Genomic DNA, 72089 nt, shown 5'->3' on the forward strand with positions numbered 1-72089 from the left:
ATTAGGGCTACCAGTTATTCTCGGTGCGCGTTATGGCTTTAGGTTTACATCGACAATGTGTCAAATGTTATTCCCCATTAAGTCTTATGTCATATAGCAAACTATATTGACTGAGGGGGAAAACCACAGTGAAATAACAGGGACAGTTGCTGTGTGGTGAAGCGGTGACTCCATAGTTGGAATCATGAGATAAAGATCAAAGAACCTTCTTGTCTGAATTGCTTATATTTCACGTTTCATTTCCACGCAAGGCTATACTTCAGACAAATACCTTCATAAAAGACTTCCTAACACTTAAAATTACATTAGCAATTCTCATTTTCAGAAATGTTTACCTAGCTATTGTCAGTCTGCCTTTTATATTCTCTCTACTTCGATAATCAGCAGTTACTGTGCTGCCCAGATAGAAAATCTCGTCTACTACTTTCAGTGTCTCATTTCCTACTCTAATTCCGTTAGCATCATCTGATTTAAGTTGACTACATTCCATTACCCTCGTTTTACTTTTGTTGATATTCATCTTATGACGTTTTTTCAAGACGTAATTTATTCCGTGTAACTGCTCATGCAGCTCCATTACCGTCTCTGAATGAATTACAATGTCAACAGAAACGGCAAAATTTTCATTTACTCTCCATCAACTTTAAGGCTCTTTCCAAGTGTCTCCTTGATTTTCTTTACTATTTGCTCAGTATACAGATTCAATAATATCAGGGATAATCTAAAACTCTGTGTCACTCCCTCATCAACTGCTGCTTCCCTTTCATGTTTTTCGATTCTTATAACTGCAGTCGGGTTTCTGTTCAAGTTGTAAATGACTTTTCGCTCCGTGTATTTGATCCCTACCACCTTCAAAATTTCAGAGTTTTGTCCAATCAACATTGTCAAAAGCTTTCTCTAGGTTTACAAATGCCTTAGATGTAGGTTTGCCCATATTCAACCTATCTTCTAAGAGAAGGCATGGGGTCAGCACTGCCTCGCGTGCTACTCGTACTACATTCCTCCAGAACGCAAACTGGTCTTGCTAGACGTCACCTTCTACCAGTTGTTCCATTCTTCTGGAAATAATTTGTGTCAGTATTTTGCAACGGCTTAAGTGCAGCAAGTAGACTCAAATGTATGTAGGCTGCAGTAGTTATGCAGAGGTGAATGTAGACTAGCGTGGAGAGTAACATCAAACTCTCTTCTGACTGAAGATCACAACAACAACTTTATTTGTTTTCTCTTCTCTTTGGCAACGGAGAGTTTCATATTTTGCAGTAACCTCTTATTTTCCTTTCAATCAACTTATTGCTGAGCCTAGCTACTTTCTTTATTTTATTAGCAATTTTTTCCTATTTGATTTGGTGCTATTTTGTAATTTAAAAGCGGAAGCCAAGCGCCAGCTTTATACATTGGTGGGCGAAAGAGTGCAACTTGTATAAATACCAACCAGCTAGCCTAGTGTCTATTTTCCATATTGTTTCAGACCCCAGTTCTCTATGTTTCTATTCAGGAAGAGTTGAATCAGCTTCGGAAAGGGGGTTCTTAGAACATTCCTTTTCCACGTGGGCTGTTAGAAGAGTAATTACTAAAAATAGATTTCAATAGGGGGATAATTTTAGATGATTGAATTGTAGTCTAGAAGACTGCTCTAGTCTCTGAGACGGGCGCGTGTAGAGATGGGTCGTTCGCGAACTAACGGGTTTGCAAAGGAACGGTTAACCAAGATGAACGGAACGAGCGAGGAACGAATTCTAAGGAACGGTCTTTCATAGTTCACTTTGGTCGAGGCTTTCTACTTATAGTTCCCGGGAACGGGAAACGGAACGAGCGAGGAACGAATTCTAAGGAACGGTCTTTCATAGTTCACTTTGGTCGAGGCTTTCTACTTATAGTTCCCGGGAACGGGAAACGGTCGGTCTCGTTCCCGCAACGGCACCTCGGCTGGTCTCGTTCCAGCGTCGGTCTCGTTCCCGTTTGTCTCGGTCTCGGTCGCGGCTTTCTAACTATAGTTCCCGGGAACGGGAAGCGGTCGGTCTCGTTCCCGAACGGCACGTCGGCCGGTCTCGTTCCAGCCTTGGTCCCGTTCCCGTCTGTCTCGGTCTCGGTCTCACTCGGCTGGACTCGACCTTCTTTGCGTGGCCACTCGTCGCAGTTCCACTGCCGACTGCACATAGTTAGTTCAGTATTGTTGTTGTTTGTTTCGTTTGCTTCACACGCCCATTCTAGATCTGTCTCAAAAATTTTTTTAACTCTGAACTTCTGCTTCTTTTCGTATTCTATTCTGCGTCCACGACCGGCCATTAAAATGTATTTTATAATTACGTAAATTACATAAAAATTACGTGGTATGTAATACATATATCTTTTCAGATAACAAATCGGCGTATCAGCTTACTTCACTATTTCGATAAACAGCAGAAGAAATACTTGTAAAAAGGCAAGATTTTTTGTTATTACACATGCGAAGGACGTCGGCACGGCAGAGAAGAGTGGCCATTTTCCGTCTATTTCTGATCCAAGGTAAAAGAGCATGTTAATTTTTATTGAAGCTTGGCCGACTTACAACCGAATGAAGCCCTCGCTTCGTAATCGAGTGTTTGGTGTCACATTTTGTGAAGAGAATATGATAACTCCTACAACATTATTTCAGTGGTACAGGGTGGCGCACGAAAAATCGGCCCCGAGTACTGGACTGCTCTTTGTCGCTTACCAATCGTCATCTATTGCTCGAAGTTGTTTGCATTAGCTTATTTGTTATTTCTTCACTGCCTGATTATTTCATGTTAATCTATTCTGTTCGTAGCGGTCAACAAATCGTGCGTAATTGGCGAGCAGTCTGTACTCGGGGCCGGTTTTTCGTGCGCCACCTTATATTATTTCACTGCGATCAGCCACATAACGCTACAGTTGGCTAAGCGAGATGTTTTGCAGAATCACGAAAATTACAAGTGTATGAGAATTCTGTTATGAACAAAAACTCTGTACTCCAGGGGGGAAGCAAGTGCCCCCTCTTGGCGCCTTCCATCTTCAGTCACCTATGCTACTAATTTTCAATTTTTCATAAGAACCATATACCAAGCACAATGAACGGTGAACGAGTAAAAATGGACGGTTCCCAAAAAAGAGCGATCACCAGTGAACTAGTTACCAAGGATGAACGACTTTGCCCATCTCTAGGCGCGAGCCACAGCGTTGCAAAATGCACGGGTGCTCTTTGTCGGCAGCTTAAGGAGAATCGACACATTTTCCTCAAAATCCGTGCTTAGTGTAGCATATCGTTGAGGTTTTACTACACGTATTATCCAGAGTGATTCCCGTGTCATCGTGGAAACTTCTTCGGTTGTTAATCTATCAAATTTGGTCACGATTGTGGTGCTTTTATTAAGTGCAGACGCGGATGAACAGGTGAAAATACCTGATTGTGAAAAAAGCCAAATATTATGCAGCCTCAGTGTTGATTGTCTAAGTAACCCAAACGATTAAAAGTTTTCGGGAATTGTTCCGAATCAGGGAAATTCACTAGTCGGACGTAGACCCTAGAAGAGAGAAGGCAGGTCCATTGGGGTGAAGGCTCAAAGTCTTATCAGTTCCGAGTTTCATAGGTGAACTTCATCATTTTAGCTCAGGCATACATGATTTTACGACAGCAGCTTTGCTGTGGTAATTGGTGTTCGGCAGTTTTGACATTCAAAGCCGAGGATACAATGATTTGGTCCGAGCTGGTGTTAATCGGCGGCGGTTTTGTTTTAGATCAGGAAGCTAATAGTTAGTTGGAGTTTTTGGTCGAAGCAATGGATTCTGCAAGATCTAGTAAGGCGGACACAAACTGTACTCTTTTAGTGGAAACTGGTGTATTACTTTATTTTAACATGATATCGTGAGCATATTATTCAACTGTAGTCCAGATAAAATATTCGTTGTTGAAATTGCCGAGGAGGATGAAAAGAGTGAAATGGATGTTGAATAGCGATTGTTATTGGTCCACGTTTCCATTCTTCAAGTCGCTTCTTAGAATTTGGGAACAACCAAATTGGTACATGGCAGTAATAAGCCGCAGCTGAGCTGTGGCTTTTAAGCTTGTCTCTCGGGAAAAATAGATTATGGTGACAATTCACTCTCTGTTACGAATAGAACTGTTACAAATGGAACGATTGAAAAAGGCACGCCTTTCTGTACTGAAGAACGTAGGTAAACAGAACGTTTTGAATCCAGACTTTTTCGATTTGACTAAAGAATCGAACCAGTAACTGTAAATAATTGGACCCCTGAGTGCAACTCTTTCTCTTACACGAATAACCCATACTCTAATACACAATACTCCAGAAGCATACACTGATATTTATAATCCTATAAATCAATTCTTTTAGAAATTTTTTAACAAATATGCGAGCACACCGGACAAAAAATTACTCATTTCCAGGAGCCATCCCGCCAATTCCGTGTAAAACCGCCTCTAGCCACCATAATGGTCTCAATTAGGTGAGGAAGAGTATCCACAAGTTTCTTCAGGAACGCCGTATCCAGCTGAAGCCAGTCATTGACGATTATGATGATATGATGAGCTCCCGTAGAGCTACCAATTTGCGGGAACGTTATTCAAAACACTCCCAGCCACTTTTTGTGGATTAGAGATCAGCGGGTCAACTAAAGTGTGATTGACAGCCTGAATGTTCGTCAAACTAGGAATGTAATCGTTTAGCCCTGTGAACACGATTGCTTGTCATCTTGGAGGACGGGTATGCTCACAGCATTCTCTGACTAAAAACGTACAAGAAAGGGCAACACTTACTCACCGAGAATATTGAAATAAACACTCTGGTTCATGTTCATGGTAACCTGAATGAGACGGTTCGTGTTATGGTACCAAACCCAGCTTCAAAATGTCACAGAACCACTTCTGGTCTGCACTATACTCTCCGAAGAAAATTGATTGAACGCCTCATTGGTCGGTCAGTGAACTCGAAGCTTAGCATCATTTGAAAAGAGGCAATATTGGAACTCGTCAGAGTTGCCCAACTCCATTGCATGCTGTTCTCCTCTCGATGTTCACTTGGAAATAGGTTGAAGTGGATCCGCATTCAGTCACACAGGAATTCCTGTCGGGCTTGAAATCAGCAGACGTTGACAAGGCGTAACACTCATCTCTGGTCCCTGTCCATTAGGAACTATACTTAACCAGGGTTCTTACGCTGTGTTACATGGGTTTGAGTGGTGCACCATTCCTTGTCGACACGTTCGTCAGACCACGCTTATCCGCAATAAATTGGCCAATTTAATTCTTGGTGTGGTCATGGTCACGTCCAAGCACGACAGCTCCCTTCTGCCATTGTGTCACGTCTCCACGTCAACCCATGTCACTGCACTGTTTCCATACAACCGACTGGCACATAAAAGTCAGTTAACTGCTTTGAGTTTCGTCAGCTGTGGAAAGTCACATGAGCACTTGTACCGCTTACACCATCTACAGCGCCTCAAAGCGACCAGGAGTAACTAACTTTTTGCATGAAAATTCTCTGTTACTAACCATTGGCAACTCTGAAGGAATGGCACTAACCAACCCATTCTGCTAGCTCACTGAAACACATAAGACATTCCACAAAATTCGAGGCATATTTGATCATCTTAATAATTTATTGACAGTTAAAACCGACGCCACTCAGGCAGTATATTCATCAAAATTTTCTCAGTCCTTAACACAATATTACTATCACTATTCGCTCTATTTCATGCACTACAAATCTTAAATTCAGTTTTGGGTAATGAAATAGATTTGTTTCTTTTACCACACGTGCCGCCCTTCTCACAGTTACAAATCATTTCTTGCACAAATTCCAAATGTTTTATTTTGTAATATAAAAAATGTTAGTGATTTTATAGTTTCATGAAAAAGTTTTCATACATCTTACACTCATTTACTCTTTTACTATTATACAATAAAGTGTGCAGTTTGTACGAGATAACGCTGCAGCAGTTTGATGATGAGCTTGGCGTGGAACTATAAAAGGAGATATAAAATATTCATTCAAAAGAGTGCGGCAGGTTGCACTTTTATTCTTTATTAATGTTTAAGTCAGTGTGCGTCGCGAAAAGCATACAACTTACTCCAAAATATATCTCGTATTTGACCACGATGACAAAATTAGAGAAATTCAGGCTTGTTTAGAAAGGTGTAAACAGTCTTTCTTGCGGTACACCAGCTGTGAGTGTAATAGAAAGGGGATACAAATGACTCTGGTGCAAAATGTATGCTGCACGCCACAGTGTTCTGTGATTCGCAGAGTCCAGATGTAGATGTAAAACTGTTCGACCACAAAAAATCTGACACTGAGACAATAAGGCAGAAAGCTTCAATACCAGACAGCATACCATTTGAGGTAGGAAGGAATGTAAAGGAAATGAAATCCTGTCGCCAGTCTTCCGTATTGATGAAGCCATTTTATCCCCTATCTGGCAGACTAGTACCACTAACTGTATCTGGAAGGATAATGAACATGTTGGTGAGCCTCAAACTATTGGCAAGTTAGCTTCCTCTCCTATACAATGAGAGTCTTTGTGTTTCCTCCTCGACAGCTGTGTAATAAGCGCTAAGTTTCCCCGAACTGATACAGCTCTTTTAGGCACCCCAGGATAAAAGATAGAATCCACGCCATCTTTTGTTTGACAATAAAACGCAGGGAAAAGAATAAGTCTAGCTCCTGGCATCTCTAGATCTCACGAAACAGTTCGACATGATTCTGCATGACCTAATCTATAAAATACTACTTGATCACGATATTCTACAAATTTGTGAGAACTGTAATGGAATTTGCGTCTGAAATGTCAACAGGATTTTTCACTGTATAGTTGGAATTCAGTCTTCTGTTGAGGACAACTACGAATCTGTGCTCACACTGAAGATAGAAACAGCGCCACATATACCAAATGTCCTAGTCTTAAATGGTTGTCTACATCAATGGTTCTGAGGCTGCTTTTCTCATCGAACGAAGGCGCCAGTTCCCGGAATATTAGACACTGAGCTACAAAAATAATTCAGGAAATAATAAATATAAAAAACTGAGTTCATCGAATGTGATCCTCGGCTAAAGACAGCATCAACTTTGCGGAGCGACCCTCTTGGTAAAACGACAGAACTTAAATACTTCAGCAACCATCTTGAGGTTTCGAATGGAGAAACGCTTTCCGTTTGCTGAAGCACGTGGTAATTCCTGCTTGGATGCTGTGGTAACTAATGACAGCAGAGTTAATCCACAAGAAAGCATCTTAAAAATTGAGAGCAAAAATTTCTAAATTTATCATTCGTCCGCTGGCTCTTCGCGATTCAGAACATTAGACGGCTGTGACAAAGCGTGATAAGCCCCAAAATTACGCATTTAGATATGCACCAAAAGACTTGGCGATCGAGAAATGATCATGTCAGGCAATATAATGGAGTAGCAAAAAACACTAAAAAATTTGAAGACATGGACCTCGAGTAGTATGGGCGCATTACCAGAAGAGATAGCAACTTTATGGGAAAATCGCCATCTGTTACGTCCAGAAGCAGCTCAACACTGTAAACAGCCGAAGTAGCGATTGTTGCGCAAGATGAAGCTAAACATGAAACTGGCAGGCACAAGCTAAACGATTCCTTCAGGAGGAAGTAGTATTAAACAATAACCAAAGAAGCTGACCCGCAGTCTTTGTGTGACCCAAGATTTCATTAAAGTTGCACACACTCTATGCATAATAGTGAGTCAACACTCTTAATGATTTCTCCTATAATCGTGTAAGCAATGAAGGGTCTCTCCTAGTGGGATCACTGCTAAATTAAGACTTTTAACGTTTATCCACTAAGTACATGAAAGACGAATTTGCATGTGTGCAGTCGTCACCGGTGCTACGAAAGATACAAGCAGCCACCCGTCTTTTATTTATACTTGTCCAACAGCATAAAAAGTAAACAACGCCATTCTAGATCGTAAACAAGCCTTTCGTAGAATTATCCAGTCGTTATCACTGCCAAAGAGATGCACCCACTGGCTTCTCGCTTGTCGTTTCCTTATCTTTTTCGCTTTAATAATAAGCGCAGAAATCACTGCTAGCTCTTGAATGTCCTTTTTGCAACTTGTTAGCCTTCCCTACACTAGTTCCCTATTCTGTGTGCACGCAACAGCTGCTCGCCTCAACCAGAATCTCGTACGAAGGAGGACGCATAATTTCGTAAAGCAACATGCTAGCTCTAGAATAACAGTACGTTATAAGTTGGCGGTTATCTGAACATAAAACAAGTTGGCGGAAGAGAGTGTGCCCTGCTTTTCCAAGCTACTTTGTCACCGACAGCCAAAAAATGATTGTTACTTCCTTTTGCGTAAATTACATATACACTGCCAGCAAAAGAAGTGAAGCACCTAGAACTGAAGGAGGAAACGAAATGAAACTTCAAATGTTAAGAGGGTATGTGATATTTTATCAGTGATATTATTAAAAAGATATTGGCAATATGAGTCCACTTATAAGTATGGCGATGCGCGCCCCCTGGCGTGGAAGCATACACTGACTCGGTTACGAAGTGTCTCATAAGGCTGTTGTATCCACTCCTGAGGCAAGCTAACTCACAACTGTAGTAACTGGGCCTTGATATCCTGGACGTTAGCACTGAGACGGAGTTGAGGGCCGAACTGATCCCACTCATGTTCTATCGGGGACAGGTCTGCGGTTCTTGCTGGCCACCGGAGTGCCTGAACATCACGCAAATAATTCATAGAGACAGGTACCATGAGTCGAGGAGGATTCTCCTGTTGGAAAATGGCATCACGATACTGTCGCATCAGAGCTAACAAAAGAGGACGCAGGGTATCCACGAGATGTCGTCAGAGTTTCCTAAATCACTTTCAACCACGATCTGTAGTCACACCCGATGGCTCCCCAAACAATGCCTCCAGAAATAACACCACTGCGCCTCACCAAAACATTGGAAGATTGGAGCTCGCCATACACGTTGACAGTGGTCATCCACGATAATGCAGAACCGAGATTCATTGCTGCACAAAATGCAATGGCATTCAGCAGCAATCCATGCTGTCTGTTCACTGCTCCACACCATCGCAGACTCTTGTGTTGTGGTGTTAACGGCAGCCTACACGTGGGACAGCAACTCCTTAGTCCGATTGTTTGTAGTCTCCAGCCAATTGTTGCGGGATGACACACGATACTACATGGAGTCCATTTCTTGTTTTCAAATAGCAGTCGCAGACGTGAAGGGCTTACGATGTGCCTGGTACACAGTGCGGTCGACCTGAACCTTGATGACGACTATGCCTGGCGTTAAGTTCCATGCTGTCCAACATTGGGCCACTGTCACATCCAAAAGCCCCACGAATTTGGATATTTGAATGACTGAAACAGCCAGACAAATGCAGACCCACAATTAGAACACATTCAGACTCTGTCAGTTGTTGATAACTGTGTCTCACACGATTACACTCAACATATGAGCCTGTACACTCCCCTTATGTACCCTACCAGGCCTGTTAACATCACTAAACTCGAACAACCCTCATGCACTCTGTCTGCTCTACACGTCACAGAGAATTTTGCATTGACATCCTACTACATCTTCTGGGTACAACTTTTTTTTGTCACTAAGTATACACATGTGAGTGTGTGTGTGTGTAAGTAGAATGGCGAAGACGGAACTCAGCACGCAGCAGCCAAAAAAATGTTTTGTACGACAGGTGACCTTCATTCAGAATGCTGCTTGACTTGGAAGAAAAAACCTACAGCACGGGGTCAGTACTATTGATGTATGACATGCTGAACATGAGCTAGATTCCACGGAGAAAATTCATTGTTTATCGAGAAATATATTTTTCACAATCATGCCTCGATTTGCCTAGTTCGTGTTCAGCATGTCACACATCAATGATGCAACCCCTACGCTTTACTATACAGGGTGTCCCAGGAGGAATGGTCAATATTCACAAATATGACAGGAAACATCATTTGAAGCAAGAAACTTCGTATGGACATATTGTCTATTCCGAATGGTTTCCAAGGCAGAACACATTTAACGTACATTGTTACTTATTTGCTGTATTATTCAATATATTGCCAGGTTTACAAACGTAAACATGTACAACACTTAGTAAACATTAAAATATGTGTTTTACAAAGGATCAGCTAAAAGGTACGTATTTTTAACACATTCACCTCTAAGCGTTATCGTACGCCTGTTGTACAAATCACAGTAAATGTTAGAATATCCCACAGTCAACTCGAGTGCATTTGTGCACTCTTGGAAGATTTTTTGTTGCTTGTCTGAGTGCCCATGCTCGTTCCCTAATGAGGGCAATAGCGTCTATGATGCGACAAAGGAGCTCATCTCGCGTATTCACCTTTCATTTGTAAATCTCAAATTCGAGCCAAACCGAGCGAGATGGCGCAGTGGTTAGCACACTGGTCTCGCATTCGGGAGGACGACGGTCCAATCCCGCGCCCGGCCATCCTGATTTAGATTTTCCGTGATTTCCTTAAGTCGCTTCAGGATAATATCGGGATGATTCCTTTGAAAAGACACGGCTGACTTCCGTCCCCATCCTTCGATAATCCGATGAGACCGCTGACCTCGCTGTTTAGCCTCTTCCACCAAATCAACCAACCAAAAAACCAACTTAAGCCTACCTCACAAACATAAAATCTAATGGCGCAATGTCTGGTGATATAGGTAGTCAGTTAATTGTACTCCCACGAGCAATCAAGCGATTAGGGTAAGAGTGGCTGAGATGTTCCCTCACACGTCTCGTAAAATGTGGAGGGGCTTCGTCATTTGGAAGTACACTGCAGTGAGTGTGGCCAAAGGAACGTCTTTCGTGAGTACAACAACGAATTTTCAAAAAAAAAAATGCAAATAATTCTGTATCGTCATTCATTTTTGCAAAGTAACGATCAAGCCGCATCCAATCCTGATTGAAAAACGAACTTCCAAATTGGTTTGCACTGTTGCATGTGAATTTTCCTGCGACCATCGATGATTATTACGTGTATTGTTGATCACATTCCGTGTAAAAGTGCCTTCATCAGTGAATAATATTAATGGAAGGAAATGACGATTGTCACTTAATTAGTGAGAAAATTCATGTCGCGTGACGTTTTCGCGAGTGTGAAGATTATGGACATGCTTTATATGAAATGGGTAAGAGTTTCCCGCCTCTAAGGTCCATACTCGTGTCCGTGGGACTTTCATCCGTGCAGAAAATCGTTATGTGCAGGCAGCAGGACTACGCTGCATCATTTCGACAATGTGTTACTGTTCCTGCACAGGTTGCTGAATTGCTCATTCAGAATAAAAATGCGATCTTGGGAGAATACCTGTTTCACGCAATGTGCTGAAAATTCTGATGAACACTCCAAGATTAGGATTTCGACGTATCGGAAAACAGCAACGTTGTTCTTCGACGGCAATAGGAGCATTACCTTCGCGGTAGCCGTAAACATACATCACATTTGCTTCTTAATTAGGGTTGATGTATGGCCTTTCAGTCAGCGCGTGTATAGAATTTACCGATACTTCTCTCTGATACACACTGCATCCCTCGCACTACTTCACTCACAACACACCATGGCTAGCTGCGCGTCTGAGTTAGTTTTACTTCAGAAAGACATTAAACGTGTTCTATCTGAGAAACCATTCGGAATAGGGCACATGTGTATATGAAGTTTCTTGCTTCAAATGAGCGTTCCTGATAGATCCCTGAATATGGGCCATTCCTCCTGGGACATGCTGCGTAAAGGATAATCTTGTCTTAGAAAAAAAAAGAAAAATTTGTAGAGCAGTACTCCCTGCCGTCTAACGATGGACCTATGTCCGAAACTGGTTATGATAAGTAAATCATTCATTCAGAAAGTGTGGTTGGCTGAATTTTTTTCTTCAGTGATTGTTACAAAAACAGCCAAGTGTTGTCGAATCATAATGGATAAAATAGTCTCTCATAACTCTTATACTATCAAAATTTACACATCTTAAGGTTGCAGTTTGCGTTGCTAAGATCAGTATTTCACATAACACTACAAATTTGAACGCAAGTATGCAGACTATGGCTATGCGGGCACGTAAATGAGCAGAATGCCATTTCTTTGAGTCATTTCGTCTACCTTCAGGACGACAGCCTTTATATTACTTTTTTTTGTTAGAAAATGGTTATTCTCTCTTTCTGTCTTGTCTTATTCAACTTCCTCTGAGTTGTCAGTCCTATCTGTGAATCCTAGAACCGTGTCGGCTTTGCTGTCAGCAGTAGTGTTGTGTTGGCAGAAGAGCCAACACCGTGTTACTAGTGGAGGCCGAAATGCACGCGTTTTAGCTCACGCAGGCTGGCGTGAGGAGGGAAGAACTATACAGGGCTATTACAAATGATTGAAGCGATTTCATAAATTCACTGTAGCTCCATTCATTGACATATGGTTACGACACACTACAGATACGTAGAAAAACTCATAAAGTTTTGTTTGGCTGAAGCCGCACTTCAGGTTTCTGCCACCAGAGCGCTCGAGAGCGCAGTGAGACAAAATGGCGACAGGAGCCGAGAAAGCGTATGTCGTGTTTGAAATGCACTCACATCAGTCAATCATAACAGTGCAACGACACTTCAGGACGAAGTTCAACAAAGATCCACCAACTGCTAACTCCATTGGCGATGGTATGCGCAGTTTAAAGCTTCTGGTTGCCTCTGTAAGGGAAATCAACGGGTCGGCCTGCAGTGAGCGAAGAAACGGTTGAACGCGTGCGGGCAAGTTTCATGCGTAGCCTGCGGAAGTCGACGAATAAAGCAAGCAGGGAGCTAAACGTACCACAGCCGACGGTTTGGAAAATCTTACGGAAAAGGCTAAAGCAGAAGCAGTTCTTAAACAGGAGATTGGAAAACCGATGGATCGGTCGTGGTGGAGATCATGATCAACAATTCATGTCATGGCCTCCAAGCTCTCCCGACTTAACCCCATGCGATTTCTTTCTGTGGGGTTATGTGAAAGATTCAGTGTTTAAACCTCCTCTACCAAGAAACGTGCCAGACCTGCGAGCTCGAATCAACGATGCTTTCGAACTCATTGATGGGGACATGCTGCGCCGAGTGTGGGAGGAACTTGATTATCGGCTTGATGTCTGCCGAATCACTAAAGGGGCACATATCGAACATTTGTGAATGCCTAAAAAAACTTTTTGAGTTTTTGTATGTGTGGGCAAAGCATTGTGAAAATATCTCAAATAATAAAGTTATTGTAGAGCTGTGAAATCGCTTCAATCATTTGTAATAACCCTGTACTGACGTGAGGTCTGGAACATGACAAGGAATTAGAAATCAGAAAGCGGACGTAATTAGTTGGATACTTAACTTTAATCCATTAATGATGAACGTCGCTCTTGACGGTACATGATTCACAATATTATCTGTTCAGAATACATTCGTAGTAACTTACTATGGCGCCTTACTAGGTCGTAGCAAATGACGTAGCTGAAGGCTATGCTAAACTGTCGTCTCTGCAAATGAGAACGTATGTTGACAGTTGAACCATCGCTAGCAAAGTCGGCTGTACAACTGGGGCGAGTGCTAGTGAGTCTCTCTAGACTAGACCTGCCGTGTGGCGGCGCTCGGTCTGCAATCACTGATAGTGGCGACATGCGGGTCCGACGTATACTAACGGACCGCGGCCGATTTAAGGGCTACCACCTAGCAAGTGTGGTGTCTGGCGGTGACACCACAAGTAGTCCACCTGCCTGTGAATGAGCGCCCTGTTTCTTGGTGGAATGTTCTCCACAGCCCACGAGGTCGCAAGCCCACCCACGACGGCCAGAAACTGAGAAGTATTAGTTTGTAATTTTGTAGAGCTCCTAGTCGTTTTAGAGAAATTTATTTTTCAGCCTGCTTTGTTCTCTCTAAGTTATTTGAGAAATTCTGGAATTGATATATGTAAAAATACATGGCGGTTTTACCAAATGAGGACACGCGACAACAAACGAGCCCTGAGAGGATGAGGATCACAAAGCTGATTGTGACAGAGAGCAGGATCTGCGTTCCATGTAAACTACACGCACCTGAAGGCGGATGTAAAAGACGTTTGACTGTGTAGTTTTCAATGATTGAAAACACACATGAGAACACACCAGACAAGTGGGAATGTTCTGTGTATACTTATGTTTTATTTTCACATTCAAGAGTGCAGTGAGCTCAAGCACCATTATATGGTAGTCACGTTATCCTTCGTACCAGTAAAGTGACGTCTTGCAGCAGGGGATGCAGTGTCACCCGCAAGAAGTGCAGATACGCTTTGCCTGTGAGTGGGGCGTTGAGGAAGGATGACTGGTGCTAAGCCAATTATTCCCTACCGCACATCGAGGCTGAACCTGTGCTGATGGTTCTCTGCCATCATGCCCTGCGAATTCTTCGTAACCCACAGGTGGGTGCTGTGAAGGTTGACGATAACGCCCCTTGTAAAGGTAGCCTTACTTGTGAGTAGACTAAGTCACAGAAATCCCAGCACTTTCGGCATAGTTGAAAAATTATTTTTACTTCCTCCTTCATACTATGCGTTTTTTAACTTCTTAGCCTGCACAAAAACTAGAACTTCATACGTGCTAAATACATGTGTTCCAAATTGTATGTGATGCTCCAATAACTATAAACATGGATTCTGAAGCAGATGAGCAGTGTGGACGGTTATATTGCGAATCATATAGTGCATGCTTAAACAACTGGTGCTGACATTCGATACGAGCCGGTTTTCAGATAGTGTCTTTTTGCAAGTGTTAGATACTAAAATGTAAATTATTTTCTGCTATGGGAGTCGTTCATAAAATTGTAGAGTATACAGCATGAGACAGATAACACAGTCCACCCCAGATAAATCTAGAATGAGCAAATATCTCGAGATGCGGTTTCCGCCGAGTTATAGCGGACATATATGGTGAATTTCCTGACGTTCGAAAGTAATTTTTATCGTTTATAGTCGCTATGTTGTGATACCAACTTTGCTTATCTTATGGAACTATATACTTTTTTCTGTGGTATTTGAAAGAAGTTTGTAAGAGAAGTTCAACGACATAACATGTATGGGACTTAATCAAATGGTATGAAGACAACGGCGCCGCGAACCACAGTCCCGTCGTCAGGAGAAGAGCTTCTACAAACGTGTGCCCTGTTATACCAACTGTAAGCAAGCACGTAACTCAGGTACGGTTCGTGTGTGTACTATCACGGCCGTCATACCAAGTTCTCAAAATGTTGGCCTTGAGCGTTACTACGCTCTGGAGAAACAATACTGCATGTTGAATTTCATCTGGAGTTAAAAGCAGCACAGGTCTGTATTATAAGGCATTTCATGCTTTTGGGACTCGTTGGTGTTTTTTTTCGCCAAACATAAAAGTACAGATATGTTAAGTTTGGTGTCTGTGCAAATCATTTTGCGTTTCCGTTCAAATGATCTGCAAATCTTCTCTTAAGAGGGTCTGTCATTACATGTGCGGAATGGCAGGACATCCATCATGTTGGTACCACATTGTCCTCCTCAAAGGACCGGTATTTGCCTTTAGAGATTAAGAAAACTGTGAAAAATATAGATCTGGATTTACGTACTGGAGATGGAACTACTGTCCTCCGCAATGCGAGTCCATTGTCATACCACTCCAAGCACATCGCTCGGAATTTTCCTGCGGAAGACCGAGCTCTGAATATCTCATTCACTGAATATTCAAGGATCATTCATTACGTGCAACTGCATTTAACCTCGCAGGACTCAAAAGCCTTTGCCTAAATTTGTTATGCCGTTTGCATCAAGGGAAATCTTCTTTCTCTAATACATGATGTCGTACGAAGTAGCCCATAGAATTTTGAGGAGATTTTAGTCGTACGGGAAAATTATAATCTCATATATGAGAGATGCGAAAGATAGCCTAACGAAACAATCTGACCTAAAAACTACATATAATACAAAGTTCTTGAACCGAACCATGCTGCAGATGTATTACATATGTTGCAACTAACACCCTCTTGACCGATACTGGCTGAGATAAAGTTAAGCGATTTTGCTACAGCTTTAGCACAAAATATAAATCACCAAAAAGAGGCTGAACAGTCTACATGTTTATTACACTGGACGAAGAGGCGTTCGTGACTTTCTCATACTGGAGATAAGAAATTTAAAATTCGGCAGGAACCATGTAGAAGAAGGCAAGGCTAGAAATCTGAAACCAAACATAACAGTAAGAAATGGTGGATGTCCTTCATGTTAAATGAAAAATGTCAAAGAGTGAAGAGAAGGGAGCACGTTCTACAGAGGAGACACGAAGTATAACGTAACGTTCCGAACAGGCAGGCACCAAATGAAATGCGTTCCGCACCATGAAAGCTATTAGGAATTTTTTTTCGGCTACCGCAGCGGAGTTTTTTATGTTCTTCTACCAAAAACCAAATTTTCTATCGCACGTTAAGACTTTCACTGTTGTGAATAAAAAGATATTGGCTCTTATTAGACAGAAACAGAAGATTTGTGGTTTGACATATGTTCACCTTTGAAGTCGTCAGAGATAAAGTAACAACGACATGTGAGAAAAGGGGCCACGAACTGAATCAGGATGGACAAACTGAGATCTGAACCACTCTCCTCCTGAGTACAAGTCGAATTCCTTGAACACCGCCTCACTTCTCTCCGTGCCACACAACAAATTCCATACTACAGTGGGGACGATTTGTATTGATATCAGTACTATTTTTTTAACAAATCCTAAAGCTCTGTAGAGTCTCTGTGGGATTTTGAGTTACATGACCAACTACCTTCGTTTTAACCGTAACTTATCACTCGTTTCTTGAGGAGGAACTACTCTCAAAAATTGGTAAAGAATTTGTTCTATACTGCTATTTATACGTAAGTTCTTTATTGCTGCTATTTATGGATACCAGTGAAACAGAGCTCAGCAGCAATATGCAGGGTGTTCGGAAATTCCCATTACAAATTTCTGGGACTTGTAGAGGAGAGTGAGCACGTAATATCTTGAACAAGAACCCACGTCTGGAAACGTACCGTTTCCGTTCCAAGGCGGTTTCAATTCTGATGTGTAAAGCGTCCGCGTCTGATGCACTAGAAATTGAAGAGACACGAGATGGGATGGATAGTGGACACCAGGATATGCTTTGTAAGTACAGTGCCTGTAACCACGTTGGCGGTCACCACATCGAACCACTGTTGTAATGCATCTGTACAGTTCTGTGCGTACAGTATACTGGGTTCTTTTTTGTTTTGGAATAATGTAAGCACCTAATGTTCAACTGTTAATACAACGAAATGTGCTTAGGTGATAAATGGACGTTTCGTTTTGTTTCCTTTCGAATTGTTACCTAGTGGTTATACTGTGTCACGCTTAATTAAATTCAAGTGGATGAGTTAAACGCCTGAACTGAAACCGTCGTATAAGAGAAACGGTACGTTTCTGGACATGGGTTCCGATTCAAAATATTATGTACTCACTCATCTCTACAAGTCCTAGAAGTTTGTTACGGTAATTTCCATACACCCTGTAGAAGAAATTCTGAGTTCAGATATAGTGACACTGTTGACAATAATGGTCTTCTCCGTCACTTCCAACACCAATTATAAGAACACCACTCATGTGCTCTTCCCACATAACATTCTGAAAGTCGTGGATTAAGATAATCATATTCATTCGATATTCCCAGTCCGACACCTACAAAAGAAAATAAGTTCACATTAGATATATAGGAAGACCTGCCATCAGACTGATAGTTTCTTGACATCGGACAGCAGTTTGTTATCCTGCGAAGACAAGAGATTTTGTGTGATCGTCAGCGTACTGTAGTAGATACAGTACTGTTTTCGTTTTACATGAATCAGTCAACAGATAATATGAGTTGAATTCTGAGATGTTTCACGAATAACGCGGTTATACACGAAAGAGAGTATCCGAAGAAATAAATGAGCAAATATTCGCATTATGAAATATTTTTCAATTTATAAAACATAAAGTGGTTTAATCTTTTACTCTAGGTTTTCAGAGCCGTGTCACACAAATATTTGAAAGCGAGATTTCTTGAAGATACGAAATTAGAGAACTATATAGTTTAATCATGTATAACACATGCGTCAGACTTAGATACCTGGAAATAGTACTATCACCTGAAAGAAATAGCTTATAAAACACCTGTACAACCTACACACTTTCGTCATAAAATATGATCATTCTAGTATATACATCGGACACAGTGAGCTTCTTTCCGTCTTATTTGTAACACCGTGACGTTGTCTTTTGTTTCCTTCTTGAACTGCAACAATTTGGGAATATTCTGAGACTTCAGAATATCTGTTGATAATATGAAGGTTTGTTGGTCTACTTCCATGTCACACATTACATACTTCCAACGAGGCTAAATTCCATATGCGTTCATAGTTAGCGTCCTTTACAAAAGTGACAATCAACTTGGGGTGCCAGTCATGCGATACCAAGTGCCACGACAGTGAACAGAGTTCACGGGAGAACGTTTGCTTCAGAAATGCCAACATATACCTTGTAAGACGGCGCCATCCGATTTTCTTCAGCGCTATTTGCTTAAATATTGTTGATGAAGTGATTTCAGTTCTTAGACAGGTATATACAAAAAATGGTATAAGTGTGCGTCTCGTAGTGACGCCAAAAAAGACGCACCGGGTTGAAATGTGGTTTTCTACGATTGCTCAGCATCATTCTCAAACAGAATTTTGTATCCATACAAACTAATGATAGGGTTATTCCCATGATATACATTTCATGGTCTGTCACGTAACACTTGGAGTAATACTTATGTCTCATGGAAAATATCGAGCAAGGTGCCGTAGTGGACTCGCATTCCGGAGGACGACGGTTATTTCTGTGCCCGGCCATTCAGATTTAGGTTACCAGTGATTTCTCTAAATCAAGCCAGACAAATGCCACGATAGTACCTTTGAAAATGGCAGGGCCGAGTTCCTTCTCCATCCTTTCGTAAATCCGAGCTTGTGTTCCGTCTCTAATAACCGCGCTGACGACAGGACTTTAGCCGGCCGCGGTGGTCTAGCGGTTCTAGGCGCGCAGTCCGGAACCGCGCGACTGCTACGGTCGCAGGTTCGAATCCTGCCTCGGGCATGGATGTGTGTGATGTACTTAGGTTAGTTAGGTTTAAGTAGTTCTAAGTTCTAGGGGACTGATGACCACAGATGTTAAGTCCCATAGCACTCAGAGCCACGACAGGACTTTAAACTTCACCTTCCTTCTTTCCATCATGGAAAATTACATACTTAACTGTTAGACCTTGACAGCGTTAGCTTCACTGTTAAAGAGAGTGGCCAGATTCAGCCCATTACCTTTTAGTGTTGAGTTATTGCGAATTCTTTCATGAAACCGGGCTTTGTACACTATTCATCGTATAATTCCTGCATAACACAGTATGTATTTCCTGTATTCCGTGAACGTCACGAAGATGAAAATGAAATTTCACTAAATATAAGTTCCGCGGTAGTTTTACACTTACACATATACATAGCCTGACTGTAGTACCTAGAACCGCTCGGCCACACCGGCCGGCGACTCCCTGCACATTTTGTGTTATCTCACACCATTAGTCGGACACTAGCAGCGGCCGTGGTGGAGAATTACCGTCCTATGCTTAGACTGCCATTAACATAACAATAGAAACAGCTGCGTTAGGAGTGATGCCGCGACCGGGAAGCATAGGCTGCTGATGAATGGCATCATATTGTATTTAGCGAAGAATCGGCGTTCAGCAGGTCAATGCTCGTCGACATATGGCAAGTGTTTCCATGAACTGCCTGCATGATGTTGAGGTACTCACGTCGCAGTAAGATCCCCAGATTTGCCAGATAGAACATGTGTGAGACCAACTCTGACACCAACTCGGTCCCAGATCCAGGATATCAAAAGCCAGTTACAACATATGTGGGCCAGCTTAACTCAGGAGGGGGGTGTGCAACGGTTTTGTGAGACCCTTCCCAACCGAATCGATGAATGTATCCAGGTAAGGTCATGCTTATAGGCGGGCTCATGTTTTCAAGTTATTTGTAAATCTGACTCGGTTTTGTAGTCAGTCAAATAACATCACTTACCCTCTCAACCCACGAAGTTTTTAATTTCTTCCTCTTCTTGTGGGCGTTTCTCTTTTTTGTCAGGCAGTATAATGTCAGCATAAATTATGAAGTATTAACGACTCCTTGGGATTAATAACTACTTTTTTCTTCTTGTAAATTAATTATTTTAAACGTGTTACTTTTTAGCTCTATACAGAAGGCGAGTACTACAGAGCCGAGCCACTACTGCCCTTTTTCGCTACGCTAAGTGAAAAGCATTGAAGGGAACTTTAAGAATAAACTTCAGAATTAGTTGTCGATCTTCAGCGGTAAACCTTAAGTGTTAGCAAAGTTTCCATAAATTCAGTTATCGGAAATTCAAAGTGACATTATTGTTTTCAGTTTTGTAGGATACGTAAATTCTAGCTTTTAGCTGAGAAGTGCTAAACAGAAAGTTGTTAGATATGGTTCCAAACTAAAGCCGTTAATTTCTAAGTTATAATTAAAATACGTTTCAGCTGTGTTCCACTTAGTTTGCCTGTCCACTGAGAAACCAGTCACGTGGAATACAGGGAGGCTGTAATTAATCTTTCATTACGTGAGAGGGGCCTCCATCAAAAACGAGTAACCAGAGGACAATAAAATTTTGAGGAAACTTCTGTAAGGACATATAGAAGAGATGTAACGAATAAACCAATTAAAGAAACACGTATTAATTTCTACATGAGAGGGTAACATTTCTTAACCGATTATGTTCCAGGTTACAAACGTTGCTCATTGTGACAACCATCAGCATCCAAGGCAGCCTGGACCGCACTAGAGACAGCTCTTCTGTTGCCCGAAACAGCGATGGACCATGTAATGGTTCAAATGGCTCTGAGCACTATGGGACTTAACTTCTGAGGTCATTAGTCCCCTAGAACTTAGAACTAGTTAAACCTAACTAACCTAAGGACATCACAAACATCCATGCCCGAGGCAGGATTCGAACTTGCGACCGTAGCGGTCTTGCGGTTCCAGACTGCAGCGCCTTTAACCGCACGGCGGACCGTGTAATGTTCAGCTGTCGCGACACAGCTAGCGCACTGCTTGGAGATCGCACATCGCGTCCAACATTGTCAACCATGGCAACAGTGACGCCTTCAGCAATTTGTGGCGCAACTGGCCGTTGGCCCTTCCCAGGAATAATTTCCAAATCACTACTTAATTCGAATTTCCGAACCACATTCTTCAACTCCGGTGCGGAAAGAGGACGTCTCCGTATTCCTTTGTTGCGTTGACACTCGCAAAGAGTAGCTGCAGTATTTCTATTTTTTTGGATAAACAGATTTACGAGTAAAGCCCTACCCTCCTTTTCTAGGTCTATACTGACTGCCTCCAATCGTATTGCATACTGGTGCTTGTATTTCAACCCTACGTCGCCGCACCAGTACCGGCGCATAACGGCAAGTCGTTATAACAATACAACGCGATTCCTGCAACGCACATAATTCCTATGAAGTTGGCTACCCACATGGTAAATAGCTTTCTGTCTACCATGTCTCAAGTAGCGAAAGTTCAATTACATATAACCCCCTTGTACTTCGCATCTATGCAGTTTGTAAGCCCACTGGACTGAATTTTACACACATCCTTAAAAGAGGACACTGGTCGATTAGGAGCGCTGTATATGGTCTAAAACTGGCCACAGGAGATAATGTAACTGTCCCCAGATGGCCTAAGGCGTGGTAGTGAAGTGGTGGGTATGAGCAAGTCGACTGTAGTGAATCGGAGCAGTAACTTGGATAGGACGTGACTGAAAAGCAGGAAGAAGCTACCTTGTTTCGACATGGCCATGACCAAACTGTGAATGAAGTTGCCATATTTGTTCATGTACCAATGCGGACGGTAGCAGCGCTGAATGTCTTCAACTGGTAGGGCCTTCAACATGTCGGTCACATTTCTCTGAATGTTCTCCAGAGTTCCAGAATGACGTCCTTTTAAGACATTCTTTAATTTCGGGAAAAGAAAAAGTCTCAATGCCTCAGATCATGTTAATAGGGGTGGCAGTGGAAAAACAGGAATACCTTTTGAGGTTAAAAATTTCGTGATGGAAGTGGTTGTGTGACATGTTGCGTTATCATGATGCAGCACTCACTTGTCTCCAATGATCGGTCTCACTCGATTCACCCTTTTCCTGAGACTTTCAAAGACATCTTTGTAAAATACTTGGTTGACAAATTCTTTGTGCACCATACCCCTATTGTCACCAAAGCAAATCAGCATTTTTTTGATCTTAGATTTGCTCATTCGATCGAGGAGATGTCACAGTGTGACACTCCTCACTTTGCCGATTTGTTTCAGGATCATATTAAAGAAAGCAGGTTTCATCAGCTGTCATCACACGACTGAACCATTTGTGTTCATTGGAAATCCTCCCATGAAGATTGACACATACGTTTTTTCGATTGTCTTTCTGGTCATTTGTGAAGTTCCTCTGCAACATTTTGGCACAAACCTGTCGCATGTGCAAAACATCAGTCAAAGTTTGACGGATGGTGAAAGTTTTATAAATTATAGAGCGCAGCATTCAGTAGTCCTTTTTTTCAGGTTTTATTTGGCAGAATCAGATTTCGGCTAGTGCCTAGCCATTATCAATGAACTGTTTTCTAGTCTCAGTGCATGTCAGTTCCCTGTTGTTCGGGCGCCAGTCACAGTTCTTTGAATACTAGCCGAAGTCCGGATTTGCCAAATAAAACCTGCAAAAAAGTACAACTGATTGCTGCGTCCTATAATTTATATATCATATCACAGCTGCTGTGTGCATCCACGTTCCTAATGGAAGGTAACCTGATACGGTGAAAATGTTTGAGTTTAGAAGGTCACACATCACCCTTTTAGTTAAACGTCGGTCTGATCTCACAAGGGCACGCATTCGTTCGACGTTTTCGTTGGCTTTTGGGGCTGAAGGTCTTCCTGAGCGAGTTTCATCTTCCACGTGTTCTCGGCCTTCTAAAAATGATTTGTGCCAGTGTAAAAGTTATGCTCTCTACAAGAAATGTTCCCCCTAGGCCTATTTCAGCTCTCCAAAGGTCACACTCATGGATTCCCCAAGTTTAACTTGATGGCATATCTTTACTCCGTATCCCGCTGTTCCATTTTCATAACACACAACAAAACAACTTCACAGATGGCGCTCTCAAAAATCATGTGATGGCTGTACGTGGCTGAAACTCGGACTGAGCATCTGGAAGGGATGAGCACACCGGACTACACAAGTAGAAAAATACAGCAGTGCCAGATCGCTCACAGTGTTATCAGTCTCCCTACTTTTCTCACGTACCTCGTACATTCTTGGTTTCACGAACACACAGGCACACTATCGCACTTCGACTACCCTGCAAAATCACCCCATCTTAATCAGACTGAAAATAGCTGAGACTATATGTAACATACTGTAAAAGTAGCAATCAGCATCCCCGAAAGCTGCTAGCTATATGGAATCTAATTATCGAAGAGCGGCATCAGCAGCGTGTGGCGTACATGAAGAAACGTGTAGACTGTCTTCCTCACCTAACTGAGGTCACTGTGTGTGCTGTAGGCAGGGTTTCAAAGTATCTGCCAGCTGTCTCTAGAAGGTGACTTTTCTGTTGGCCGGTGTGCGTATCGTAATAGCTGTGTTCCTATGGTAATATTACGTTCATCAAGCATTCCTTAAGCTCACTTTTACTAAATCGAAAGTTACTGAAGAGGTTTTCTGATACAAAGTTTAGTTGGTCGGGTTGGTGGAGGCTCCTTTGCAGAAAAAAGTATTGTCAGTGACATAGTAACTTCTGCCACCAACTGTCACTAACACTTCAAAAAGGCATATAACAATACCGAACTCTTAGAGAGGGGGGGAAACGGCAAGGAAGAAGAAGGAGACGAAATAAAATAGGTAACTTCATTTATCTCCTAGCAACGTACGTACATATCACTGAAAAAATTGGTAGCTATCTGTGAGGGAAGTATATTATGTACGATGGCCATATTAAGGATTTTGTACAAGCAGTGTTGGTGTAATAGCTTGTCTATGTTGTCCCAAAGCTGAAGGAGTGGGAAGGGGGAGGGTCATTTTACAAGAATTATCCTTGCTCCGCTGGTAGTAAGTGTTGGAAACTTTCGTGTACTGATGTACTGCAAAAGTCACACAGGCTCTAGATTTAATACACTACGCTGCAAGTGAAACTCATACCTCAGAAAGTTTAACGTTGTTGCCTCGTGACGTGTCGTTCGTTTTGCTCATTGACACATAGAAGAAATAAAATCGAAGTGCTGTTTACTGGCGAACGCAGAACTGTGGTGTCTTTGCCAAAAAACACGAGATAAAACTGCAGTAGGATGCTACGAATGTGTATGTACATCATAAATATCAGACGTCTGTCGTGTTTTTATATTCTCAAGACATCACACTGAACTGGGAATGCGGCTGCAGCCCTTAATTGGAAACATGACTCAAATCCGTCAAGGATCCTCTTACGATAACGGTACTAGGCTGAGAGAGGCACGAATACCGATGTGTATCCAGAATGTGAAGTTGGTAGCTGGCATTGAGGTAACGGAGATAACAAAGCGTAGGAAATAGCATAAGCTGAAAATTGATTTTATATTTTTTTACATTGGTTATCATACGTAGGGACGTAGTTACACACGTTGTCCCACACTAAGATCATTGTGCAAAAGAGATGCGCATTGTCGAAAGAGATTACACGACTTCCTGGCAACACAGCTTTGCTGCGGTTCGGATAACAAGTGCATCATAGTGTGCGATTGAAATTGCGCACCAACTAGAAAAGTACGATTCTTGAGGTAAAACGTCTAAATTGGACACAGATTCGCCGTGAAATTCTGGTGGGACAAGTGTAATTTGGCGGTTCAGCCCTCGTGAAATGGTGCCAATAATTTGAGAAAGGCTGCACAAACGTGGATGATGCTGAGTAGAATATTTAGATGTTGCACCATGCGATTTCCATCTTTTCGGCACGCTGAAAGAACATCCGGAGAAAAGAGGTTTTCCAAAGATGAAGACATTCACACAGCGGTTCTCGAATGGCTCCGTGACCAAGGAGAGAATTTTTGCCGTCAAGGAACTGAATGATTGATTGAAAGTACCGACCTTCCTTTAGAGATACTTGATTCTGTGTGGAAAATAGTGTCATATACCTACGTCACTTTGAGGTATAATGCACCTTTCGGTAACAGTTACTTGGCCTGCCATAATAATACGTAACTCACTTTTTGAATACACGTCGTCCATAGATATAGATCGTTATATCATACGCTGCTCTTCAAGACGAGATAGATAAAATAACCGCCTGTCAATAGCTCGATGGAAATGAATGAAAGTGCAGGAGCATGTAGGCAGAGGTCTTCCAGTCGTGAACAGAAAGCTGGACGTCACATTGCATGTGGTCAGCGCGGCTATAGCGCCAAATGGGGCTGATGCACTTGAACGAAGGAGAATATACAGTGTGTGTGAAACAGCGGGTAGTTACGGTGCACTGTGGTGGGGTTCTTCATTACGACATGGATCGGATACAACATCTGTATGCCTCCACAGCAGCTTTAGTTTTACATTTTATCCGTGAGAATGGGTTTTATACTTCTATGTAGGTTTTAGCGCATGTCTTTTGTCTTCTGTGTCCTCCACCCTAGTGCTTTTAGGATGGAGGTTTTAATGTGTTGCAGAGTGGCTGGCTTTCCTTTTTTATTCTCGTGGCTGGCCAGCCACTGTAATCTGCTTTCATGTTTTACTCTCTTCTCTTTCTAGCGTCTCTCTGTTGTTTTCTTGTCCTTTTTTGTTCATTTTAGTGTTCGTTGCTTTCCCTTCGTTCTTGTGGCTTTTCCTTTCTTTCCGTTTTGTGTTATATGTTTCGTCCGTTTTATTCTCACACTTGTGGCATTGTTTTATTAGGAACTAGGCGACGATGACCTAGTAGTTTGGTCCCTTCTCCCGCCTTTAAACCAACCAACATTTGGATGCCTTCACACGGGGAAGAATCATCGGGAAACTGGAAGAGGGAAGGTGTGTGAAGAGTGTAGTCAAGGAGTTTGGTATTGCTCACAGCATTGTTTCACGTGCATGGGGATCGTTCTGAACGATAGGCACCGCTGTTCAAAGGAGAGGAAGTGGTCGTTCACAGTGAACTACTGCAGCAGATGACCGCTACATTATGCAGTGGGCAAAAACGAACCCTCATTAAACAGTGGCTGCAATTGGAACCACAGTAAATGGGACTGCAAGGCGCGCAAGTAGTGGGACAACCTTCGTATGGCCCCACTGTCCATTGTTGCCAAATTTTTGCAAGATGGCAGCAATAGATATGGCAACATCGCAATGACGTCATGGTAGGAAGTTCAAATTCTGCAAGGAAAATAGGCCAATTCTGCTACTTCCACTACCCTAACTCCTACCCTCCCCCAGAAAATGGCGAGAAGTTCATATTTCAGAAGGATAATGCAACACACCATGGCTACCTCCACCAACCGAAGAAAATGGCGAGAAAAAAGGGCACTAGGGCTACCTTCACTAACCTAAGTCATCCGACCGCCACCTCTCCATAGGAACTGGTGGGGAAAGGACTTAGACTGTGCAGGATAGGATGGATGTTGGTCTTTATTTAAACAGTCTTTATTTAAAAAATTTGAGGCAGTAGCTCCATTCAGTATGTCCACCATGAGGTCAAGAATTAAACAGACCTAGTATGCAGTGCTGCCACCAGAGGGCACTTTTGTAATGTAATCCAAGATGGCGGTCTGGAGGGAGGGAGGGAATGGCGGGAAAATGACTAAGCTTGCGCTGACCTCCTGGAGAGAGGAAAGAGTTTACTTTATTTATTTTTTGGAACAATTTATTTAGGGATAAATTTCACCTAGTTCATTTATTCAAAAATGGTTCAAATGGCTCTGAGCACTATGCAACTTAAGTTCTGAGGTCATCAGTCGCCTAGAACTTAGAACTGATTAAACCTAACTAACCTAAGGACATCACACACATCTATGCCTGAGGCAGGATTCGAACCTGCGACCGTAGCGGTCGCTCGGTTCCAGACTGTAGCGCTGAGAACCGCACGGCCACTCCGACCGGCTAGTTCATTTATTACACTGATACAAAACACTCGTCCTGACATGATTGAGGTCACAGTAAATAGTCTGCAGATCTGCAAACTACTCGTAAACTGTCAAAATAATGCAGTACACTGATGTACAGACACACAAAGAACTCGTAAATTGCCGAAATAATGCAGCTCAGAGCATACAGACCTACAACCTACTTGTAAATCACCGAAATAATGCAGTACACTGATGTACAGACACGAAAAGAACTCGTAAATGCTAAAAAAAATGCATGTAAAAGGCTCTGCAAACACGCTCACAATGCTTAAACAGCTGAAAATAATGCACTTCACAAACACTCACTGCACATAAGAAACGCTTTCGAACTATCGTCAACCACAACTATCAGAGGCTCCAACACATGCACACGCAGATGGCACCGCGAGCCACCGTGGGATGCAAGAGAGAGCTGGAGCACGAGGCATCACTCTCACGCTGCTGCCGCCTACAGCACGCAGGTGGAAGTCTTATCTATTTTCAGGTATAGAGTTAGAGTTCTTCGAGTGCTGTGCTGACGTAACAGGTCGTGTTATAGAAATCTGTTCCAATGCTTCCCAGAATGGCACAGAGTGCATTGTTCCTAGCAGTCCTAATGGGACATGCAAGCTGCGTCTACCCATGCGCGCATTTACCTGCCAAGCATGGCTGACGCATCGCCACAAAGTGTTTAGGTAGCGACTCACCATCTAAAAAGTTTGCAGTTTTATACTGACATCACATGGCTATGAAAATAAGAGGCAAGTCTCCCTCTGGGCTACACATGCATGTTTACCATTGCTGGCGCGAAACGTCTCTACCTGTGGATACTGACGTCACAGGTCGTACTATAGAAATCTGTTCCAATGCTTCCCAGAATAACATAGACTGCTTTCTCCCTTGCAGTCCTAACAGGACAGCCTGTCCATTACCTATCAGTCCCTTCTAGGAATTGGTAAGCTTTCACAGAAATATTGAACCCTCACTTTTGTTGTAGCTTTCGTGATGTCTCAGTTTGTCTGAATGGAAATTCCTGTTCTAACAAGACCTGTTAACGAAAATAGCCCAGAATAACTCAGATTGCATTTTTCCTTATGGTCTTAACGATGCATCATGTGTTACCCTTCCCGGAAATCATAATATCCTGCTGTCAACAATCATCTCCAAAACACAAACGTTCTCATTGCTATGTAGAGGCTCCTTTGCCACAGCACGAAGGATGTCTTGTGAATCAATGGAGCATTCTGATTGGCTCTTACTGAATTTAACCGCCAAATTACTGATGTTACCGGTGTGGAATCAGTGTCCACCTCTTTTTCTGCAGACGAGACTTTCAGCGACAAAAAACTATATTTTGTACTGACGCTCTGCAAATGTGGACTATGTTGGGTGGCGGCGACTGGATACAATCGAGTACAGTGCTATACTATGCCTCCCAATCGTTACATTTGCGCTAGGTGGTGGTTCAAATGGTTCAAATGGCTCTGAGCACTATGGGACTCAACTGCTGTGGTCATCAGTCCCCTAGAACTACTTAAACCTAACTAACCTAAGGACTTTACACACACCCATGCCCGAGGCAGGATTCGAACCTGCGACCGTAGCAGCAGCGCGGCTCCGGACTGGAGCGCCTAGAACCGCACGGCCACCGCGGCCAGCTACTAGGTGGTGGCAGCTGTACTACATTTACAAGCAATTTTAGAACAGAGAACGAGACGTTATGCCATGATTGCATGGGTAGAACTGACATAAACAAATCGATAGAACTGCGAAAAATACGTATAAATTGAGGGGATATACACCGAAATGCGGGGAAATTGAGGCAGTACTTGCGTGTATTGTGGTTGGTTCAAATGACTCAAATCACTATGGGACTTAACATCTGACGTCATCAGTCCCCTAGACTTAGAGCTACTTAAACCTAAGGACATCACACACATCCATGAATGAGGCAGGATTCGAACCTGTGACCGTAGCTGTCGCGCGGTTCCAGAACGAAGCGCGTAGAACCGCTCGGCTACACCGGCCGGCAAATCTCTCGGTCATCAGGGGAGTTCCATCTCATGTGTGAAGAAACATGACACATTCTTCTAAACGAATGAAGATTTGTGTGATGTACTGCATTCCCCTGTCAGCCGAAGTGGCCGAGCGGTTCTAGGCGCTACAGTCTAGCATCGCGCGACCGCTACGGTCGCAGGTTCGAATCCTGCATCGGGCATGGATGTGTGTGATGTCCTTAGGTTAGTTAGGTTTAAGTAGCTCTTAGCTCTAGGGGACTGATGACCTCCGATGTTAAGTCCTATAGCGCTCAGAGCCATTTGAACCATTTTTTTTTCCTTGTAAGAGGTATTTTTCGTTACTAACGATCATTTTATATGGGACTGATGTGAGTATAGTATAATTTCTGAACCGTTATTGGATGTGAACAGTGGACGCTATACATTTCTGGAAAGCTACATTTTGCATGTATCACACAGAGCCACTGAAGTAGTGTTTTTCGTTTTACAGTTTGTTATCATAGGTTATTCGAGAGAAACCTACGAGATGGATGTATGTCATGCCCTGGAAATATATTTCTTACACTGGAATATTAACAGTGCTGCATTCCACAAGTTGATAGGTCGAAAACTCCAGCGATCTAACATTATAGCCTGTTTTAAGTGCAGAACCATGTAGCCTTAGGAGTGCGTGTCTTTATGCCCTTACCAATACCCTCCTGGTACTGATTCCAGACAGTAGAACAATACTTTAAAATTGATAGCGTAGTTGATTTACGTAAGATGCTTCGAACTCCGTCCGTCTGTAGCTCCACCATGCACAAAAAACGGTTCAAATGGCTCTGGGCACTATGGGACTTAACTTCTGAGGTCGTCAGTCCCCTAGAACTCAGAACTATTTAAACCTAAGTAACCTAAGGACATCACACACATCCATTCCCGAGGCAGGATTCGAACCTGCGACCGCAGCGGTCGCGCGGGTCCAGTCTGTAGCGCCTAGAACCGCTCGGCCACCGCGGCCGGCCATGCATAAGAATCACCCGTTCCTTGTTCTTCTTAACTGTCTGCTATTATATCACAATACTTTCAAATTTGTTACGATACATCGATAAGGAGTGCTAACCCCCTCGACATGGGCGCTTCTGAAGAAATCTTGTGCACTTGGATGGACGAGGACTCGGCAAGGTTCATTCATTCACGAGGCGTGCAATGTAGCGGTCTACGTCTGGTCAGCTGCAGATTAAATCGGTAATGGTGCTGAGGACAGGTTGGTCAAAGACAGTGCGAGGGGATCTTTCAGTCCCCAATTTTATCCCGGGACTGCGAGAATGCTCTATGACTTCCATCCACATAGGGACAGATCGTAAGTTATGCACTACGCTCGAGGTGGTAGAAATATGTAGAGCGCTGTCTGGTGTACTTTGATGATGTATATGTTTGAGAATTAAAAATAAATCAACGTACTGCACAGTCATCTATCTATATTCGCATTATACTCGCAAAGTAGAGAAGGGACGGTTTAGCTATGATACCGAAACTGGGAAAATTGTTGTCGCATCATTGGTTGGTGTTGAAATTACTGTATAATTGCTAAAATTGTTCGCACTATCAACTGTGATGCTTATTGTTTCAGTACATCGATGGTGTCTTTTCCAGCCCATCCATCCACGGGTACGCTACTGGTTACCTCATAATGATTGACTGACATCACTCGTTTGAGTTGGAGAAAGAGTTTTGGTGGAGGGGCAACGCCTTCTGGGGATGGCTAGAACCAGAGCAGTGATCACATACATGACTGCAATATGACGAATCAGTCGAAATGGAGCCATCAGCTATTCCATCACTGTGACAGATGAGTTTAAATGTTGAGGTCATCAGTCACCTCCGGACAGCAGTTTGGAAACTCTCCATAACGCCGCCAAACTCATCCAGTTTCGTTATGTGGTAACTGTGTTTTATTTAAAATCATCCAGTGTGTGTGGCGTGTTATAGTAGCAGATGTAACACCATAACTTGTACCATGGGACGTCTAGTTTCCAGTGAGAAACAATGGATCAGAACGCTTTAGTCTCAGTTTAGAACCTGACACAGACATCGAAGTCATTGCGGAAAAAACAAAATGTATGGCAATCTACAAAGCGTGTTATAGCAGAAAAAAAACAATGTTTCAAACAACGTCACAGGGTCACAGGGTGGGTCTGTTTGACTTATGGTATAGTTTGTGGGATATGGTCGTCTTCCTACAGTACAGGCGATGCACCTTTACACTGGTCCATGCAATGGGTCAATAAAGCACTCCGTCTTCAGACCACGAGTGGCCTACTGGGACCATCCGACGGCTGTGTCATCCTGAGAGGAGGATGCGGATAGGAGGGGCGTGGGGTCATCACACCACTCTCCTGGTCGTTATGATGGTATTCTAATGGATCAATATCTGTATATTTAATAGGATCGTCACATGTGATTGATGCCAGCAGGCAGATGGTATTTATTTTCGATTTATGAGAGGGGAGAGATGCGGTAAAAATCTTATCGAGTTCTCTATCAGATGAAGTTAGTGGAACTTTTGTAGTTCGTAATTTTTATCGGTTGGATGGTACAGAATAACGAAGATAGCATGATGGGATGATAGACGAGGATGGCCACTGAGGGACGGAGACTAGCTTCGGACAGCAGTACTTGTATGTAGTTTGGGGATGCACCACAATGCAGTATCAAAATCCTCGTCCTTCTCCCAGTTCCTGTACTGTCTTTTATACTACTTCGTGTTGCAGGAGCGGGCTTCGTTTGGCGCTGACGTTACACATCGTGCACTGTTGGTGGAGCTATGACAATATGTTCCCGTTTCCATCGGATGGTCAAACCACAGTTCTGACGCATTAACTCAGCTTTGCCTGTTTCTACACGGGTTGCAGAAGGGGTAGACATATCTTTCCCCGCCTTGTACTCACTTACAACTTAAATTGGAATGATCACGTGTGTAAAGCTGCAGAAATAGCAGCAGTTGCAAGATGTACAGGGACTACCTAAAACGATGTTGGAATTTTGCTGTAGCAGATAGGTTCGAGAAAGGTGACTCATTTCGAGATATGAGTGTGCCAGAAATATGATTCACGCTAGTGGCTGTAATCATTAAATGACTTCCCAATAGGATCCAAAGCAGGTATGTGGTTGAATGGAGAGACTTGATTCCAAATCAATAGATAGCGTAACACTAGAGATCCGAAAAGCTAGCGCACATTTCTTATGACTTCAGTCAGTACTCCACCTACCGTTTGTGATCCTTCTCAATGAACCATCCCCTATAACCCAGTTGATATGTCACTGAACCTCTGACATGCTAGCTAGACAGAATGTGTTACAAATACAGGAGAATTATGTAGCGGCGGCGCGAGAGGGAGTTGCAAATACCGGTTTCATACCACGTTCTGTAGCCGAATCACTTTCTAAATTCAGTAACTTTATTATGAGGTTGTACCGTCTACGAAGTGTAACCGCACTGTTGGTCTGATACTATACACTCCGGCGATCACCATCCATATTCAGTGTCACGATATTTGTGTGGAGAAAACCACTTCATTCAGAGGTAATCCCATACCTCGATTTATAAGGCCAGTATAGCTTTTAACATGAATACTTGTATGCACCTGTATAACCAAGACCGCTTGTGACAATAATATACACTAGTTGTTGCGATCGGATTTTTTAACATCTGGCGGTTTGTAAGATGAATATGCCTCTCTTTCTAAGACACACTGGTAACAATAGCGGGAAAAACAGTGACATATCTACCCATCGTTGATTTTCGGTCAGTATTATTTCGTAATTTCCAGCAATCAGTTATTGATGAAGTATTATACTTAGTAGTAGGAGATGTGTGATAGGATCGCCTTGAGCATTAGGCTTATAAAGTATGTGTTTGTGATCTGACATGTGCAATGGACTATGTCCAGTTGTAAGGAAGGTATGGACTTGACGTGGAATGCTGTGACAGCAAAGGGAAGAGTATGTCAAGTCATAAAAATGTTACAGATATTTCTATTTCCAGAGCCACAGCCGTCAGCATGGTGTATTTCCGATACTCTGCTCATTGTCGAATGTCAAATGGCTCTGAGCACTATGGGACTCAACTGCTGAGGTCATTAGTCCCCTAGAACTTAGAACTAGTTAAACCTAACTAACCTAAGGACATCACAAACATCCATGCCCGAGGCAGAATTCGAACCTGCGACCGTAGCGGTCTTGCGGTTCCAGACTGCAGCGCCTTTAACCGCACGGCCACTTCGGCCGGCTGTCGAATGTCATTCAACTGAAATCACAATCGTAACATTTCATTGTAAGTATAGCGATCAAATATATATGTGACCGACTTCCTAGGACGAGTCTGTCTGGTGGTGCGTGGCGCGCCGTCGGTGGCCTGTGGCGTGAATGTTTCACATTTCCCGTTAACGGCAGGAGCCCTCTGAATGAAAAGGCTTGTTACGATGCACGAATGTAGCTGACTTAACCGTGTCATCCTCTAGACGGCCAAATAGCGAGCTAATACTTACTATGTGTTGGACAGCTTTCGTGATCATGCGGAAAAAATGAGAAGATTCAATATAGACATGTGTTTGTACTGGTCTCCCTCCCATGTAAATTGTCTGATTGACTGCTTCTTTATTTGGTTGAGAGAACATCGATTGTGGTTTGTTTTGAGTGCATCTAGCAGGTGAAAGACGGGTGGAGGACCCATTTACTGGTTCTCTAGGCATGAGACACACCTTAGTTAACTTTGTGAATTATAAGGATGATTTGGAATCTGTTACATCACCTACATCGGTATTCGCGAGTGGAAATACCAGTTTCCTCTATTTTTTTCGAGTTTTCACGTAAAGGTCTTCGCAGACAGGATACGTTTCTAATTACTCAATGGTTTACAGCATGCTCCACCTCACTAAGGTTTTGGGTTTGTGGAGAAATACACTCCTGGAAATTGAAATAAGAACACCGTGAATTCATTGTCCCAGGAAGGGGAAACTTTATTGACACATTCCTGGGGTCAGATACATCACATGATCACACTGACAGAACCACAGGCACATAGACACAGGCAACAGAGCATGCACAATGTCGGCACTAGTACAGTGTATATCCACCTTTCGCAGGAATGCAGGCTGCTATTCTCCCATGGAGACGATCGTAGAGATGCTGGATGTAGTCCTGTGGAACGGCTTGCCATGCCATTTCCACCTGGCGCCTCAGTTGGACCAGCGTTCGTGCTGGACGTGCAGACCGCGTGAGACGACGCTTCATCCAGTCCCAAACATGCTCAATGGGGGACAGATCCGGAGATCTTGCTGGCCAGGGTAGTTGACTTACACCTTCTAGAGCACGTTGGGTGGCACGGGATACATGCGGACGTGCATTGTCCTGTTGGAACAGCAAGTTCCCTTGCCGGTCTAGGAATGGTAGAACGATGGGTTCGATGACGGTTTGGATGTACCGTGCACTATTCAGTGTCCCCTCGACGATCACCAGTGGTGTACGGCCAGTGTAGGAGATCGCTCCCCACACCATGATGCCGGGTGTTGGCCCTGTGTGCCTCGGTCGTATGCAGTCCTGATTGTGGCGCTCACCTGCACGGCGCCAAACACGCATACGACCATCATTGGCACCAAGGCACAAGCGACTCTCATCGCTGAAGACGACACGTCTCCATTCGTCCCTCCATTCACGCCTGTTGCGACACCACTGGAGGCGGGCTGCACGATGTTGGGGCGTGAGCGGAAGACGGCCTAACGGTGAGCGGGACCGTAGCCCAGCTTCATGGAGACGGTTGCGAATGGTCCTCGCCGATACCCCAGGAGCAACAGTGTCCCTAATTTGCTGGGAAGTGGCGGTGCGGTCCCCTACGGCACTGCGTAGGATCCTACGGTCTTGGCGTGCATCCGTGCGTCGCTGCGGTCCAGTCCCAGGTCGACGGGCACGTGCACCTTCCGCCGACCACTGGTGACAACATCGATGTACTGTGGAGACCTCACGCCCCACGTGTTGAGCAATTCGGCGGTACGTCCACCCGGCCTCCCGCACGCCCACTATGCGCCCTCGCTCAAAGTCCGTCAACTGCACATACGGTTCACGTCCATGCTGTCGCGCCATTCTACCAGTGTTAAAGACTGCGATGGAGCTCCGCATGCCACGGCAAACTGGCTGACACTGACGGCGGCGGTGCACAAATGCTGCGCAGCTAGCGCTATTCGACGGCCAACACCGCGGTTCCTGGTGTGTCCGCTGTGCCGTGCGTGTGATCATTGCTTGTACAGCCCTCTCGCAGTGTCCGGAGCAAGTATGGTGGGTCTGACACACCGGTATCAATGTGTTCTTTTTTCCATTTCCAGGAGTGTGGTTTCCAGTCTCTCTCTTCAGAACTATGTTGCGCTAGCGATCGGTAGGATACTGCTATGTGCTTGATATCGATAAGTATTGCGTAAATGGTATAATATTCTGGCAAACCATGTGAAAATACATGTGTTCTTGTAATCCCAGAGTCTGGAGATGTGTGTAGAAAGCGTACCAGCAAGCAAGCAGGTCGGGGCCCAAAAGAGTAACGCCTTTGTTCTAAAATGGGGCTTGCCCATCCTTTGTACATCAGTTCAGAGAGTCCAATAAAGGATATGGCTTATGACGATTTGGCTCACGGCCCCCCTGGGCAGGTGAACAATAAGCTAATACCCAGTTTGTGTTGAGTTGCTTTCGGGATCGCGTGTGTTGCTTGTATTCTCTGTGGAAATTTGAGAATATTCAATATGACGAGTGTCTGTGCTGGGAGTACTGAAGGCATTCTCCCGGGATGTGGAGTCATCCACGGCCGGCTGGCCTCTCTCTCTGGTTGACAAACTCTTGCGAGGCTGCAGTCATTGACCACACTTGTGGTGGTAGTTTCCTCTCTCGGCACTGCATAGTGGCACGGTGAATATGTGAGGTGTATTTTACGATCTGTAGATCACTTTTGCAGGGTTTAACTGTCAGTTCAATATGGCGATCTTTACAAAATAGTTTTCTGCCGCTGAAAGTCTCATCTGCAGAAAAGGAGGTGAACTGTGTTTCCACATCGGCAACATCAGTAGGTTGGAAGGTAAATTCAGTAAGAGCTAATCAGAATGATCCATTTGTTCACAAGACATCATTTGTGCTGGGGAAAGGAGTCTCTACATAGCGGTGAGATCGTATGTGTTTCGGAGATTTTTGTTGAAAGCAGGATATTACGATTTCTTGGAAGTGTAACACGTGATGCCTCGTCAGGACCATCAGGAAGTAGTATTCGATGTTATTCTCGGCCATTTTCGGTATCAGGCCCTGTTAGGACAAGAATATCCATTCAAACAAGCTGAGATGTCACGAAAGCTACAACAAAAGTGATGATTAACTATTTCTGTAACATTTACCTATTATGAGAAGGGACTGATAAGTAATGGATGGACCGTCCTGTTAGGATCGTGAGGGAGAAAGCAGTCGATGTTATTCTGGGACGCATTGGAACAGATTTCCATAGCGCGACCTGTGATGTCAGTATCCACAGGTAGAGAGGTTTTGTGCCAGCAATGGTAAACACACACGGGTGGCCCAGAGGGGGGCTTGAGTAGTAGGACAATGTTCGTGTCAGCTCACTCTGCATTGTTGCTAAATTTATTCAAGATGGCGGCGATGACGTCATCCAAAATGACGGCATGTAGACTTGGCAACAGTGCATGACGTCATCTGAGATGGCGGATTTTGGCAGTAAAATAGTTCACTAACCTAACCCTCGAGAAAAATGGCGGGAATTTTGAATTTTGGAGGGAAAATACACCAATTGGGCTACGTCCACTAACCTAAGCCTCCAGAAAAAATAGGCACGAAATTCAAATTCCAACAGGATAATGCATGCAAAACCTTACTTTTCTTTATTATTATTCATTATTATTCATTACCATTTATTAACACTCGTTGTCATTTATTCTCATTTATTATCATTGGCCTACCTCCATGAGAAAATTGACCCCAAATTCACATTCCAAAACGATAATGGCTGCAAAACTATACTTGTCTTTCTTACTATTCATTATCATTCATCATTGATTATTATTTATTATCATTATTTATTATCATTTATTATTTATTATTATTTCTTATAATTTATTATTATTGGCCTACCTCCACTAACATAGAAAATGGCGCCATGTTCAAATTCACACTCCATAATCTCTGGAAAACCGTACTTCTATTTATTATTATTATGGTTCAAATGGCTCTGAGCACTATTGGACTTAACATCTGTGGTCATCAGTCCCCTAGAACTTAGAACTACTCAAACCTAACTAACCTAAGGACATCACACACATCCATGCCCGAGGCAGGATTCGAACCTGCGACCGTAGCAGTCGCGCAGTTCCGGACTGAGCGCCTAGAACCGCTAGACCACCGCGGCCGGCTATTATTATTATCATTTACTATTATTTATTAGCATTTATTATTATTTATTCAAGATGGTCGATTTTTGCGGCAAGAAAGACAATTCCCTTACTTCCATAACAAAAAATCTCTCACAAATTCAAATTCAAGCACAATAATCTGTCACACCTACGAAAAAAAAAGAAACCAAGTGGGCCATATGCACTAACCTAAGTCCACCTCATCCTACGACGTTTCAATTTTTCGTTGTCACTTATTGTTTCTCTCCTAAGCTATGAAAATCGCGTCAAATAGTAATAAAGTGCACTTTTACTAACGCAAGACACCTCCTGTGAATTCGTGGGAAAAGGACTGAAGTCTTTATTTCAAACAGTACCGTCATTACTTATTCTCCAACAGAGTTAGTACACATTCTAGAGATCGCAGCCGCCGCGAGGTCCCCAGTCCAACTGAATTAGTTCATATGGTGGCCGCCGACCCGCACCGGACTGCGCGCCACCGGCAAGAGAGCGGTCGCCTCGCGTGACGGCCGTCGGATGCGTCAGTGCCCGCTGCCGGTCCAGCGGCCGCCCACGTCACAGCCTACTGCCGCCGACTCACTTCGCAGGCCCGCGTTGGCCCAGTGATGTAAACATGTTTTCGTGGACATTGGAGTCCACCCCCTCCGACCAGTTGGCGCCAAAGCTGTTAATGTTACTTAAAATCCGTCTTGATTGCAAATTTTTTTTTTTTTATTATTCATATGACCGGTTTCGGTTCATTCAGAACCATCTTCAGATCTGTAAAAATAATTATACTAATTTACTATTTCACGAAAGCAAATCTTTTTCATCCTATCTAATCAACATCAAATGTACCAGAACGTACCTGATATTTCAGTTACAGGAGTAACCCGTCCAAATCCAGCAACTTTCACATGCTACGTCACATAAAATTGGTTGGCAGAGTGCACGTCATTTATATTAATTATAACACTATTACCGACAGGTGGCGTCTGGTACATTTGTTACATTCCATTTGCACATACTGTATTCAGTAGATCTTTTTTATATTAAAAATATTTAATTAAAATATGTAGATGTCAAAGCTAAAATCTGTACTTGTCAGGATTAAAAAACAGTAAAATTATCATTTTTATACGATCTAAAAGGCATAGGGCGATTTATATATCTATGGTGCTGGTGTGAACTTGTTTTCTTCTACGGTCTGCTTCCGTGGTTCCCGCCATTTTGGTGTTGTGCCGCGGTCCGCTCAGTCGTCTGCTGTCCATCGCCGCGGGCGAGAGGGCCGCACAGGAGGGCCCCGTCAACGACGCCAGGCGTTGCACGCGTCTTCCGGCTTCTTCACCGCGCACCATCTCTCATCCCTCGGCCTGGATCTCCATACGCAACAGTTGTCATCTTAGTAGGTCGTCATAAATGCTAAAATAGGCGTTATGATTGAATTCGCTTTGTTCGTTGAGGATTAAATCCGGATCTTTATTTTTGTGGGTGTATATTTCGATCTCTTCTAAAATGTTAAGAAACCGTCCCTTATGAGCTCTATGCAGGATGCCTAAGTTGTTTTCAATATTCGTGACTGAGTGCTTTGTCGCAGCCATATGCGCCCCAAAAGCTGTTTTGTTTTGAGAGTAGGTGTGCTCCCTGAATCTGGTTTCAAAGTTCCTACCGGTCTGCCCTATATATTGTTTACAGTAGTCATTACATTTGTTTTTATATACACCTGAATCCTGAAATTTATTCCTACTATTACATATTCTATGCCGGAGCTTCAATTTTAACGTGTTATTTGTTCGGAACCCTATTTTAACGTCGGATTTACGAAGGCATCTTTCAATTTTGTCTGCAATTCTTCCATTGTAAGTGAGAGCTACATATTTTTTTTTGTTGTTCCTCTTAACTGCTACTTGACTTCCTTCTGTTTGTTCCATTTGCCTCTTCTTTATCTTCCTATAAATATTCATCACCTGCTTGCACGTATATCCGTTCGCGGCGATGGACAGCAGACGACTGAGCGGACCGCGGCACAACACCAAAATGGCGGGAACCACGGAAGCAGACCGTAGAAGAAATCAACTTCACACCAGCACCATAGATATATAAATCGCCCTATGCCTTTTAGATCGTATAAAAATGATAATTTTACTGTTTTTTAATCCTGACAAGTACAGATTTTAGCTTTGACATCTACATATTTTAATTAAATATTTTTAATATAAAAAAGATCTACTGAATACAGTATGTGCAAATGGAATGTAACAAATGTTCCAGACGCCACCTGTCGGTAATAGTGTTATAATTAATATAAATGACGTGCACTCTGCCAACCAATTTTATGTGACGTAGCATGTGAAAGTTGCTGGATTTGGACGGGTTACTCCTGTAACTGAAATATCAGGTACGTTCTGGTACATTTGATGTTGATTAGATAGGATGAAAAAGATTTGCTTTCGTGAAATAGTAAATTAGTATAATTATTTTTACAGATCTGAAGATGGTTCTGAATGAACCGAAACCGGTCATATTAATAATAAAAAAAAATTTGCAATCAAGACGGATTTTAAGTAACACTATAAAATCAATGATTGCTGTTATCCCATAAGACATTATGTCTGTTTTTGCCAAAGCTGTTCGCTGAATAGGTTGGAACCTGACGATGCAGACTTCATAACGGTCGGTCGGTTGATCCTGCACCTGGTTGACAAAGATAGCCCTGCAGCACGTTCGGTGCCAAAGTTTGCTCGAGAGTGGAATCCGTCATGACGTCACAACAGATGGTCCAGCACATGTGCTCACCACGACGTCCCTCGCCAAGTTAATTGATCACCCGACTCTCATTATTCAGTCCACATTCTGCACTTACCTAAAACAAGATCGTCACGAAAACACACGCCCGTACACGTGAGCCTTCGCGCGCGCCTAGTTTAGTACCTCCGCAATTGAATGTAACAAAGTTCGCATGACTACTTAATTAAATTGATCAATTAATTAACCTCTCTGATGCGGAAAACTGCTACGTCCACCTAGACTTGGAATCAATTTTCGCCAGTGCCACGCCTACCTGGACTTGGAATGAAATAGTTAAAGGCTCTACCGACCACCACGGCCCCTTACCGACCCATGTTTGTTGGCTAACATGTACTAATGTGTACTGCCGTTTACTAACGTGTACTAAACTACATTAACCTATATCACATTTTGTCTATACAAATAAGCCAAGTTTGAATTCTGATGGGCAGTTCGTGTTTCACTACCAACACAAGAAAATTGTGGCAAACGAAGCCACTAACCTAAGTCGTCTGTGATGATTCAAAATCGTCGGCTTTGCCCCTCTCACACACCACGAGCGCGAGACCTCCCACGTCACAGCCTGGACCTTTATACTCGCGTCGGACATACTCCTCTGTAAATATTCTAGCTAAACTATAACCCGAATACTGTTGTTCAATCCACACGGTCTAGGACATGGCCAGAGCACACCCCAAAGTACCTAAGCCGAGAACATCGCTCGCCCCACCTGTAGTTAACCGCTGAGAGACAGAGATATGCTGCAATCACATCCCTCGCGCTCTCGTAGCTACTTGCCTCAACAATAGGATCTAACAAAACCTCCAAGTAGAAAAAATAATAACCAACTTGAAGTGTCTCATATTCTATATCGTCCCACAAATACTTAACGTACATTTTATTTAGGCATCGAGTATATCTATCACTCTTGTACAAAAAACACTCGCCCTCATGTACCTGGTGTCACGCTGCACAGTCGGCAGACACGCAAACAGCTCCTAATTTCAGTGCACAATATCAAACTGCTCATAAATAATGCAGTAAACATATCTGTAAACACCATCAGTACTCGTAATCTGTCCAAATAACGCATAGTAAAATAACTCAACAGGCGCGCGCAATGAACCTGTCCCACACTTAGTCACACGTCTGAAAGCTCTCAATTCACTCAAAGGTCTCTGTTCGACCCATCAAACATGACTTGATGACAGCCGCATTCACACGTAACACCTGAGAAGTTCATATCACCTAGACGCCGAACATGACTATCCAAACCAGGCCGCGCGCGTCGTCTGTCACCGTCCTAATTCAGTGAGGTCCAACACACATGTTAAGGCCGCATTCCATTGCTTGCCGGCCTATTTGCGACACATCTTCACCTTCACGTCTGTTGTCAGAATAGCGGAGAGCGAGTTGACACACACACCTTCCGCACACATCCCAGTGCTGCCCTCCCCTGAGAATCTAAAACGATCATCATACTATGTAAAAAAAAATAAGAGCCCAGTCAACCTCTCCGAAATTTTAAAATGCCCCCCAGAAATAGTTAACGCCGGCCGGTGTGGCCGTGCGGTTCAGATGCTCCAGTCTGGAACCGCGTGCCCGCTACGGTCGCAGGTTCGAATCCTGCCTCGGGCATGGATGTGTGTGATGTCCTTAGGTTAGTTAGGTTTAATTAGTTCTAAGTTCTAGGCGACTGATGACCTCAGAAGTTAAGTCGCATAGTGCTCAGAACCATTTGAACCAAATAGTTAACGCTCGCTTTCGTGTTTTCTCAGCTTATTTGTAAATTCAAATTCTTACCCTAATATAACTTGTTCACGAAAATAATACTCAATGCGCTCCTAACCTCCTTCCCTTCCAGCTCTCAACATACACAAATGTTCTCAACCATCCTATATCCCAGAACAACCGATTAATCATTCTTATTCCTTCTTATCGAATTTACAGGCCTAATTTCCTAAGGACCTGTTATCGAAGTACCATCCTGCTTTTCTTTCTGAGGCTTCCTGTGCTTACTTTTACAGAGATCGCTAAATTACCTCAACAGCCCCCTCAATTTACACACACACACACACACACACACACACACACACACAGACATACACACACACACACACACACACACAGTCATCCTCTCTACTCATCCCGTAACATAAGCATTGCTAACTTTACAATCCATTATGTACAAACCCTACACAATGTAAGCCACAAGTAACGTTACAATACCGACTATATGCCCCAATGCTCTCCATTCCTAAGGAAGTGCTGTGAACCTGCTCTTTCTTTCTACACACGTGACACTCAACGGTAATCAGCGCTTCTATATCAACGGACAGAAATCCCTCTCAGAATTGTTCCACAATTTCGGCGATCGCTTCCCCTCCACACAAATGCGTTACTTACTCTTCTTCCTTGCCTCTTCGCTTTTTTTATACAAACATCTCCAGACTCATAGACTACAAGAACACACCAAAATTTTTCGAAGTACAGCATCCTGTAAACCACTGAGTAACTGGAAACAAACAGACCAAAAAATGATATTCGCACTCTCAAATACCGAAGTCGCTGATGTCATTATACTTATAGTTAAATATTATGATCGCGCTCTCAATTGATTCGCATTCGACATTGAGCTAAGTGTCGGAAATACACTCTCTTGACCCCTGTTACTCTGGAAATATCTCTACCGTCCTTACGACTTCCTCTCTACTCATCACATAACATAAACAATATTAACTTTACAATGCAATATATACAAACGCTACACAATGTAAACCACATTAACTTTACAATACAGTATATACACATTTGACACAAAACAGTGCACTTATGAAGTATATCTCTACAGCATGCGAAAAAAAATTTCCTATTCCTACAGCGTCTATATGCACCAATGCTCTCCAATCCTAGGAAAGCACCATCAACCTGCTCTTCCTCTCTAGAGACCCGACACTCAGATCTAATCTTCCCTCTTACATCAGCAGACCTAAGTCACCCACAGAACTCTTTTTACAAATTCAGTATCGTCCCCCCCCCCCCCCCCCTCAGCACAAACGCTTTACTGTCTCTCCTACCTTGTCTGTTCGCTTTTCTACAAACGACCTCAGACTCATAGACTGCAAGAACACATGTACTTTCTCCATAATATTACACGATTTTAGCTGTACTTCTCAATATCATGCACTAGGCTACACCCTGCCGATCACTAGTTCATCATAATTCCCAAGATATAGACTTTAAATTAATTCTCTACAAACGCCGAACTTCATCTATGTGCAGCATGCTGTAAACCACTCACTAACTAGAAACAAACATACGCAAAATGATATTTCCACTCCCGAATACCGGCCTCAGTCATGTAACATATTCAAGATCTTGGCTATAATTTACACGTCAACTAAGGTTTGTCCCAGGTCTAGAGAATAGACAAGCGTGTATCCAACACACCAAAATCGATCTTCACTCAACTAAAGAAAGGAAGCAAATGTGCAGAAGTAGTCAACCGAACAATCTACATCCCATCGAGTAACACTCCAACCCAAATCAATCATCATCTCAAATTCTGACTTGATCACCAAAGCTGCCCAGCACACACCATTACCTCGCTATTCAGTCGTCTAGAGGTCATCAAAGTTAACTCTTACAGATCGATACACTCCAACAGGTCTCTACATTCGGACAGCTGCTCGAGTTATTTATTATTATTTATTATCATTTACGATTATTTATTATTATTTATTATAATTTATTATTTATTATTATTTATATCATGCGCGTGTGTTCGCCACGAGGTCCGGAGTCCAACTGGGTTAGTACACATCGCCACCAGTAGAGGGCCTCATTCAAGATGTCCGATTTTGGTAGGGAGTTTGAATTTTGGCGGAAGATCATACAATTCGTTTACCTAACAAAAATGGCTCCAAGTTCAACTGTGTTTAGCTCCTATAACAACCACCAGAGCGCTCTGTCATGACGTCAGTTGATAATGCAATTACCATTATTCAAGATGGCTACACCCAGTGCGAAACGTGTCACCTTTCCCGAACCTGCATGCCACAGAAAAATTCCAACTTGGCTTTAGTCACACCCTACACATCGTTCAGCTGATCCCACTTCCAGATCTTTGTGCATCTGATATCTGCAATTTAAGTCCGAGAAAGACGTATCCATTACCTTCTGCAGCCCGTTTAGAAACAGAACGACCTCATTTACTGCAACAGGACCTTGTGTTGACCATTCGCCGGAAACGCGAGCGCCGTCGGCGGCATTTCAAAGCCACATATCTGTATAGCTGCTCTTCAGCTATTGTCTAACCACATACACTGCACAAATGGATTCCTGAGTAGCGCAGATCTCTATTCTCCCCTGCATCTCCAACTCGACATGTAAACATTGTCTCTCCCCCAGCCAGCGAATCCGACGTCATTCACGCGGCGCTGACAATTTCCACTCACAAATCTTAAACACTCTCACATATAAAAGCCTATTCACTCCTGACAAAAATCACTTAATAATAAAAAAAACATTCTCCATTTCTAAGCATATATTAGTATGCATTTAGAACAAATAGACAAACATAATTCCAAGCAGAAGTCATACATATGATTAAAAAGAAAAAAACAGACCTCAATAAATACAGACCATTTATTTACATGTCCTAATGATACAGTCGTAGATGAGTCGCGTCATCAACTCGCTCGGTTCTTCAACACACTTTCACAGAATTTGTTCTACTTATATGCCACCCACCCTTTTATAATAATTTTGTTCAAACATTTATGCCCCCCACGTACAACCCAGCTCAATAGAACATAATAATTCCTTTTTCCACAGATAGTCATAATCGGTGAAAAATTAAACGTACTAAATTACGCATACATGTAGTCAAATAAGTAAATACTTTTACCTACATACACACCCCTCTCACTGAGGATTGGGCATTTAATATTATATACTTAAACACAGACCAATGATAACAATATTCCGACTCGCACCTTGTCCTTGTAATAAAGATAAAATTCATTTTCCCGTACGGTAAAAAATAGCCATTTTACATCAGTGCACCCTCAGTCGACCCAAGTCGCCCTCAGAATAGTTCAGCTAATTCGAGAGCCTTTTCCCATTGGCAGAAACGCATCAGTCTTTCTGATCAGAGCCTGCTCCCTCTTATACAGACATCTCCAGACTCGCGTATTAGAAGACCAAAAATATTTTTACTATAAAATTGTAAAATTCACCTCGTACTCGTCGATATTAAGCACAGCCCTAGTACTTTAGCACGCCATAGACCTCTGACTAGCTAGAATTCCTGCCCTGCACAGACATTAACACGAACTGATGCACGGCCTCTCACAGGAAACTGTACCCTGCACCTTTTAAATCATATTCTGACAGTCGATAGCATAACATTGAATGATTTTAAATAAAGGACAGCCACAACACATGGAAACTAGAAGAGCCTGGTGGCGTTGTGGCGACTTTCCAAACTACCCCCCGAAAGTGATTTATGGCCTCTACATTTAAACTCATATGTCGCAATGACCCAATAGTCGATAACTCTGCCTTCCATCCCTAGTGATGGTTCATTTTGCGCACAAGTACGGGATCACCGTTTTCGGTGCTAGCAACCCCAGAAGTTGCGGTCCATCAACCAAAATTTGTTCCCCAAGTCATGCAAGCATTGTCATTCACTCAGTATGTGGCACCCAATGCACAGATGGTATGGATAAGACACCACGGATCTACTGTAATATCGTCCATCACAACCGACATCGCGAAAAATTTTACAGCAAGACCAACACTGGCCAATCATGGGACAGCATGTTTTCCTAATTTCAGTATCGTAGCTGAACCATACCTCGTCTACGTTTCAAGTATCATTGCGAGCATTGATAGATGTCTGCTCAGTACATCCATTCACAGTTAATTATCGAACACATAAAATCGATCCAAGTATACCAGACAATGCTATACATATTTCTGAGACCTCGCGCCTAGTACTCGATCAATCTCTCTGCGTATGACGGTCACAGAGCAATCTCGCCCTCCGATATTAAAAGGCCGTCCTCACCTCAGCATTGACCAGCCTACCCCGCAACATCACAATTAATCCTCAACCGAGCAGACGAATATAGCTATGCTTCACCTCTCTTGACTGAATAGAGCTCCCCTAGTCCTAACCGCTCCAAGTGCACCACATTTCTCGAGATATAACCAAGTCTTGGAACTTAGCCCACCATACCGATCCGTAGTAACAGATCTCAAAGTACCTCTATTTAATAGCAATACAGTTAAAAAGAACAAGAACGGAGTGATATTTATACACAACGTAGTTGGACACATTTTTACGTAAATCATCCAATGTATCATGTGTAAAGTATTGTAGCTGCATACGACTCACGTGACTAAAGCATCCAGATAGAACACTGGAAAAAAATCGACCTTCAGCAACTTGTCTTTCTCTAGAATAAATGAGTCAACGTTTAAATCGTACCTAGTTACAGCTCTGTCTCAATCGATCATCCCGTACACTCTCGGTTATTCTTTAACACAGAAGTGAGTAAGTTTAGATGGGAATGATCGTCTGTCCTGTTGTGTCGGTAGCTGGGCCGACACCGTGAAGTTGAGATGGCTGAAAATGCACGCTAGACTAACGCAGACGGGCGTGAAGTACTGGAACAGGCTACGTAATTAATGTTATTAAGAAAAGTACGTAGCTGTATTAATACTTATCTTTAATATCATTGTGGTACATCGATCTTGACGATACACAGGAGACTTTAATTACAATCACTGTATGGCTAATGGCGCCTTGCTAGTTCTTAGCCATTAACTTAGCTGATGGCTATTCTGTCTCTCGGCTAATGAGAGAGAAAGGCTTCGTACATCTGGTCGGTAGCTAGGTTCTCGTACAACTGGGGGCGAGTGCTCTCTCGTATCACGAGACCTGCCTTGGTGGTGGCGCTAGGTCTGCGATTACACAGTGGCGACACGCGGGTCCGACATGTACTAAATGGACCGCGGCCGATTTAAGCTACCACCTAGCAAGTGTGGTGTCTGGCGGTGACACCACATTCCTCCCCCGCAAATCGGCGAACGGTCGTGTGATAAGGCTTCCGCCCGCCGTGGGGAGGACCACATGTTGACGTATGCGATGAGGTGGGGAGCCTAACAACAGGCGAGGCTGTGCCACCCGCACCCGGCCATTCGGTCCGAGGGGAGCTAGGAAACGCCTGAAAAACTAGTCCAGGGTGCACGTCAACATGCGGTGTATGCGCCCGTAAAGAGACAGGAGGGACCGAAGGATCAACCTCCATTGCGTCGGGGTAGCCGACGCGCGATGACGTCATGTGGTCCGGAGCGGGCGGGAGTTCCATGGCGGAGGACAGCTGGTCACGGGAAGCGATCGGCGGCGCGTGACACTGGGAGGCGCTTGGCGGCTGCAACGAAGCGTCGAATGCGGGCGGCGCCGGCGGGAGAACAAGCGGCGGCGGCGGCGGCTGCTGCTGCTGCGGCGGCGGCGGCGCGTCGCCACGGGGCAAAATGGAAGGCATCGTCGGTAACACCTGGGGATGAGGCGAGCCAGTAGACGGGTCCCCAGGGCGCTGACCGGACGGCACCGTCGCTGAAAGCAGACGGGGAGCGGCAGAACCCGAGCGACGACAGAGGCGCAGCTGATTGAGATGCCGACGCACCTCACCAGAGGCCCCCAAAACCAAATACATCGCGCGGCCGAGGCAGCGAAGAATGCGCCCTGCGAGCCAACGCCGTGAACCTCGATAGTTGCGATAAAATACAACGTCGCCTGGAGCAAAAGCAGGAGTCTGCCGCTGCACAGGAATCTGATGCGGCGGATGCAGCAAAGACATCAAGGTGCGATGAGGACGACCGTGGAGCAACTCAGCCGGCGAGCGACCATCTCGGGGCTGAGAGCGATACGAAGACAAAAAGAGCAACAATGCGTCCTCCCGAGAATGCGACTCTTTCAATTTCAACATCTGTGACTTGAAAGTCCGGACCAATCGTTCAGCGGCACCGTTGGACTGAGGCGAAAACGGCGCGGATGTCAGATGTTGAATACCATTGGCCTGGCAGAATGACTGAAATTCTGCGGACATGAATTGTGGGCCATTGTCGGAAACAATAGTCTGCGGAAGACCTTCAATGCAAAAGATAGCAGACAACGCTTGGACGGTGGCGGAGGACGTCGTGGAAGACATCCGGACAACAAAAGGAAAATTACTGAAGGCGTCGACCAGAACCAACCATCGAGCATTCCAGAATGGACCAGCAAAATCAATGTGCAAGCGTTGCCAAGGGGAAGTGGCTTTTGGCCACGCAAAGACTTTCCGCGGCGGTGCGGACTGTTGTTCGGCACACGCCGGGCACGAAGAACACATATTCGTAATCGCAGCATCGATTCCGAACCAAGTACAGTGCTGACGAGCAAGTTGTTTCGTTCGCACTATACCCCAATGTCCTTGGCGAAGAAGCCGTAAAACAGAGGACTGTAACGAACGTGGGACCACGACTCTGGACTGATCATTATCAGAACGCAACAACAAAACACCACGTCGAACAAAAAGTCTCTCCTTGTGAGCAAAAAATCGGCGAACCAACGGATCCTCGATCCGAGACTTTGACAAAGGCCATTGCGTAGCAACAAAACGTAAAACAGTAGCAAGGACAGGGTCAGCAGCTGTGGCTGTAGCGACACGACGAAAATCAATCGGAAACGATTCGACCACGTCATCGGTTTCCGAATCAATGAACATGCAAGCAAGTTCGGAAGAATCGAATGCTTTATCCTCAGCAACAGGCAAACGGGACAACGCATCGGCGTTTCCGTGCTTAGCAGTGGACCGATACAAGATATCGTAGCGGTACTGCGAGAGGAAAATAGACCAGCGAATGAATTTCTGCGCTGTACGTGGAGGTACAGGCTTGGTCGGATGAAAAAGCGAAGTCAAAGGTTTGTGGTCCGTGATGATGGTAAAGTGACGACCAAACAAGAAATCATGGAACTTAGTAACACCAAACACGAGAGCCAAAGCTTCTTTCTCTATCTGTGAATAATTTCTTTGCGCAGACGAGGGCAATTTGCACGCAAAGGCAATAGGGCGATCATGGGAGCCAACTTTGTGCGCAAGCACAGCACCGATCCCGAAATCCGAGGCATCTACCATCAACAAAAGGGGTTTCTGGGGATCGAATGGCGTAAGGCAAGTATTAGAAAGCAACGCCGATTTCAACTGGCGAAAGGCGCGTTCACATTCCGTCGTCCAGACGAACGGAAAACCTTTACGGCGTAAGCGATGAAGCGGAGCTGAAATGGAAGAGGCATTGCGCACATATTTATTGTAATAATTAATTTTACCCAACACACTCTGTAGCTGTTTCACATTTTGAGGGGAAGGCAATTCTTGTATGGCACGGAGGTGCTCTGGACTCGGATGTATGCCTTGGGCATTAATGACATGTCCCAGGTATGGTAAGTCACGAGCAAAAAACACACATTTGTCCTTCCTCAAGCGAAGACCATTTTGTCGCAAGACCTGAAATAATGTTCGTAAGTTCGCAAGATGATCTTCTTCTGTCTGTCCGGAGATCACTATATCGTCCAGATAGTTTGCTGCAGTAGGGACCGACGCACAAATAGTTTGTAAATATTGCTGAAACAAGGCAGGGGCGGATGCACACCCGAATGGCAGTCTTTTGAAGCGGTACAATCCAAGATGTGTGTTAACCACCAATACGCGCTGGGATTCGTCGTCCACCGGTATTTGCAAGTACGCATCGGAGGTTTGCCCAGTTGTTTGTACGTGTCGTGATTGAGCAATGAAACTGCAGCTCCGGTATCGAGCTGGAATGGTATCACTTTGCCTTCAAAGTCTAAGTCCACAAAAAGTTTATTGTCCTGCTGACGACAAAAGCGACTGTTTTGTGCAATTTGAATAGACACTAGTACAGAATCACTTGCTAATTGACGTGATTTCCGGCGACGTCGACGCACAGTTTTTGTGGGACGAACACAGTTACTGTTAGAGAAAGTGTCACTGGACGAAGCGGAATTAACGACATGAATGTCCATAGGCGAAGGTCCTCGAACCTGAGTGTCCTTGGTTCGATTCCGGCGCGAAGCAAAGGGCCTGGAATGATTGTGATTGTCTGATCTGAGCTTTTTCTGGCAAACACTTTGAACATGTCCTTTCTTATTGCAGAAAAAGCAAATAGCTTGGCGTGACGGGCAATGTTCACGCGAATGTCTAGTAGCACACCGCGGGCATGATTTCACTGCATTTGTGTGCTGGCGCGGCACACCTGGCTTAGCACGCGGCGGCCGCTGTGTCGACGTGCGCAAGGCCCGGTTACCGGGCCGCGCAGCGCGTCCATCGGGCCGGTTAATGTTACACACGGCAGGCGAAGTTTCAAAAGATTCCTGAGCACAGTCAAGTGTGTCCTGTCTATCCAATATGTCTATCACTTGTTGAAGGGAGGGATTAACTAGTTTCAAAATTTGCTCCCGTATGCGAACATCAGAAACGTTCTGTGCAATTGCATCACGCACCATGGTATCTGAATAAGAAAGACCACAGTCACATTCAAAGGCACAGTCCCTAGTAAGTCCTTGCAATGTTGCTACCCACTCCCTATTAGTTTGACCGGCCGTACGTTTTGTACGAAAGAACGTATACCGTTTTGCAACCACATTAACTGTTTCTTTGAAATAGGCATCTAATGCAGACAAAATTTCCTCGTAGGACAGAGTTGCTACGTCTCGTCGGGGAAACAATTTCACTATCACACGGTAGGTGGACACACCGACACAAGAAAGCAAAAACGGCTGCCGCTCATTACCTTGAATTCTGTAGGCTGCTAGATGAAAGTTGAACTGGCGAGACCACTCGTGCCAGGTCTCATCGGCTGCCACGTATGGTCGAAAGGGAGGTGCAACAGCGTTTAGTGGCAGCGGTAGCGAAGAAGCGGCGGCGGCCGCATCGGTTTGAATGGTACGTTGACCCTGGACGAGCTGTCCAAGGGCATCCAGTAACGCCTGCGTCTGCTGATTCTGCAAGCGATAAAATTCGGACAGTACATCTGGAGAATGTGGCGAAGCCATGACACAATTAAATGTAAGCAATCAGAAAGAACTCTTTTATCTCGTCGCCAATGTTGTGTCGGTAGCTGGGCCGACACCGTGAAGTTGAGATGGCTGAAAATGCACGCTAGACTAACGCAGACGGGCGTGAAGTACTGGAACAGGCTACGTAATTAATGTTATTAAGAAAAGTACGTAGCTGTATTAATACTTATCTTTAATATCATTGTGGTACATCGATCTTGACGATACACAGGAGACTTTAATTACAATCACTGTATGGCTAATGGCGCCTTGCTAGTTCTTAGCCATTAACTTAGCTGATGGCTATTCTGTCTCTCGGCTAATGAGAGAGAAAGGCTTCGTACATCTGGTCGGTAGCTAGGTTCTCGTACAACTGGGGGCGAGTGCTCTCTCGTATCACGAGACCTGCCTTGGTGGTGGCGCTAGGTCTGCGATTACACAGTGGCGACACGCGGGTCCGACATGTACTAAATGGACCGCGGCCGATTTAAGCTACCACCTAGCAAGTGTGGTGTCTGGCGGTGACACCACATGTCCTCCTCCTCAAAAGCATCAAATACAGTATTCAACTCGCGTGTATCACTGCTACCTCAGTAGACATACACAGTAATATGAACTCATCGAGAAAAAATTGACTACCTTCCTTATCCCACTCGCTTCAATGTCATCGTTTTCCTACATTCCTCTTGTTGCAGCATACTTGACTCCATGTACAAATTGCTCCCTGTGAATCAGAAGACATGAATGTATGTCCTCATTTTCACCGCATTTCGGTGCATATTGGGATGTCGACTGGTGTTAGGCAAGCAGTGGTAGTTTTATCTGGTGACTTCAGTTTTATATTTTATGGAAAGAACGACCATGAGAGCAGTTTTTTTATTATTTTTATTGGTTGTGACAATGATTGTATCAGATGGTCTGCCTCATATGCCATGATGTCCATATGGTTTTATAAATGTTAATCCACGTTTCAGATCTGATGATGGCACCTTCAGAGTGCTGAAACCGGTCATCTAATAAACGATTTAAGCGTTTGTGGCTTTTCAATTATTTTAAAAACAGAGTGATCGCCCCACGACACACCATGTTTTCACTGCAAAAAAGAAATAAAAACTTTGAGATTTGCAGATTAGATTGCAATTCTGTCAGAGACAGCAAAGGACCTGAAGGAGCTGCTGAAAGGAATTGACAGTGTCTTGAAAGGAAGATATAAGACAAACATCAACAAATGCAAAACCAAGATAATGGAATGTGGTCGAATTAAATCAGGTGATTCTGGAGGAATTAGATTAGGAAATGTGACACTTAAAACAGTACATGAGTTTTGCTATTTTGGAAGTAAATGAACTGATGATAGTTAAAGTAGGGAGGATATAAAATGTTGACTGCCTGTAGCAAGGAAAGCGTTTCTGAAGAAGAGAAATTTGTTAACACAGAGTGTAGATTTAATTGTCAGCAAGTCTTTTCTGAAAGTATTTGTATGGAGTGTAGCCATGTATGGAAATGAAACATGGACAATAAATAGTTTAGACAAGAAGAGAATAGAAGCTTTCGAAATGTAGTGCTACAAAAGAATGCAGAAGATTGGATGGGTAGATCATGAAACTAATGAGGAGGTCCTGAATAGAATTGGGGAAAAGAGGAATTTGTGTCACAACTTTACTAGAAGAAGGGATCGGTTAGTAGGACACATTCTCAGGCATCAATGGATCATCATTTCAGTATTAGAGGGAAGAACGTAGGGTAAAAATCGTAGAGGGAGACCAAGGTATGAATACACTGAACAGATTCAGAAGGATGTAGATTGCAGTAGTTACTTGGAGATGAAGGCGTTTCCACAGGGTAGAAGAGCATGGAGAGCTGCATTAAACCAGTCTACAGACAGAAGACATCAACAATAACAACATTTAGTTATTTGATAGTTTCTAATACAATCTTTACACATATATTATTACTTTTCTATTTACATGTCTTTGTGAATGATGGTTGTCAATTGACTTATCTACTTCACTTTTTCTACATTTCTTTGACTCTTCCATATAATGGGAATTTTTTTTATTAGTTTAATCAAATTTAACATGTATATAATGAATCCCCTTTTATGGTGCTGCGTTCTAAATAACTGTATGGATAAAATATTTGCACTCTTAATTTTCTTTCTGTCACTAGCATTTCTATTGTGTTTTTATTTTTCATTTATGGATTTTCATTACAGTACACATTTCATGAAAAAGACATTGTGTTCAATAATGACACACTCTTAACGAAATTACTGAAACATGGCCAGATATTTTTGAATTTATTAACCATAACAATTATGAGCTGAATTTAGGAAGTTGAAGAGAAAATGTGTTGATATTTCAATTTTTCTGTATGGAATTCCAGAAGTTGAATAGTTAGAGCCTGAAAATTTTTATAAAATTTAAAATGTAATAAATGCAACAAATGCAAAGCACATCCACTTCAGAATTACCTATCAATAGTTTCTAATTTATTAACCATAACAATTACCAGATGAATTTGCGTGGTTAGTTTAAAGATATTTAGATTCTTTTATTTAATCAAAAGATTATTTTAATCATTAATGATATTTTATGCTTTATTAAGTAAGGAAATTCAGGGTGTGAGAAGCCACACCATGAAAAACTGAAAAATATGTAACATAATTTAATAGATTCTTTAAAAGATTACTATCTGGAATACACTGAAACACAAAATGACAATCCTCTGGTTTTAGAATATGAATATATTCAAAGCGAAATATTTACCCTAACACAATTTAGTACAAAAATGTGTATTTTATTACCTTTTAAAAACTTTTAAAAACTAGTAATGAGTTTTAGAACTAAGGTTTCCCATGACATTAAAGATTGTTACATAGCAATTGAGGATATATCAGTTAATTATCTAAACTATACATAATCTGTTGAAAAAGATCAGTTACAACTATAACTGGAAGAAAAGGAAAAGGAATATATACATTTAAAAGATGAAGTATTTGAAGTAGTACAGCTGTGGAAAAAACAAATTATTTACATTGCCACATCAAAGCAGTATGCCAATAAACATTATATTAAAGGTAGTTATATATTATCTGGTTATCATAGTGGAGGACATAAACAATATAAAATGTCTTATGTTAGAAATATGAATGTACTAATTATAAATTAGCAGAGCATAACCTTAATATTTATTTTAGTGTACACAGAGAAGATAAACCTAAAGAAATGTACAACATCAACTTAAACAGTCTGTTTTATTTCCTTAAGAAATTATATGAACAATCCAGTGATACTGTTGATGAAATAAATGAGAAGAGAAATGAATTTCCATTTATCTAATATATTTCTGCCTTCATAAATGGAGTCAATCATTGACTTGGTCAACAAGAAACTTGCATGTAACAAGGAAGTCTACATGATAACTGATGATTAGAATAATCCATGGTTTCAAGGAACAGATGTAACTAGAATCTTGGAATATAAAAGACCCAGAGATTTTATTTATGATAGTATAGGTTGAAATGATACAGAAATATATGGCGAGTTAGGCTTCAGTCAATCACTGACACCTTTTATTATACAACCAAATTCAGTTTTTATCAACAAATCAGCTCTCTACACACTGATACGAAATTCTAAAATGCCTGCAGCTGAAAAATATAGAGACTGGGTAACTAAAGAAGTTTTAACAATAATTCAAGAACATGGTGAATTAAAGATTTGAAAAGAAATAGTAGATTCCTATAGAAATAAAATAAAATATTTACAAGAAATAAATAAATTGGCTGAAGAACGAATAAAATATTTGAAAGAAAGAGTTGATATGGCTTTAGATACATTAAACAATTGAAACAGAGCAAAAGATACACTCTTAACTTACGTTATTCCACAAGCAGAAGACTGTAATTTTAGTCCCACTTTCATCTTTTTTAAAATTATTCGATGGTGACATTATCGATACTTACAATGTCATTACAACAAAAAGAAAAAATTTACAAAAACAGTTGCACACTAATCAAGATAGACATCCAAATTGTGATGAAATGTTAGCACTTAATTATTTTTTAATTTAGTAAATTATACCAAAGAATGAAAGAAAACATACACATTGTTTTATATATTTATTTTAATATTTTGAATGTGTACACTCCTGAAGAATTGATTAACAATATAATACATCTTCAACAGATTGATGTAGCACAAGTAGAGGGTTATTCGTCACCCTCACAAAAATTCAACTTTTGTAGTAAGAATAATGGGGCATCTATTCATACCCTCACAAAACATCCATATTTTAATAAAAGATTTTTATCACACATGGGTAACAATTTAAACGAATTAGCAGATAGACATAACAACATCTCCAAAACATATAAAAAATATGAAGTACAGAATATAGAACTTTTAAAGACAGAATATTTTAGAACAATGTGAAACAGCAAAAGATTTAAACATATGAGGTTATTCTTACAAACATAAAAGCAGTTTACTAGAATGTACTAATAAAGTACAACATAATCATATCAGTTTAAAAAAACACATGTATCCTAAAGATTTGGATATAGAATCATTCAATGTAAAAGAACTCTGAGCTATTTCAAAGATTTTTGAAGATAGGAAAACACAACAACTTTCATAGAGAAACACTATTAGATTTAAGAAAAAACAATAAGCAGTTATTAGAAAAACCATTACCACATATTTAGAGAAGAAGAACGTTGTCAAATTAAACCGAATAGTAAAAGAATAGAAAATTGGTAGATATTCTTTTGTTAAAAGTAATAAGAGTCTTGAAAAAATAGATTTAATAGAATTAGTATTGTAAGAAGAGCAAACCATTAAAAGATTACTGGATTTTAACTTCGATGATGCAATATTCTTATAAATATTCTATATGAAATTCCAAGGGAATCTAATTATTCTCGTGAAAACTTTAATAATAAAACAGAATGTAGTAAAATACTTAATAATTATAAGACTGTTTTATTTCTCTTTAAAACCACTGTTGATACACTAAGATCATCTAAATATTTCTCTTTTTTGAGAGATTAAAAATTTAATCTCTATGGATATTAAACAAAATAGGCAAAGCATTTCGATTACAAATGATATTTTACCATTTCTATATGGAATTCCAGAAATGGAAAAACATTACGTTAAATTTCTTAAACAAAACCAAATTCGATATACAGAAATGGTGTATAACACATTAGCTCTAGAATACGAATTTATTCAAATTGAAAATAAAAAAATTAGGACCAAATGATCTTGGCCAGAAAAAAACTAGTTTCAAACACTGATTTCAAGCAGATATAATGTTTTTTAAAGTATGCATATGCCATACAAATTTCGTTACTTTTCAGATAATATAAATAGTTCACATTTATATCAGTTAATTGATTTATGATGATTAATGTATCTTCATTAGGGTAACATATCGACAGAAAGAATGAAAGTACAGGTTTTTTCATTGCTAGTGTAACCATTTACATATCAAAATTTTTATGAGGTAACTTTCCCTTTACCGACCCAACTATTATGTGAATTATCGAATCTCAATCATTTAACATATACTTTATCTCCTTTATTTCTCAATACTTTTTCAACAAGATTTCCATCAGGTTATTTTGTTTTCTGTAGTTCTTGTTCACAAAAATTTGCATCAATATCTTTCAGTTTATATGTGACTGGACTGGAAGGAATAACAGATTAAATTTCCAAACTTTCTGTTGACCAGTTAGTTGTATATCCTTTTCAAAAACGTCCTACAAATTCACTGGTTCTAACTTTGTCTCCTATTTTAAATTTAGCAGTTTCATTAGATGCAATGACAGTTCATTTATAATTCTTTTTACTGTTTTCTATTGGTTTCATTTTTATAGTTGACTGATTTGTCTTGTTGTATTCATCAACTAATTTCGTAACTGTATGAACCCATTTATAATTTTCTTGAAGCCTAAACTTTTTCTACATCTTCTCCATAAGTGTTCTGCTCAATCTTTTAACCACAAATGCTTTTAGTTCACTGAAAGTAGAATACTGACAAATGTTATATTTTTCCATGAATTCTCGAATATCTTCATTATAAAAATCTTTACCATCATCTGTTTGTAAGTTTCTTGGAGTTCTCAACGTTAATATTTTTTTCAAAAGCCTCAACAACATTCTTACCTGTTTCATTTTTAACGGAAACAGCCGAAGGAAATTTTGAAGAAATATCAATAACAGTTAATAAAACTCCATATACTTTATTTATTTCTGATATTCCTTTCAATTTTCCAGAGTCCATTTCGACAAAAAATCATAAATCATCCATACCATGAGAAATAACATCTCTTCTATTAAAATTTTTTCTCATAGGTTTATGTAACTCATTAACGATTTCTTCACAGACATTATGTTGTAAACCATTGCCTAGAAATTTTTTGAAGGAATTTACTCTCTTTATGGTTTTACAAGCTGTATAAAGAACTTGAATTCTCTGTCTTGTATTTTTAGTTGTTAATCTGTGAGGATTATGTGTTTCAGTAAATTTTTTACACTTCAAACAGTAGATGTGAGAGTTTACTTCTACAGAAAAAAAATTATATGTTTTAACGTATTTGACCAAATATAATTAACTTTCCATCTGCAGGAATGGTTGTAAGCCTGTCTTTCAATCTTACAGTTAGAAAATTTTATATCAGAACTAATTTTTGATTGGCTACAATTAGTTATTTTGTACAGTTTGACAACAACACTCATCGAAAAATGAAAATCATTAACTGTTAAATCTTTGTTCATATTTTTACCAACAAAAACAATGTTTTTAATAATAAAATCATACTCACTGAAATTGTGCATTTTTATTTGCCTCCATTCGTAAATCTAAATTCAATAATATATTTATCATATAGTTTCAGATTACTTAACTCATTTAAGTTGTGAAGTTAAATCTATTTTCTAGAAAAAATACGAAAAATCTTTTTCAATTTCATTTTTTTAAAGCAATTAGTTAGATCAGTTTTATTGACATAATTATTCAGTTGTGTTAGATTACTTGTGGATTCAGGTTTTGTAACAAGATTCAAAAATTATTATTTAAAGTATTGTTTGATAACTGCATCATAACCACTTATCGGATCTTTTACACCTACTAATCTTATATCTTTAAAACTTATATAACCTTCCATAGCTTTAAAAATGTTAGATATTTCTTTTCGAAATTGCTTGATTATATCATTCATTTTTGTATTTACTGATGACTGAAAACTTTGGATATCATTAAAGTTTGCCTCTGAAGAGTGTAATGTTGGATTTATTTTTTTAGTTCTGACGCTAACTGTTCCTTAATTTTTGGGGCTATATTTGTATGTAAATCTACGATTTTTTAAAATCCTCCACTGTCTTTAGGACACAACTTATTTCAATTTTTTTAAATTTTTGCACTGTCTTTAGGATACAACTTATTTGCTAAAATATGAATTCGTTAAAGTCAAAATATCATTAAGCTTATAAATATCAGTTAACACCTTTAATACAAATGTACAAAAATGACACAAATTACTTCATCAGAATTTTGTATTCTGTAAGTATTGTAATATAGATAATTTGTTCCCAAATAGTTAAGTAGTTGTTTAGGTATATTTCCTCTAAATGAATCGAAAACAAATTTCTTATTTATCGATTTACAGTGAAAAATCCAATAAGCACAATGATCATGTGTGTCTAAATTTACTATTCCACATTCAAGATCTTTTGGTCTGTTGGGTAAGTCATCAATGATGAATACATATCTACAATATTTAATTTGTAATTTTTTAACTGGTTCTTTTATATCAATATTTGATAATGGTCTATTATATTTTTAATCACTTCCTTAATGTTTTCCCTTTTTTCATTCTAGTGCCAGCTTAATTTTGCACTGCTAGATGTGTCTTTTTTGTTCTTCTAATCTTTTATCATTTTTTTGTTTACTGTAAACTGCTTTTGCGATTGCTGCTGCACCTCTGACTAGTGAACCAATTGCACATAATACTGCAAGTAAAACTAGTAAAAATCTCCCTTATATTTTTCAATAATTTTTATCACAATTTGAATGCCTAATGTAATAAGTAAATTTCCACCCATTTCCTTATTGTATTGATGGGTTCTTGAAACTTTGTTTCTATCTCTCTTGCTCTTTTGAGCATCAGTTAAAAATTGATCAATACTGTATAACTAATCATTATTTATTTCAATTTCAATTGCATTTGGTGTCATCTTGCCACTAGATATTAAAGTATAATCAATTGAAAATTTATTCGTTTATATAGACAAAAATTGATAAGGATTAATATTTTTGCACTCCCCAACCATTTGCATCCATATCTAAGACCATACCTAATTTTCTATTCCTCTAACTGTGGTAGCTGTAATTTTATCTTTCAAACAAGCATCTGAACTAAGCATTTTTTCTTTTGCTGCTTTTTTGAGCTATTTATTTTATTCATGTAGATGTTCTAAATCTTTATGGTCATGGTAGGGTATCTCATGTTGTTTACAAGTTTCAGCTAATGGATTTCTTCCTTTATCGCCACATGCTAGTCTTTCATCTAGTTTATTAAAAGACCCACTAAATTTATAGCCCAGTGGATGCATCTATGTCACTGGTAAATTATTTAAAACCCAACTGACTAATCCTTTACCACGTTTTTCAATTTTCTAAAATGTGTGAAGGTTACTCAGAAATCTAAATATTCTTCCTTTATGATTATTAATAATAAAATCACTAAATTTATTTGTTAACATTTGAGATATCCCTACTTTTTCATTATGATAGCTTTTATTTCCAGCTATTTACTCTCCATGAATATCACCTAATTTAGCGATTAATTAAGAGACATCTTCCATCCAAACATATTCGATTGGTTTTTTTTCTTTATATTTCTTTACTCAGCCTTCACTCATTTTTTCTTCCTAGTTTTTCAGTGAATCATCAAAACTTTCTATCTTAATGCTGGAAAAAAGTCATGAACCATTTCTTCTATCAAGTGTTTATAATTATTTCCTTTACTCGATTTTATTTGGATTATTACCAGAATATAATGATCCCAAATGCTAGAAAATACCTGCATAATTTGATAAATCAGAACCTGTATATAATTTAGTCATGTCTTCCATAGTTCCTTGTTTTTTAGTTAAGAGATCTCTACACTTATATGTCCTATAACCAATTGTCAATTTATCTTCATCTAATTTTACTGGTAATTTACCAAGAGCTTTAACCTACCAACAAGTTTTAATCCAAAAACTTTACTATCATTGTGATTAATATATTCTAAAGTTTCCTTATTTACATTTATTTTTTAATACTTTTTAATTTTCCTACCTTATAGGTATAAGAGTCAAGGGGCATGAAAGGGAAGCAATGGTTCGGAAGGGAGTGAGACAGGGTTGTAGCCTATCCCTGATGTTATTCAATCTGTATATTGAACAAGCAATAAAGGAAACAAAAGAAAAGTTCGGAGTAGGTATTAAAATCCATGGAGAAGAAATAAAAACTTTGAGATGTGCCGATGATATTGTAATTCTGTCAGAGACAGCAAAGGACTTGGAAGAGCAGTTGAACGGAATGGACACTGTCTTGAAAGGAGGGTATAATATGACATCAACAAAAGCAAAACGAGAATAATCGAATGTAGTCTAATTAAGTCAGGTGATGCTGAGGGAATTAGATTAGGAAATGAGACACTTAAAGTAGTAAAGGAGTTTTGGTATTTGGGGAGCAAAATAACTGATGATGGTCGAAGTAGACAGGATATGAAATGGTTCAAATGGCTCTGAGCACTATGGGACTTAACATCTATGGTCATCAGTCGCCTAGAACTTAGAACTACTTAAACCTAACTAACCTAAGGACATCACACAACACCCAGCCATCACGAGGCAGAGAAAATCCCTGACCCCGCCGGGAATCGAACCCGGGAACCCGGGCGTGGGAAGCGAGAACGCTACCGCACGACCACGAGATGCGGGCAGGATATGAAATGTAGACTGATAATGGCAAGGAAAGCGTTTCTGAAGAAGAAAAATTTGTTAACATCGAGTATAGATTTAAATGTCAGGAAGTCGTTTCTGAAAGTATTTGTATGGAGTGTAGCCATGTATGGAAGTGAAACATGGACGATAAATAGTTTGGACAAGAAGAGAATAGAAGCTTTCGAAATGTGGTGCTACAGAAGAATGCTGAAGGTTAGATGGGTAGATCACATAACAAATGAGGAGGTATTGAATAGAATTGGGGAGAAGAGGAGTTTGTGGCACAACTTGACTAGAAGAAGGGATCGGTTGGTAGGACATGTTCTGAGACATTGAGCGATCACCAATTTGGTATTGGAGGGCAGTGTGGAGGGTAAAAATCGTAGAGGGAGACCAAGAGATGAATACACTAAGCATATTCAGAAGGATGTAGACTGCAGTAGGTTCTGGGAGATGAAGAAACTTGCACAGGGTAGAGTAGCATGGAGAGCTGCATCAAACCAGTCTCAGGACTGAAGATCACAACAACAACAATCTTATATCAATTCTCCATACTTATTCAATAAGTGTATTCTGACTCACTCAAAGTATAGTCGTGCTGTGGACTTTCATATAGTTTAATTGGTGATCCATCATTAAATTATTCTAACTGACCATGAGAATAAGGAATCATCTGTTTGTCAACTTCTATGTTTTTTTCAGTAGCTTTCAGAACATTATCATCTAATCCTTTCATTCCTTGTTTAACGTGTTTGAATGTGTCGATAACTGATTGAACTTTTTTTGTAAATTTTCACATTCCTTTCTTGTTTTTTTTTCATTTTAATTGTTATTTTACTTTTCTATTTCATCTAGGTTTTTTAATAACCTCTGAGGCTACAAAGAAGTTTTACATAATCCTTTAAGATGATCATATTTTGCACACATTTATTAGAGATGAAAAGACATCAATTATAATGATTTTTACTGTTTACATTTATAATAATGTTTATTAAATCGTTGAAAAAGACTTTTTTCTGTACTTTCCTTCTTTTGATTTCCTATGCATGTCTAGTGTAAAATATCCAAATTGTTCATTCCATCATTTAATACACATTTGTTTAAAATCGTCAAATTTCTTTAAATCTCCAACAACAAACTCATGATAAATATGATTTAATTTTCAATCATTGTGTCTGAAGATATTTTACAAAAATTAGATTATCTCTGACTAATTGTTAACTATTTTTGAATAAGCTAAATGAAAATAGCCTATTCTTTTATATCTTCCTCTACTCAAATAATCTCTGACTACATCATGATTGATTTTTTATTTTTGAAGTCATCAGAACGTACAATTGAATTTTCTTGCCATTGATCTTGTGGTATTATTTCACCATTTTTCAATAAAAGTAAAATTTTTCACTGTGCTTATCTTCAATTTTTTACTACACATTTTTATAAAGTCTGAGTATTTTGGTTGATCTTAAACTTCTTGAATAAACATACTGTGCAAGTGATTTATTTTATTCCAGTTCAACGATCTTGGAGCTAGAATATAACTGTCAGTCATTAATATTGTTTTTCCAAATGCACTTGGCTTTATTATTGCACACTGAATAGAATTTTGTAAAAGTTTAACGTGTGTATTGTTTTATTTATTTTGTGGCATTCCTATTCTCAGTTCCCAGTCGGGTTTCATGTAATTTAATGAACAAATTTATTAATAAATGAGAAGATTATTTCAATTTGGTGATAAAATGCCTGTTAAAAAAGATTGATTGTACCTATATGACACAGAATGTTACACTGGTTGGTTTCTATTTAAGTCTGAGTATTACACAATAAAATAAGAAACTTTATTGCGATGAAGAAACAATAGAGATAACTTTAGGTCAATACAGTTTAAAAGACTTGGAACAACTTAAGCATTCGAAAAGGCCTAATTTAGACATTATAGCAGATGAAATTTTAAATAGAGTTTTTCTTGAAAGTGATGTAAAATTATACATGGATATAAATTTAGTATAGGTAGTTTATTAGAATTTAGTAACCAACTGTTAAAGCTAATGAAAAAACTATTGGTAACAATGTTCCTAATATTATTCCATTTGAATTAATTAATGTAAATTTTAATTTAGCTGATGGAATGTTTGTAAAGCATAAATGATCACTTTCACTATGAAACTAACATTACTGCATCATTAAAGCCTAATGCAGAATTCATGTATATATTTTGATTTCTGATACTATTCAAGATCTAGAAATTACTGTAATTGATGAGAATCATAATTTGATTGACTATAATGGTGTTTCAAAAATGTCTTAATAAATTTTATTCTTATTAATTCATTAGCAGAATCGAGAATTATTAGTTTTACTCATTCCCCGTTAGTGAGAAGACTAAAAATAATCTAACTCTCCCCTGCAGGAGGTTGTTTGATTCATGCTAATCATACACAGTTATACACGAACAAGCGTATTATCCAACTTATTATACAGTATCCAAGAAGAAATTAACAGGTAAATACGTGGAAAAGCTGTTAGAGGTCATCATCATAAAGAAAAGAAATAATATTTAAGCTAGAATCGAACACCATTCATTTCCTCATCTGTCCTTACGTGATCGACTTCGACTCTAGCTCATGAGTTATCCATGGAAGGGCATTTCCTCAATAATAAAAAGTAAGGTAAATGAAGTACTTTTTCAACTAGAATTGTTTTATGGTTTCTTTAGAGATTATAAGGAGGTGATTTTGGAAGGAGATATTACTGTAATTTTTACTTAGAGTTCCAGTGCTGATGATGCTATCCTCAGATAGGCTGATAAAATTGAAGCTGAAATTTAAATAAAAGATACTCTTCCTAAAGAAGAAGAAATAGTTGTACAACCAATGTAAATTCGTGTTCCAGTTGTTAAATACGAACTGGAATATTCACTGGAGTTGGAGCAAGAAAGGCTAAAAAATATGAAGGTTCCCATATCTTTCATTGAACCACAGACTGTAGAGAGAGCTGGATTGAATGGAAAAAGAAACTTTAAACTAGACATTATCAACTACTATAATTCTGCAAAATTTGATTTGCCTTACTTTATTTTTGTCATCTTTCAGACTAATTGAAAAAATGAACTACTTGATTCTTCTTTATTTGATCATATTAAATTGCAAATAATCCATATAAAGAAGGGAAGAAACAAAGTTTTTCTTCAAGAAATGTGGAATCAGGATCCACAAAATAATTATCTGAAAGCATATGACGTTTTCCTGTTTTTTTTATGGGAGTCACTGAATTGAATGGTGATGTCAATGTAACTGAACTCAATTTTATTGAAAATTATCCTGTTTTTGCTATAAATATGTCTAGGAGAACGAATGTGTTAGCATGCAGAAAACTACAATGTAATTAAATGCAACTTTTAAAGATAAAATTTCAAGTGATACAGCTGCTTACATAATAAAGTATGGAAAGAAAAGTCTCACATTGCTCATCGGCACAGGATTTTAAGCAAAAAGTTTTTGATCTTATTAATTTTTAAGCTATATAAATGGATACTCTACTGAAGAAGCTTCATAACTCAAGCGATTAGAATTTGTTTAAAAGGATTAGTAAGTTAGCAGTAAATGAATTGTATTACATTATGGGCTATGAATATTTAAAAACTAGATGTGGTAAATATTTTCTATTGAACTCGATAGCAAATTTTAAATTATTTTACCAAACAGATATAACAAATTAATTACCAATTGGGACTTCCAGTTTTTTGAAGACTGTAATATGAAACTAAGATATAAAGCAAAGAAGAAACATAAAAATAATGATAATGAATTACATGGTCTGGGGCTCATTATGTGAGACACAAGTTATATTTTTATATTAATTTGTGGGTGAGTTGGGTTTGATCAGTGAATCATCTCCTAGTGCTCTGAATGGGCCCACTTACTGCTTCTACCAGCAATTCGTTGTTCAAGCCGTCGACGAGTCCATAATCTTCTCCACCGTTTTCTTCGCCCTCCTTCAACAATTGCTGCCTGAGTTAATGCAGTTATTTTATGTGTGTCCCTTTTCGTTAGTTAATTGTGTGGTTTTCGCGCCAGATGCAACCAAGAACTGCCGCTTCGGCCTAAAATTACTATGTGAAGCACGTTCAGTGAAATATAGCAGGACGTTTCAAACTGTGCAACAAACACGACGGTCACCGAAAATTGCGTGCTTCGCGATGAGAAACAGGTCCCATGTGAGGACGATTTAATGCCAGCCTCATGACTGGCAACAGACCGACTGACATCCCGCTCCAGCCTTGCATTTTCATCTTTGATCTATGCCCTGTCAGGACGCAGTGTTCTAAAACCGGCAGATCATTTCTGCAATGTAGGTAGATAACAGGGCACAAAATTATTTGTACTAACCTTTACAATTTTTCTTTTGAGTATGCTTTACTCGTTTATTATATCCATTGGCTGGACAAAGCGTTTTCACCAACACAATCCTGACCTTGAATTGGGGTTCCTGTGTATAATCCAGTGCATCACAATATAAAGATAACGGTTGCAGTAACCAGGAGTAAATCTTTAGTTTCTACTTAATGTTGTTCTATAAGGATGTGAGAGAAAGGTTGTTATGTTTTTACAGTATTTACTGGTAGCATTCAACGGTAGTTTTTGTCCTACACACAACAATTCACAGAGATTTGCATAAGCTTGACACTGTTAGAGCGCACACCAGATCAGCAGGACGCGACCTAGTGAAATGTGCTGTGTGAGATGGGAAGGCCACTGACAGAAGTAGTCGATTCTGATGGAAGACGAGGGCACATAGTTCACGGTGTCTTTATTCCATTTTGTATTGTCAATGCCCAATTGTGCTGGTAGACGTTTCAGATTTATAATACAATGAGCTAATTTTTAAAACCTGACAATGGAAGTGTTGTCTCTCTGAAAGTGTTGTTGAGTTGTGTGTAGGACAAATATTACGATTGAATGCCCCCAATTGGTACTGTTTAATTTATATTCTTAAAATGTAGGTTCGATGATATTTTCCGATCTGTGTAGCTTATACATATTAACACTAATATAGTTTTCTGTCCCTGTCTGTTATTTATCTGGAGACAGTTAGCTGTGTTGGTTTTCCTTGTCAGAAATTTGCGATTAGGTTACACTTTTCAACACAGGATCTCTAAATGAGCATCTCCAACAGAGCTGTGTAAATCATTCAGGTTTCATATGCCACTTTTGTGATGTAATATGCATATTTGCATTTTATCGAGCTGGCATTACCTACCAACGGTTCTGCAACCCTTATAGCTAGTTATAGTGGACAGAAGTTAATATGACTCGTTTTCACAGAATCAGAAGTCCATATGTCGATATGTCGATCACTTTATATCAAAAATTCTTATTCATTGCTATAAACATATCCCTCCGACTTACACAAACACTCTGTTTCACTCTGACTATCAAATCTTGGTGTCTAGTTTTATATAGTCGAGTGCCTTCCTGGCTAGAAGAGAATTGTTTCTTACAGACGTTTCGTTAACTTCCACCACACTGATAATTTTGTTCCGCATACTCTGTTTGCGATATAATTTCTGAATAATATGTTTATAAAATAACAAACGTACGCCTGAATTACAACTAACGCACCAGAAAGTCCCATTTATACATCAGTACTTCAACTGTTCAGCAGTATTAATACATCTGTAGTTTTTTTAAGAATATGAAATAACATTGCATAACTGCGTCACCTGATTTATTTCTTTTTCTCTTTAAATGTAAATTACAGATTCTGTTCTTATTTATTCTTCCAGAGTCTTAAAAGTACATAGTAATATTACCAGCTTTACTGCTTGGAATGGGGCTAATCTGCGTCTGTGGAGTGTACGGTCCTACTTGTTACACAGTTTTCAAAAGAGGATTTCAGTGCACAATGGACATGGACATTACAGATTTTTAGGTGCTTATTTCTACAGAATATTTTTCATTTTGTCTCATGTAACTTTGTTAACAAATACTGATTAAGAATGCATTACTACCTAGTTTTACACATAATTAGTATCTGAAGCTGCAGAAAAGCTACAGTAATAACATAAATTTCATTTGTACAAGGTGAATCACCTGACATTACCACTGGAAACACCTCTCAAACCACAACTAACACTGAATAACAAATTCCACAGACCAAAAGTGAGGATAGGGACTGGTGGACATGGTTAATACAAACCATCGCGAAATGCACAGAAGTATGATTTTCAATTCATGCTTATGTTTTCTTTAATGGAAACATGTTATTATTTATAGTACAACTGAAAAGAGAAAAAATACTTAATCAATGCCATTTGTTACACTGTAAAATGTTAAGTACATCCGGAGTAATTTGGAACTTAAAGTTGACACTTGAAACCTCAGACGTTCAGTAGCGTGTTGTAACAAACAAGATCTGTAAGGGTATGTTTACGAAGGCTACGATGTTTACGAGTTTGGCTGTCTTAGTGTCTGCATGTAGCGTTTGCTGAATTAGTCCCTGTACTCAGAATAACTGTAGTACACAGTGTTTCCGGACGTCTGTGATAGTGTACTGTACACAAGTAAGAATATAAGTACGCACAGTAGGAACGTGAGAAGGTCGCAAGTGCAACAATGTGTACAGTGTTTTGAGAACTGTGAAAATAGTTTATTCAAACTCTGAAAGGACAGAGATGATACTCATCTATGGCGACTGTAGACAAAATGCAGCTGCGGCCTGCAAGTTGTATGCAGAAAGGTACCTGGACAGAGATCATCCAACGCGCCGCACATTTGGAAACATCCACAAGCCAATGTATGCAACCGGTATGGTCGTAACACACAAACAAGACCGTGACAATCTCATTACAAGAGAAGCAGGTACAGTTGGTATGTTAACTGCTTTTGCCGTTAACCCACACATGAGTTCACGTGACATCATTAGAGGCAGCGCAATGAGTAAAAGTAGTTTAATGCACACCCTTCTTCGTCACTAATTTCACCCGTATCATGTGTTGCTGCATCGGCAATTACAAGGAGATGACTTTAATAACCGAGTGAATTTCTGCCATTGCGCACTAACAGATAATGCGTTGCAGTTCTATCTGTTTACCGATGAAGCAGGTTTCACAAACCTCGGTGCAGTGAATTTACAGAACATGCATTACTGGACCGTGGACAATCCTCGCTGGCTACGACAGGTAGAGAGACAGCAGAGAATGTAAATTTATGGTGCGGAGTAATTGGTGACCATCTCATTGCTCCTCACTTGAGTGAATGCACCCAAACAGCTGCCAAATGCATCGAGTTTCTACAAAATGATCTGCCATTATTGCTACAAAATGTCCCGCTGGAAACGCGTAGACTTGTGTGGTATTAACATGATGGTGCTCCTGCACATTCTACAATTAGCACTAGGCTGACCCTTGACAGAATGTTCCACAGGCGTTTCATACGACGTGGCCGACACATAAATTGGCCAGCCCGTTCTCCTGATCTTACACCTTTAGACTTCTTTCTGTGGGGTACGTTAAAGGAGAACGTGTACCGTGATGTGCCTACAACTCCAGAGGATATGAAACATCGTATTGAGGCAGCCTGTAGCAACATTGCACCAGATGTACTGCATCATGTAAGACATTCATTACGCGGTAGATGGCAAATGTGTGCAGCAAATGATGGGCACCACTTAGAGCATTTATTGTCCTGAAATGTCAGGACACACTCTTTTACATTCTGTAACTGAAACCAAAAAAGAAATTTGTAAGTTTAACTACGTTCTCATATTAATGTTCATATCCTTCTAACAAATCAGTCCCATACAGTATTCTTCAGAGAAAAAGACTAATAAAAATGTTAACATATGAGCGTAACATACTGTTCATGTCTCTTCTGTACCTACGTTACATCACTGTTCTTTTTGTATCCCTAATTAATTCGGTTCTCTTCGATACACACGACTGAACTGCTGAGGAGTTACTCAAGCCTCAACTTTAGATTACAAATTACTCTGGATGCAATTAAAATTTTACCATGTAAGAAACGGCATTGATTAAGTATTTTTTCTATTTTCAGTTGTGCTAAAAATAATAACATGTTTCCATTAAAAAAAACATAAGTATGTGTTGAAAATTATACTTCCGTGCATTTCTCAATGGTTTGTATTAACCAATTACACCAGCCCCTCTCCTCACTTTCGGTCTGCGGAATTGGTTATTCAGTGTTTGTTGTGGTTTGGGAGGTGTTTCCAGTGGTAATGTAAGGTGACTCACCCTGTATAGTATTGCACCAGGGTGAAATCATTGTCCGTTTTCATGTGTTTTCTTTACACTGTTGAAGTTAGTGTTATGGTTTATTGAAATGCTTAGCGAACATAGTATTTAATGCTGTATATAGGATGTAATGAATAATGTACCTGATGAAGATTTTCTTTTACAGATTTGCTGTTGTTGCCATTAGACTGCAGTTTAAACGAATTGTAGGGAAGCAGCCTACTCACGCCATATAAAATTCACATCAGTCCTTCCATTGTGTGCCAGCCTAGTCCGCTGTAACTAGCTCTGACGTCATAAATATTGCGCAATACTTTAAAAATCAAGTAAATAACCTGAAACGGTTCTAGCATGTCAGGAGTAATACTAAATCAATATGTGTTGAATATCAGTTCAATAACTTTAACCATTTTCGAAATGTGGACTTTTTCTGTAAAAATCATTGGCGCAACAGAAAAAAGCTAGAGAATTAAAAATTTATATTTAGATTCCTTTTTCATAATAATTTAATAGAAACAGTACTTTGGATCTCACAAATTAAAATTTTAGTGGAAATTCATGATTTTCTGGTTTTTGTCTTAAAAATTAAGGAAGAAAGATAGATTAAGTAGGCTAATAAATAAGGCTAGGATGTTTAAATTTAAGTAGAAGGGAGATCTGCTATAATCATAAAGATGTGAGAAGTTTCAACTGAATAACTATAAAACTATAGTGATAGCGTATCTCCAAAGGGCAAGTTCAGTGCTCATCTACGGCGTGTAGTGTAATTAAATTAATTCTCTCGCCCAAAATATTTTACTTAGCCACGTCAGACTGTTATTATGATTGCTTACCTGTGTGCTGAATGCACATTTAAATTGAGATCTTCATCGGCCATCAGCAAAGGAAGCGATGATTTATTCAATAACTTAAAGTGGTGCATTACTAGCTGAGTGGCTAGTTGGGAGAGCCGATTTGATCAGGCGTTCCCTTAGCCGTCCGCACCGCGGCTTTATACGAGGGCGGTTCAGAAAGTAACCTCCGATTGGTCACAGTGCGGGTTGTGGGGGGAGTAGCGACGCCATCTGTGCGTTCACGCACTCAACAGGTCAGTCGGCATCAAGCCGTGGTCGAGTGAACGTCGTACATGCGCTAGTTTAGTCTTTGTGGCAGTTTGAAATGTGTGCTGCAATAGAAAACCCCGCCAAATGTGAAGTGCGTGCTGTCATAAGGTTTTATACAGCCAAAGGATATTCTGCAGCAGCTATTCATCGTGAGCTTTGTGCCGTGTACGGACCAAGAGTTATGAGTGAAGGAGTTGTCCGTGAATGGGTACGTTTATTTAAAAGTGGACGAGAAAACGTTCATGATGAAGAGAGGAGTGGTAGACCATCATTGGTGACTGACGAACTCGTTCAGACAGTTGATGCAAAAGTTCGTGAAAATCGACGTTTCTCAATGTCGGAGTTGTCTACTGGTTTTCCACAGATTTCTAAGACTCTCTTGTACGAGATAGTGACAGCAAGATTGGGTTACCGTAAGTTCTGTGCACGATGGGTGCCCAAAATTCTTACCGACCACCACAAAACTCAAAGAATGGCCTCTGCATTAGACTTTCTGTCACGTTATGAGGACGAAGGAGAACCATTGTTAAACAGAATCGTGACTGGTGACGAAACCTGGATTAAGTACGTGAACCCTGAGACAAAAGAACAATCAAAGATGTGGGCACATTCAAATTCGCCTACCAAACCAAGAAAAGCCTCGCAAGATTTTTCTGCCTAAAAACTGATGGCAACGGTGTTTTGGGATGCCAAAGGGGTGTTGTTGGTTGAATTCATGGAACGTGGTACGACCATTAATCAAGACGTGTACTGTGAAACAATAAAAAAGTTATGACGGGCTATACAGAACAAACGCCGTGGTATGCTGACTTCCGGTATCGTTTTTTTGCACGATAACGCCCGTCCTCACTCTGCTCGCAGAACAACGGCCCTTCTTGAGTCCTTCAAGTGGGACGTTATCAACCATCCACCATACAGCCCAGACCTGGCGCCAAGTGATTATCACCTCTTCATGCATTTGAAGAAATGGCTCGGGTCACAGCGGTTTGATGACGACAAAGAGCTCAAAGATGCGGTCACAGGCTGGCTCCAGGCACAAGCGGGTGATTTTTATGCAGAAGGAATTTCAAAGCTTGTGAAGAGATACGATAAGTGCCTCAATCGCTATGGAGCCTATGTAGAAAAATAGTGCAAAGATGTAGTTGTAAGATGTATGTATTAAAATATTTTTATTTAACTTGGTGTATTTTTTAAATCAACCGGAGGTTACTTTCTGAACGGCCCT

This window comes from Schistocerca serialis, chromosome 3 (genome assembly GCF_023864345.2).
Source record: "Schistocerca serialis cubense isolate TAMUIC-IGC-003099 chromosome 3, iqSchSeri2.2, whole genome shotgun sequence".
NCBI classification, from domain to species: domain Eukaryota; kingdom Metazoa; phylum Arthropoda; class Insecta; order Orthoptera; family Acrididae; genus Schistocerca; species Schistocerca serialis.